Genomic DNA, 70847 nt, shown 5'->3' with positions numbered 1-70847 from the left:
AACTTTTCAACACCAGTGTCTAGCATAGCTAAAGTTCAAGCACAAATTAAATTAATACAGTATCCACACAAAGAATATTTGCCATTCAAAAGTGACCACGCAACTTGTTAGTTCATACCAGTTGACTGGATATCTTAATGTTTTATAACTTTTTATCTCAGTACTAAAGCTATTTTATGTTTATGCTATGACTGGAATGAACTGTAAGGTCTCAGATGCCATGGGGGTACAAGCAGCGTTAACAATGAGTACATACCCATCAAAACTTTCATGAATAAACTAAGAAAATTGGGTAGAACAAGCAGTTGTGTTTAGTTTTAATAGAAAAAAAGTCAGTGCAGATGATGGATTTAAAAGTGCTTTCAGTATGATATTTCCAGCAGAATAACTGCAACTCATCCACCAAAACGTCCTATAAACTTTAATGAGTGTTTCAGGCTGGGGTCAATAGGCTGATATGAGATTTTGTTAGCACAGTGTGCAACTAAGCCAGCTTTGCAGCACTTTTCACTTAATAAGAGTCATTCATAGTCCATAAATCTTGAAGTGTTTTACAAATGAAAGCAATTATCCCTGTCCTTATTTTCCCTATGCAAAAACAGAACCATAAAGCTGCAGTGAACCTATTTCCTCAAGGTCACACAGCACAGTAGTTGAAAAGAAAACAGCAACAGCAATCCTGGTGTCCTTTGTACCCAGCTATCAAGGATCTCTTTTGCCCAATAACTCCACTTTTGCACAAGAAATTATTTTAAATGGTGTCTTGAGTTCTGAAGGCAAAACTTGATGGTTAATAAATCACAGAGATCAGAGTATGAAAATACTTGTAAGACCAGATCCTTCCTCCTGCAAGTGCATGATGCTAGAGGTCAAGGGAGACAGCTGGTGAAATTAAAAATATCAGTGTTTGAGTAATGCTGTAAAACCAAGGAGTAAAGAAATGTTATGCTTAGTCGAGAGATTAATGGCTCATGACTTGCCATGAAAATTATTTTCTGAAAGGTACTGGAACTGCCTGATTAAAAGAGCAATCCTAGCGCCCACGTCAGCCAGCACTTGCACAGACATCGAAGGAGAGGCTCCTTACAAGCCCATGAGGGATGCAGCACAGCTCGTGGCCCCTGGTCTAGCATTTGAGCTCCTGCAGCCCTGGGTCAGGCAACTCTGAGCTACAGCAGCACCCAGAACCATGGCATGAAAGCATGGAAACAGTTTTCTCCAGCAGAGGAAATCTCTCTCAGATGAAACTTGGGCTTTCTGAGCCTCCAGAACTTCTGTTAATAGTAAAAGACAAAGAAGTGTGCAAGAAGAGCACGATGGTGAAAGAGAAAGAGGGAAATAATTTGTAAAATGCCCAAAGCGTAGCTCCTATTGCGGAACACTGAGCTTCATTCTTCTCAGTCCCCTCTTCAACACTGACATTCAGTGTCTGAATGTACTACTCTTGGCCAAGGGGAGTGCATGTTCATGAGATGACATGGCGAGAAAACAGACAAACATGAAATGCCTGTTTCATCTTTCCCTTCCCTTTATTACAGAATGAGATCTGAAGAGAAGGCCCTTACTTCTTCTGTGCCAACACATCTATTTGAGGGTGCACCACAAAAGACTGATGTGGATTGGACTATCGTAGGGTTAAACTGCCTTTAAAAATCTATTTAGGGGGAAGAAGGGGAACAGAGGGGGAGGGGAGGAGGGGGAAGAATATATGAAGGTGAGACACCAGCCCTGTCCATCTTCAGCAGGATGATAGTGACAAACCATACTTCAAAAAGAAGCAATTAAGTGGGAGCCAGTCTCACTGCAAGCATGTTGAGACGTCATGGCCTGAAGGTCTGGGCCTCAGACAACAGGGAATTCACCAAAGGATTTGGGGTTCATTTTCTTGAGGCAAATTACTGTGAAGAATCAAGACTAAATTTGACTAAAAAACCAGTTTTGTCGATGCACTGTCATTTGCTGAATTGATTGAGAATCAGCACCAAACTCAGGCCTTTGGCCATAGCTCACAACCTCACTTTTTCATTTAGGCATTTTTTGCTAATGGGAACCTTCAGGTTTTTTTGGTTGTTTTTTTTCCCTCTTTTCCCTTTTATTTGAATAATGTCTCTGAAAAACCATTTGCCTTCACAAGGCGGTTGGTTAGTTTACACTGGAGGCAGCTGCTCTGTGGGCTCGAGCCAACCCTGTCTTTAGATTCATTGCAATCTGGCCAGATTGTCACATATATTTTTAGTTTATGATGATCCTCTAATACAATTCCAGCTTCCACACAGAGTCCTTCCAACAGTCTAGCTCAGGTTAATGAACTTCAGGCCAACTAACTTGCCATTAATCTTCAGGAAATATCCTTCCTCTCTGTAACATAAGCAATGTCAATCAGTGTCCTGTGCTGAAAAGACCCACAGTCACACTGATCAGAAGCAAACAGTCCCATGAGCAGAAATAAAACATGAATCCTAAAAGCAAATTCTACTACCCCGTTCCTTCCTCCCCTCAAAAGTAAGAAGAATTTGGTCAGAGAAGGAAAAATTACTGGTTTGTTCAGTTCTTTGATACTTGAGCTAAGGACCAACACCTTCTAAAACTTCCTCACCATGAACAGATCCAAAATAAATGAGGAAAAAGAGTCTGAAAAGAAAAATGCCGAGGCTAAAGCTGCTTCCCCACCTTGGCTTCAGCTAGGAAATAGCACTGCACTGTGTTAATTATCACCTGCAAGATCGACCAGGGAAGGAAGCCATGCACACACCTCGCTGAAACGGGGGCATTTCCAGCGGAATAAAGGAGCTTTTATTTGCCCCATGTAGGGGCGGGAGGCACAAGGCTGAGAGGGGCTGAGCAGCCTGGCTCCATCCTGCTTGGACCTCCCAGCGGGGCCCAAAAATTGGGACCGGGCTGTGGGTAGCGCTGCCAGAAGACAGAAAGTGGAGCTGCAGGTGGGTTGCCATCCTGACAGAGAGAGGGGCCAGACCTGACTGGCACATGTGCCATGGCACGTCCCGAAACGAGGTGTCACCTCCCCGCAATTGGTCACATCTAGTGGAGCCTATAAAACAGATTGCTCCGAAGCTACTGTCTGAAACAAGAAAACCTGGGGCCAATTTACTAAACATAATTTATTCCAGGCCCTTTGTGGCAATAAACAGAGCTCTTCAGCCTTCTCAAACACACAGACAGTAAGGAGCTCTGTGCTTATGGGAGCTTTTTCAGATCGTTCAGCCCAAACCTATCTAAATGCAAAATCTTGCATTCACAAATACTGTGTAGTTTCCGACTTCTCCTGGCGTCAAGACGTCCAGAGCTGAAACGACTGTGACCCATCTGCAAACACACACTTTTTAAACTGTATTCAGGAAACTCTCGGTTAATTCTGTGAAAAAAGCCTTTATGGAATTGGCGGATAATTTAAAACCTGTTTCCAGCACTATTTTTCCAAGGTAATTTTAAAATTCAGAATTTTATTTTCCAATAAAGAGTTGTGGCTCAGTTTTAGTGAATCTAATAGCAATGCTGCAAATTGTGACAACTGAAAATCTAGAGCTACAAGCTCTAGATAAAATCTAGTCACTCCAAGCTTATAAATCTAGCCACTATAGCTTATAAAATCTAGTCACTATAAGCTTATAAGTTAATTATAAACCTAATAAGTAAGTTGCCTAAGACACGTAGCTTCAATGCGTAATTTTCTATCACTGATGCAAGAGTTTTTCTTTCTTCTCCTCATCTATCCTTGTTTGACATCTTGTGGTTTTATTTTATTTTGGTCAATGGAGTCAGAAGAGAGCAAAAAATGTCCCTTCCAGACATCAGCAAAATAGCATGAGTGGCCTTTCAGACAAATATATTGCTTTAAAAGATTTAAAACTAACCAGCTACAATATAAACAAAAATTACCCCACCTACGATTCATATTTATTGAAAGGTACATTATCCCTTTATCATCTCTTTATTAAGAGATCAATATCTTTTTATTTAGATAGAATATTTTCTACTATTACAAGTAGAAAATCTATATGCACACAAATTTAAAGCACGTTATTTTAACTACAAGTATACAGATATGTGTGTCCAATGCATTATGCAGATATCTCACCTTGAAATTATCATACAAATTCCAAAAGAAAAATTACTGTGGTTGTCTACTGTGTGGTTCAAAACTGTACTATAATCATGAACTGGATATTGAATTGCCTTTGTTAGTAAGAGGGAAAACTGCAAGCATACATGGCTTAGATTAGTAACTTAGAAAGTCAAATAGACTAAAAATAAAATTACACCTTCAGACTTACTTAACAATCTTAACTTAGTTCTGCAATAACAAAGATGACATTGATCCAGAGCATAATGAAACTATGTTCTTGCAGCCCTTAGATAGATGGTCTCTTTATTATTTGGCAGAAGATGCTTTTCTCTTCATTGTGGAATCTCAGTTAAAGCTAACTCCATCCAAGAACTGGTAAGCAGTATTATTCATCACTATTCTCCTACTTATTAAGTAGGTTTTGTGCTGTTTATAGTCCAGAAAATGTTCCCTTTCAGGATTCAGAAAAATACTGCTTTTTACACAAACCCCAGATCAGCATTACCTCACTTCCTAACACCAGGAGAAATTGATGAATAAAAATACAACGGTACAATCAAAAAGCATTATGTGAGCCTGCAGTGATTTTTTTTTCATTTTATGTTGCATAAATCACTGGGTTTAGTCTACCTGGTTTAGATGAGGCTTTGCCATGCAGCAGTCTTCGCTATTGTTAAATACCCAAACAATTAGCAGAGACTCCTAAGAAGCATAACCCAGCTTACACTGAGTTTTGCAAAACTATAAAGGCTTTAACTTTTACTGAGCTCCTCACAGGATTTACACACCATCCATTCAACACCAAAAACTTGGCAAGAAAAATCACCGCTGTGATTCCCACTTGAGAAAAACCAAATCGAGCAAAGAAAAATGAAGGGTCTGAGAGACAATGAGGACACAACTGAGGGAAACAGAGTCAGCAAAAAAATCTTCTTGCAGAGAACCATCTGATAATAAATAAAGCTCTCCAATAGAGAGAGAAAATACATTTGAGGATTACACTGGATTTTTGTTGAGATGAACTCAAGCTCAAGTAAAAAATGGTGACTAAGGAAGTGAAATGAGAGAAGAAGGAGGAAGGAACTCCCTTACTTTGTTCACTTTTTCATACTTTTCAGCATCTTTCTGAAGGGAATCTGCTGGTGGAAGCATTTCTAACAGGCATGTAGTCTGTTTGGAGATAAACACTGGTTGAAATGGTAGAAACCTTACAGAATGGTCTGTGTCACATTGCTCTGAAGAGCTCATCTGACCATGAAATTTACAGTTGGGCAGCTAAAATTATACACATAGGAAACGAGCACTACATCCTCAAAAGATATCAGGATCTTTTTCAGGTCAATGTCAGTGAGGTCAGGATTGCACTCAAAAATTTCACACAGACACAGAAGTAATCTTTTCAGAAAGTGACAGATAGACAGCCATGCACACAGACATGTTATGTATCATTACAAATGGTGATTCTGAGAAATTTTATCTGTGGCATTCTATATTTTGGACATGTAACACAAAAATCCAAGACTGATGATAAAGCAAATGCTATTCTCTAACCCTAATTATTTGTATATTGTGTCTCCTCAAAAAAAAAAAAAAAAAAAAAAAAAAAAAAAAAAAAAAAAAAACAAACAAAAAAAAAAACAAACCCAAAAAAACAACCCAAAAAAAACCACCCAAAAAACCCCCCAAAAAACAACCAGACTCACTGCTTTCTACATTCTATAGGCTGTTTCTCAAACACAGTATCTATTGTTCAAGAAAAAGGATAGGATGGAAAGCAATTTGTCATCTGAAAATTGTATTTCCAAGAGGAGGTAGGGACATAAATAAAATGTCCCACCAGTCAGATGTGAAGCTGGGATCTTTGCACAGAAATATCAACATGCCTTTCACTCTACAGTTAGATGCATATGTATCTCTTATGGATTCTTTTTCCTCATTTCCTCTTGTTTCCTTTGGGGAAGGAACTATGACTTCAGGTATTACGTCCATCATAACAGCTTTCTATAGGCTCTTTATTTAGAAAGACATGAGAATGCCCTACAAGTCTGATCATTAAAAAAAAAAAAAAAAAAAACAACAAACCACCAAAAAAACCCCAAACAACAAAACCCAAACACAAGCCAAAGAAGAAGGCAGTGTAAGGCACGATTTAGCAACACATAAGAATCAAAAGGAGCCCTAAGCCAAACCTGTGTTACATTATTTTAAGTACAGCATGTTTCCCCAGCAGACCAAAAAAAAACCACTAACGCTATGAAAAGTGATTCTAAGATGAGTTTTGTAATTCTGGTATCCAAGAAAAGAAAAAAGCAGTAGCATGAAAATTCCTAGAGACATTAATGAAAATGTAGACTAGATGGAAAACCACGTACTGTGACGTCTGAAGGGTTTCAAAGAGAGACAGAGAATTTTCCTCTGAAATGTCTGTCACCACCTGCAGCACTTGGGGTGGTTTGGCTCAGCTCTGAGTGAAGGAGACAACACTTGCAGGAAGCTCTGCCTGTGGAACAGCCTTGGCCTGCTCTTGAGAAAATACTGGAAAGCCAGAAAAATGTCACAATGGCCATCAGAGAAAACAAATGCTCATTTTGGGGAGATCTGCCTGAGCATTTAAACTCTAGCAGATGGCATTTCTCCTGCTGCAGCCTGAATTACCCTCAGGCAGCACTGTCAAGCCACCTAAACCACTGACCCTGCAACCACCATTCTTCTGCTGGAAGAAACATAAACCTACCTTGGCCAACACAAAGGAAGGATTACAGTCTCATTTTCGCCTCCAGGAGTTCTTGCCAGTGTTTTGCTATGGAAAAACCGTTCTCTGCTATTTCCTTTCATAGGAGACCTTCCAAAATATGCAGGAGTGAAGCATCGGTCCTCTAGCAGGGACCAGAAGTCTGAACTGGCTGATATTTTTGGGCATTACCAGTAACTAGTGGCAATGGGGTATTCTACAGATTAGTTACTTGAACTTGCCCTATCATGACTTTTGTACATTTGTGAAAAACCCAGCTTGAAGGGACAGTAGTGCAGCACTCTGGTGAAATCTGTGATATATCAAATCCAGACTTACAGCTCTGCAGGACACAGCAGGAAGGTGGATAGCAGTGCATACTCTGAAAGGGAACAGCCTGTGAGTTTCTGCATGGATACATCTACAGATGCAAGTAGATGGGGCTCTCCTGTCCTTGATCCAAGCAATCCAGACCTCAGCCAGATCCTAGTGCTGTATGGCTCCATTAATTGCAAACTACACAGCAATAGATTACACATTTCAGCCATACACACATCTGAGGCACCACCAGACAGCCAACTCTGTGTGCAGGCACAACCTGCAGATCATGCACACAGTCACAACTCAGCAGACTCTACTAAATCAAAAACTCAACCAAAACAACCCTAAAACACACCCTCCCCAAAGCAGAAAGAAATAAAGGAACAAAGATTTACATTTACATAAATATTTAAAAGGTAAATTTCATTTCGCAGCTAATGCTTTATTGTACTAAAATTTGTAGCTATATTATCTCATGTAAGCATTAATGTATTGCCCAACAGTTTGTAATTTTGTGTAAATGCTTGCAGGCACTCACAGCTGTATCTAAAGTCTGTGAGTCTCTCCGATAAAAACAGAATGTTACAAATGTTAAGTAGAGGCAACTGCATGTTGTAGTTGGCATCTTAATATAATAAAATTTTTTTTTTTATTTTTTCTATTTTACAAATCCTGAAAGCATGTTTCCTTAACTGCCAGTACTATTTAGTTTATTGTCAGCTGTGTAGAAGTCAAATCATAACTTTCAAAATAATTCAGGCTAATGCAGTTTAGTAATGGTTAAAAAAATGTGTACTTCATATGGCAGCTGGGCTTTGATCAAGTCTGTTTGCTGTATATCCAATGGCATATTTTACTAAAATTCCTTTCATCAACGTATGGCCTCATTATTTGTTGCACTGTCAGTGAACTCTGTGCAGCACAGTCTGCAGGATTCCATATATAAACTACACTATAGGGAAAGACATGCCAGAAGGATTTTAATTTCCACTTTCAACAAATTGATTTAAAAATTCATTACTATACTATTGAAGTCTACTGGAGAAGGTTTTTTTTTAATGCATTGTCCACCTAATTTTGGATCAACATTTTGTGCAGCTAAAATGTAAAGTGATACACATATGAACGTGTACACTGCACAGCAGTGATCATCTGTTGGCCCAATAACCCAGTTATTTTATTGTTAGACTGAACACATTTGCTTTCTTCCTGGTTTTTTTTAAACACTTGATTTCATTTAAATTTGGAGTATATGTGACAGAGAATCAGCAGAGCCTCTATAAAAAATCCCACTTGTGAGCTTACACAAGTCATTGACTCAATGGGGACCTGCTCCTCTTGATGGGTTTCCCTCAGGTACTCATCATCACAGCATCTGAGCACTTTAAAAGCTTTAATGTCTCCATTCTCTACCCTCTATCCTTTTTAGAGGTAGCTGGATTTCTTTTAATGCTGCCATCGGAGATGACATCCCTTGGATAACATCACACTAGCCGTCAGGACCAGTACCCACATCCCCCTAGTCACACAGCCAACCTTCTCCACAGGGACAACAGACTTGGAACTCCTGCAGGGAGATCCATGACTCACATGCCACTTTTTACAGTGTTTTATTTGTGATTTAAGTGCTTGTGCAAACTGCAGAAAATTACAATCACAGTTTCATTTTCTATAAAGAACTTCACAGAGCTGTGTAAGGAAAAACACACTGCCAGTATGGGTTCAGACAGCAGGTCATCAAAGCTTTAACAGTCCTGTGTCCTCTGATCATCAATTTTACCATTTTCAAGGGTTACAACATGCTGCTATCTATTCGGAGCTTCAAAAACCTTTCTGTTTGTGACACAGCAGGAATCACTTTATATTTGGTGCAATAGTTGTTTTGCTATTTTTAAGCTGCTTTATGAGGGGTGCTATCATGACAGTTCCTGGAATCTGAAACAGCCATACTGAAAAAGAAACCAAGAATTCATGCATCACCTCCTCCATTCAACACAGAAATACTTCCACTTTAGTTTAAAATCACAATAACTTTCCTGTGTCTTGTGAGGACACAGTGTGCAAGGATGAATCAGTATTTCACTGAAAAAAAAGGAAAAATTTAGATGGTTAACCAGTTAGTTTCCATAACCATAAGACCAATATTAAAAAGGCAGGATGTAAAACACTTCTCATTTCCTTTTCCCCTAAGTCATTTGTCCCCTAAGATGATGAGGCAATCTCAATCTTGAGGGACTTCTGAGGTTTCATTCCTCAAGGAATGAAAGGATTGTCAATACTGGAACAGGAGCTCAGAGAAATTGTGGATTCTCCATCTTTGCAGACATTTGAAGCTTGACTGGACATAGCTCTAAGCAATCTAATCCAAAGCTGAAGTTATCCATCCTTTGAAATACAAATAAAATCATATGACTTCCTCATGTCTCCTTCAATCCTAATTTTTCTGCTATTTCCTTTAGCAGTTAATGGACAAATTAATAACTGAACTGAATCACACACTGAAGGTCTTGCTCAACATCCAACACCCTTCCACTTAAACTTGGATGTCTGACAGCCATCAAATGACTTTTTCTACTCTCTAGTGACCTTCTCTTCCCAAGGACTCTTCTGATAAGGGCAATGTCTACCTGAGCTGCTTACGAATTAACTACTTCACTATTAAAATCTGACTGAAAACAGGATCGCTTTTCTTTTATAACACTGTCCAAAAGCTGAAGCAATTCAAGAACTGATCCATAGGCAGATAATCAACCCCTGTACCAAGAATAGCAATGTGTGCATAGGACAAGTGGAGTACACACAGCATAGGTACAGGCACTGCATTAGCTGTATCACTTAATTCAGTATCTCACTGCTTCCACGTACAGTTCACCCACATGGTCCTGGTTTGCCCATCCCGTGAAAACTAAGCCCACAGCTGAGTGTCAAAGTTATTAACATGGTATGTGAAATAAGGCTTTTGCCTGCACGGAGACAAGAGGGGGATTTATTCCAAGATTTCCCCACTGGAGTCTGAAGAAGCTGGGTGAAAAATGCCACTGGATGAATTATTGACACCCAAACCACGCCAATGACTTCTGCTCGCCCAGCACACAAGACCATCTGTGTGTTCCCTCCTGACCTCTCTTTTCTATCCAGATCAGCAGCTCTTTCCTGCCAGTCTATTATGTCCCAGTGACACCAAGAAGTGGAAGCCATTGTAGTTACCACATTAAATATTTCGCAACATTGCAGGGAAAAAAAAACTACTAGAAAGGAATTGGGCTCCATGCTGGCTTAGCTAGAAAAAGAAATGTGGTGGAGAAAATTAAGCTGTGTTTCTATAGCCACAGCTGAGCAGGTGGCAAAGACCCATCACTGGTGCTTGTTCCATAGAGGATTCCACTCCCTGGTAAAAGAGCTACTCCTCAAAGAAACCAGGGCTTGAAGATATCCAGGACTCTGCCTGTCAGATGAGCCTTGTGTAAGTTTATGAAGTCTTGGGGTCACTATGATTAACTACCTTCCTTAAGCTGTTCCCCACCAGGCTTTAGTGCTTTTAAACCACTGACCCCTTGAATTAAAGAGGGAGATTTCTCTTTTCACAGTTGTGACTCAACACAGGAAGGAATTCAGAGACATCTGAAAACAAAGCCAGGCAGAATTAAAAACAAAATCCTTTAATGACAGATTTAGCAAGTGATGGGCACAGCTGGAGCTTACAAATACAACTAAGCAAATGAGCATGCATTATACAACAACCTTACATAGACAGATCCTGTGAAGGGCAATTTCCTCACAAGGAATTGCAAAAACCTAACTGCTATGAATAAATCATCAGAAAAACTAGATATTGGCTGTTCAAAAGGAATCTGAGTCTTCGGATCCTTTACCAAACTAAATGGTAACCACCCCTAAAATGAGATATGTGACAACCAATTAAGAAACTAAAGCCTTCATTTTTAGTTATTGTCTATTTAAATCACAATACAAAATCAAAATTCCTGTGCCTAGAGAAGAATAAAACACTATTAAGGTAGTTTTCAAAACTTATATAATACCTTTCATACATTCAACTTAAAATATAACAGTAACTAGTACATACATCATTGAGTCATTGTAAAGAAAATGTGTGCCTACTATTTCTGCTGGGGAAACTGATGCTAAATGTACTCACTAGATATTCTAGGAGGAATTGAAGTGAAAAAAAGAAGTGGAATTAGATAGTAACAGCTAATTATCAGTGTCACTATCTTAAACATGACATGCTTCTTTCTACCCAGTCAAATGGGCTACATGACACAGCAGACTACTTTTAAGAAGCAAGCACAAGTTTGCCGATGAACTTTATAAAGTGCAACAAATATCTTGAAGATAATCAAGCATGAGGAGTTGACCACCTCCACACAGTACTGCAAAGCAAAACAACAATGACTACTGAAAATTCTATTTCCCTTATCTGCCTAGCTGGGGTATGTGACTTGCATTAATGGCACGGGGAATAATGTACTTGCACTCAGACCCTGGACTGACTGATGTCAAATGAAGTTCAACCATTCATATTAATGGGGATCAGCATTTGTCCGAGGGAATGGAAGCCTCTCGGACCTCAGGGTCATGAATTGACAAGCTATCGAACATTTTCTCTGTAGTGCTGACCATCCTCCATCCCCACTGAGCTCAGCTGTCTGGACTCTTAGTCCCGCTTCAGCTGCTTTGTGCTCCTCCTGAGGCACAGAAAGAGCTCATTACAGATTCTTTCTGTGTAATGTGCAATGAGGGCTGAGGTCTCACAACTCCCTTTCTAGGAAATGCAGAATAGTCACATTTCTCCGGACCCCAAGAAAAACAGAGACATACATGCAAACTGTGAGGTTTGTTATTCTGGAGATCTGTAATTGAATAAGCCAGATGGTGACAGAAGTGCCATTAATGCCAAAAAATAAAAACAAAACAAAACAAAAAAAAAAAAACAAAACCAAACCCAAACCACTGAAAATATATCCTCAAAAGAACAAAGATGACTAATAACTTGTACCAAGAAAATGACTGTTGAATTGCTATTGTCTCACACCACTAATACACTGGCAGGATGCAAAAAGCAGTTTTTCTTACAGATAGATTTTCTGGAAAAATACCTTCTCGCAGAACTTATTCTTGAATGGTTTCAGGATATCTATAAACTCATGGGTTGTAGTCAATCTAATGATCAGCAAGCAGTAACTTCAGACAGCTGATAAAAGTCTGTAGCTGATATTACCCATTAAAACATTAAAACATGCAAAAGAAACCACTGCAGCAGAGTTTTGGCCTTCTTAATATCAAGTAGATCAATTCTGGGAGTAAGGACAGTTATAATTTTCACCATCATCATTAATCCTAATAAAATTAAGAAGGGCAATAGTAACAATGATAACCGTAACTTTTTTCCTAAACTTTTTTGGCAACAAAAAGTCTGCCAGATGCAAATTTAAATTTTATGGATGATAAGAAAGTCAGCTGTTTCTAGTGACTTTTACAAGTTATAACCCAGCTCTGGTAGTCAGGACATGCAGAGTGAGTGAATTCAAAAAGCCCACTCAAGCCCTGGCATCTCTGTTTCTTTAGAGGCACCTCAACCACACTCTTGTTTTTCAGAGGAGTTTATGCAGGCATTAAAAACCATAAAGCAATAAAAAGAAAATAATTCAGCATGCAAGGCCAACCCCAATGAAGGATGAGACAAATGAAAAAAACAAGATTAAAGTAAGTGCATAAAAAATTTCAGTATCATGAGTCACTAAACTGACCCATGAACTATAACTTGACCATGTCTCCTTTAATTGTTCCACATAAGGATCTGCTTTCTGAAAAAGAAGAATATCTTTAGCAGACATAGTGCTACAGCCGTTTTTTCCTTTATCAATAGTATATGTGTACTGTAGTGCAAGTTACGGAACTTAAGTTCTACCACAGAAAGAAGCATGTAGGATGTAGGAGACAGACAGCTAGACCAGAAAAGGCCTTCTATATGTACCTGGTGAACTACCAGTAGAAGTCACCACAAAACAATGACGATCTATTCCTGACGGTAATATAAGGTGAAATATAAAAGCTAAAAAGGCAAGACTGCAAACTTAGGCAGTCGGTAACTGAGAAAGTATTCACATTTGATATTCTTTCAGCATTAAAGTGGTCTCTCATTTTTCTTTCCTTAGCAATATGGATTACAAAACATATTACTAATTTTCTACATTTAAGCAGTTCTGGGTTTTCTCCACCTTCAACATTAATTTCCTGTTCCAGAAAAATCCTCTCACACAACAACTTGTTACTTAAATAAGAATATAAAAATGTTTGTAATGGCAAAACTGAAGGCTCATCCAGTCTAGTAGTCTCTTTTCAACAGCAAGAAGAATAAATATAGAACATTTATATACGATATTTCCCTACCCTTAGTGCCCCCCCTCCTCTCCATCTATTTTCAGCTCAGGAGATTTCCTGAGCCTATTGTGGCCTGTCTATTTTGCAACCCCCAAGTAGATATCACTTTCAAGTACTTGTCCAGCATCCCTCTGAGCCCTTGTAAAATTCTTGCATCTGCAACACCATCTGGCAAACAAGTTTATATGTCTGCTACCCAGTGTGTGAAGAACCACTTCCAATACCAATAGTGCAATGTGATAATGTATTAATTTCCCCTCATACACCACCACCTTCATAACATTAGCCAGAAAGTAGCTCCCATTGGGCAATAAAAAAAGGAAAATTCGGATTTAGTTTGATGCTCATCCAACTGTTTCAACATTAGCTGCATGACACATGCTACCTCATTATTTATTTTGTATAATTGTCTCACAGAGTGAGTGGGAAATTAAGTGAAAATTGGTCAAGAGAAAGTTAAGAAGGTGATAGTAGTCATCAGTTCTAATGAGTGTTTGCTGCCAAAGAGAAATATCTTGCTATGGCCACTGCACAAGATGAGATATTTCACAACTAAATCTTTGGTGAGAATCCAGGATCAGCTTTGAACAAACTAAGTTCAATTCAACAGAGTAAGCATTTGCCAAGGCTGGCAAACATGAGGCAAAATCAGAGCTGAGATCAGTGAAAGACAAACCCTTCAGTTTCACAGCCATCAGTGGCTCAGGATTGGTAGCAGAAGGGTTCCCACACATGAACTGGTGAGTACCTGCAGGCAGGTAGGATGGAAAAGGCATCCCAGCACCCAGCAGCTGGGGAGATCTGTCACATCTCTCCTTGACAAGGCCCTTTGCCTCTCTCACGCTGCAGTAAAATTCACTTTTAGTTTACTGAAATGACCAGGATTTCTCATATTCACAACTTTTACTCTAATAAAGGCAGCATGGAGGTGAAGCGTTTTACTTTTGCACCAGTTGATAATGTATCTTTAAAATCTGCTTTCAAAATTACTGAATAATTTAAGAAATGTGCTTTAAGATTTATGTTATAAACTGACTATGAGGAAGTAAGAGTTATAAGCTCTATTAATCTTCAGGTTTCAAGGTGTGACTGATGTAAGAAACATCATCCTGCAATACAGAACATTAAAATTGTGAAGATTTATGCCTTCCGTTGAAACATCTGGTCTTACCCACCCTTGGTGCCAGAATGGCAGACTGGATGAGCTGCTTGTTTATTCCAGCCAGGCATTTCCCTGACTCCTGGACTTTATGTTAAGACATGATGAACATCTTACTCCCACTGGAGAATTTTTACTCTCATGAAGTCAATAGGTCAGAATTTTTGAAATTTACAGCTCGTGAAAGGGATTCCTCCTTTGAGTTTGTTAGATTCTAGTGCATCAGTAGACAAATATAAATACTTAAAACAATTGTACTTTATGTACTCCATACTTGTGCTTCATACAGGCATAGGCATTAATTTAAAGGCCTGTCAGAATACAGCTTCATTAGCAACAGAGTGAATCATGAGGGGTAGGAAATATCCAAAAGGATTACATCTCACAGAACTACAACAGTAAGCCCTATCAAAAAGTTCCTTTTGTTTTACAACCACAATAAACTTTTCAATTCAGTATTATAAACTGTAATTGTTCTGGAGGATCAAATTAGTTGTATTTACTTACTTAGAATTCAGAATAATTTCATTCTTTTTACTACATCTATCAAAAGTCAAATTTTGAGTTAGCAGTGGATCACGATAATGTAAAGGCATTTCTGTTACTGCCTAATGAGTTTCAGAATTGTTTCAAAAAATACACACATTCAAAAGTTCCATGACTTCATCAAAAACTCACATTGAAGCAATGATGAAAAGCATTGGATTTTCCGAAAAAAAGTCTCCACTAGGTTTTAAAACAGAAAAGTTATACTGCCTTTTTCAATTACAGCTACTTTTAAGATTTTCCAGAGGTAGCTACAGTTTGGCTTTGACCCTACTATTGCAAAGTGCCAGAAATACCAAATTATAGCAGGGAAAATGTTGTGTCTGCACACATGTATGTGTTTGTCTACAGTCTGCATGAGCAACTGAAAAACATCCAACATACACACACAGCAAATCGCGTAATTAAAACTTACTGTTATGCAGAAGAAAATAATCATTTAAGTAGAAAATAATGGAAGGACAGCAGAGATTTCTCAGTACTAAACCATAATGCTTCATTTAATGAGTAATCCCTGGAGCATATGGATGTTTACCTCGCTCTGGGCAAGCTCAAGTGCACAGACAGACAATTACAATGCTTCAGCTGATGTATGATACCCTGTTAGGCTGCTGTAATGCAGTGACATTCTTTCATGGCCTTACAGAGTGCATTTCTGTATTTGCTTCCATGCCAATACAACCTTTGTCTTTGCAAGATTAAATGGCTGCATGTTCAAAGTTAGAATGCCTGAATCTGAATACACAAAGCCCTGGAAACTTAAAAACTGGAAACTCTGTCTGCAATCTCTCTGACTTTGGCAGGTACATTGTCTGCATCCACTCTGCCTTCAGAAAAATAAAATATTAGTAAATTTTTTAAAAAGGACAAGATTTTGCAATAGGAAAATCACAATACAATTTGGTTGCATTGCATCTTACATGAATAATTGCTGGACAGCAGACTTATTTACATGATCCATTGAATACAATTTTTAAAAAATTAATATGTAGATACAGGCTGGAGATTAAGAGTAAATGCTGGCCAATGGCTTCAGAAAGACTCCAGGTTTTGCCTTGGGAGAATGGCAAAAGGAGAAAATATATTGCTAAAGCCTCTCTTCCCACCTCTTTTATACTGCTGCCTCTTGTCAGAATGTAGGGTGCAAAGTTCTGAGACTGGTATTTGGCAAAAGCACAGCTTAAATTATTAAAAAAAAAAAAAAAAAAAAAAAGAGGGAAAAGAAAATCTAATGAAACTGCTTTGGTCAATCACACACAGCTATTGAACACCTCCTTAATGTTGTTAGTCTTCACTTCTTCATGAATTTTGTGAAAGCTGAAGGCAGTACTTCAAACTATTAATCTTCTATGCTTTTAGACTCTATATACAAATCTTATTTTTCTAGTCCATATTACCGGACAAGGAAAGTTAAAATACAGAGATTATAAACTCTACTGCTTGGTCATATGGGGAACTCTAGAACCTCAGAAATGCCCACACTTCTGTATTTCTTTCTATGTTTTTGATCCAAAATTCTGGCTATCAATGTGAAAGGAATTTTAAAGTTCTTCTATTAATAACAATCTAAAGATAGAAAAGATTCACGATTCACAAAAAAGTAACCCATGCACACTCAGATACACACACAGTATAGATGGCTGTGCTTTGTTCCACAAGAAACTCTTGTGATTCACAGCACCTGAGTATGAGTTTCCAGGTTTCCATGAACTTACTTCTTAAATATTAAAAACATAACGCATTTAAGAAGATTTCTTCCTTTTTTTTTATTTTTTTTTTTTAATGAAGCCAAATGTAGCAATCAATGGTCATCTATGTTCTGGTTGGTATATTTCACACAAGAGACCCTTGATAATAAACCATGGCTGAAATATCAAAATTCCTTCAAATACTTACCTCTGTTAATGGTAACTACAGCTGCACTCAAAATCTGCTGCCCTTGATATCACTTACATTCCCACAGGAATATAAATCTCCATGTTTCAAAAAAGGTATTCATCTCAGGGCTCTGGAGAAACACACAGCTTGTTTGTTTGATGCTGCCTGATAGTATTATTGGGTTAACATGATGAAATAGACTCTTTTTTTTCCATGAAGCTTATCTAGTCTCACATTATTAATCTGAAAACAGGCCAAAAGAAAAAACAGGAAGAGAGATACAACAAATTCAGAGCTCAAATATGGTCATTTGGGCCACTGCAGATCTTCAATAGAAGCAATTTAGTCCAAGACATGGGAATACAGAAAAAGAAACACTATGAAGAGAGACTACTGAAGGCTGTTTCCTATCTGTTAGAAATCAAAGAGGATCAGAGCAAAAATGAAATTGTCTTGTAGCTGAGGTAATAATGTACCTAATGATCTTGAAATGAAATGTTTAAAAAGCTGCATTTCTACCTTTCATTTTAAAAGATGTGCATTTTAATCCCATGAGTAATCCAACAATGATAATTGCAAAACTGTAACATATAATTAAATTCAAACCCAAGATCTATTCCACCCTTGAATCGAAATTATTCCTTTCATCATAGTAAAGGCCTCTTGTTTTTAAAACCTAGTGTCTATATTTATTTCATTTAATTCATAAGCCCCTAGTTATTACTGTAATTTTACTCATACGCCGGTTATCTAATGTGTAATGCTATAGCTGTTTGAAGTGTATTTTCCAAAACCAGAACAGAACTAAGACCCAGAGACACATCACTACCTCTTGCAGAAATGTCACTCATGCTATGAATAAAGCATAAGCTGAGAAAAACATCATTACCCACCAAACAAATAGCATTTACTCAACCAAACCCATGTGTCTGGAGCTGCGCTCCCGAGCTAATTGGAGGCAGATTCTTGTGCCATGCCACAGGACGCAACAGCTGAGAAATCTCTCGAGCTGGTCATGGAGAGCTCAGCACGCTGTGCAAGGGGAATTGCCAAACTCTGGGACAGGAGGCAGGGCCAGAAATCCCAGAAAGCAGGGTGTGGATATTCTCAGTTCAGTCAGAGAGAAAAAGAGAAGGTTTTCTAACCAGGCGAGAGCCTGGGAGACAGTTGGGAAAGAATGTAAATAATTCTCTAATCTATCTTGTTGTTCACATTGTTTATAGATAGGTTCTGCCACCGTGCGTCATTCACTGCACACCAGTGGTGTGAGATGTTTTTACTCTAAGACCAATGAAATCAGTCCACACGATGTTCTCTATAAATGGAGCGGTGCATTTGAAATAGATCGGAGTTCATTCTCTTTGCCTTTGATTTGGAGTCATTTTCGTTCCCGTCCTGCTCTACAGTGACAAGTGAGCAGATGCAAAGATAACCTTTGGTTGGAAGGTTCATCCAGAGGCCACCTTTGGCTCAGGGCCTCACACAGGGCTGTTGTCCAGGCCTTGGCACTTCAGGGACGTGGTTTAGTGCTGGGCTCGACACTGCTGGGTGACCGGCTGGACTGGATGAGCTCAGAGGTCTTTTCCAACAGAAAGGATTCTGTGATTCCATGATTCCATCTGCTGCATTCAGCCAGGTCCATGTTAGCAGCATTCATTTGCTCACAAAGTCTCCTCAGGCCCAGCTCTTGAGGCCTGAGGCTTCAGCTCCTTCAGCTCCTGGCGCTCAGCTGCTCGTGCTGAACGAGACACTCGGAGAGAAGAGCACAGTCCATCCAATTCGTTCTGGGACACGGAGAGGGGAGGCTGTGCAAACAGGAGCAGTGTTTGGTGTGGCCTCCTCTCTGCCCTACACGCCTTTCAGCGCTTTGAAGCAGCCAAGAGCTTTCTCCAAGAGTGCAATGGAGCAGCTGTTCCTGCTGCCGGGTCTGGCTCTCTCCAGTCTCTGACCTTGCCTGCTTTTGTCCCTCTTGCTGTGCCCTCTGCTCCCCCAGGGCTCGGTGGCTGCTGCCCAGGACTGTGGGACTGGCACAGATCCCGTGGTGGAGACCCTCCTTTCTGTGCCCTTGGAGCTGCCTGGGCACAGCAGCCTTTTCCATCTGGAAGCTCCCCATGGACAGGGAGTCCCCAGCCCCGCTCCTTGCACAAGCTCCAGGAGCCCAGGGCTGCCATCTCAAGTCCCTGCTGGCCCTGGGGGCTCCCAGGTGGGCACAAGTGGGGCAGCACAGCCAGCAGGGAGCCTGTGAGTCTCTTCCAGCCCTGTCTGCTCATAGTTTGGGCCTTGGAGCCTCAGGTGGCCAAAGGCAGCTGCTGCTGGTCCCTGTGTGTGCCCGTGTTCAGCGGTGCTGCTCCATCAGTCTGTGCCCAGCCACGGGGAAAAGCCTCAGCCCTGCAGGGCCAGGAGCTGCCGGGCTCTGCCTGAGCAGCTCAGCCAGAGGGAAGGGAGCTGCTCCCCACGGGAACCAGGAGCAAAGGGCTGGAGCACCTCGCTCTGGGGCAGAGCCCAACTTCTGTGAGGGAGTAACAGAGTTATTCACGTGCACTGGTGTGTCAGCACTGCAGGTGCTGTGCCTGCAAACACATTCGGGATGTGCAAAAGAATTCTGCAACTCTTGGCTGGATCAGGATGTCAGCAGTGCTGAACTCCAGCTTAGTCCAAAGCAAACACTTGACACCTCTTCTCATATCTGCTAGATTTTTTACCGCAGGGTATCCAGAGAAAATTAAACAGAGGAGTAAATATTTTCATTGTTTATCAGAAATGTATCTTATTTTGCTGTAAATCTTATTTTTGCTGAAAAATCTGATTTTTGCTGAAAAATCTTACCTATTTTACATGATGTGTTATCTACTTAAAAAGAAATAGAAAAAAAATTTAAAAATGAGAAAAATATGAAAGAGAAAACAAAAAGAAACAAATGTGTAATGAAATCTTCTGTAACTTTGGATTTAAGAGGTAACTGATCTTTTTAAAAGGAGAACTCATTTACTTTGTGCCTGTTCTGATGGCCTGGATCCATCTTACTGACTGACCCCAGCATTCTTTTTTTAAAGACATTGGGTTTTGTTTCCAATATTAAGATTTATTTTTTTTAATTGGTGTTGAAGCAATAGGAGGATGAGAGATGGATTGTGCACAACTGTGTCTTGAGAACAAAAACATTGCAGTTTGAAACTTGGACCTAAAGTAATTAAAATGAAACTTACAAATCCCAGTGCATTGTGTGACAGCAGCTTTTCCTATAGGATGTGCAGCATCACAAAGACTTCATCAGTGGGGTTGGGAGTGCTTGGAGCTTTGTCCTGTGCCACTCTGGGATGCCATGAACCAGGACTTCACCTGCCACCAGCCCAGGTCACCCTCTGCCACCGCAGCTCCTTGGACCTTGTGTCCCCAAAGCAGACACAAAGTGTTTCTGCTGCTCCCCCTTTGCACAAACCCACAGAGAGCTGGGATTTTTCCAAGTCTCGTCTCTCCATTGGGCCATATTCCCAAAGAACCAGCAGCACATCCTGATGAATACGGCAAGTTACGTGGATGGTTGTCAGCTCCACTTCCTGCCTAGAAATCCTGAAACTGCTTCTAAATGCTGCTCCTTCAGCTCCTGGACACCTTCTCACACAGAGCTGGGAAAAAAAATCCCCTGGCCACCAGATAAAAGGTGAGTTATGCCAAAGTTAGAGTACTGTGGGAAATCTCTGTCCCTCCCTGTCCTTTTAATGTATCTGTACATGGGGGTGTGCCTGGATGTCTTGTCTTGTGCACAAAGGAAGGAGCGTGCAAGCAACGGGACTGACACTTTCAGTGTCCATGCTATTCCATACCCATGGGTACAGAGACATTATGGAAACCCTGGCACAGACAGGGCCTTCTGTCCATGGGTAGAGACATCCTAGAGCCCCTGGCACACACAGAGCCTTCTGTCCATGGATACAGAGACATCCAAGAGCCCCTGGCACACACAGAGCCTTCTGTCCATGGATACAGAGACATCCAAGAGCCCCTGGCACACACAGGCCTGGCAGCACAGGCTGCTTTCCCCACAGGCTGCAGGAGATGAGAACACAACATTTGCCAACACTGACTGAAAGCCACAGCTCCGGGTGCTCCCCGTGAACCCCAGCTCTGGGACCACTGTCTGCCCCAAGCTTCAGGGGCTGCAGTGGGAGCCCGGCTGGGCTCTGCCCTGGGGCCATCCTGCAGGGACAGCTGCAAACAGGGAGCATTCCCTTGCCACAAAGAGCCAAGCCATGGCTGCAGGGCAGCTGCTCCAGCCCGGAGTGCACTGCTGAGTGCTGTGCTCTGGGGCTGGGGCTCCCCGCACAGGGGACTGGACTGGTGTGCCACAGGCGACAGAGAAGCTGCAGCTTCAGCATAACTGAGGTGGGTGCGTGGGCTGGGAAGAGTGGGGAGGCTCAAGGGGATTCACAGAGCTCATCCTGCTGCAAGGACGAGGAAAAGGGAGTGGGAACTCAGCAGTGAGGACAGCTGAGGGCTGGAAAGCAGCTCTGAATGACACTAAAATCCCACTGGACCTCTGAGACATTGCTGCTCCTCAGCCAGTGACAGGATGAGTCCCTAAGCCTGGGGCTCGGCCTTCCTCGTGGTGAGGGGCACCAAGGAAGGCAACAGTGTGATGGAGACTGCCATGGGCTGGGAACTCACTGGGGGACAAGAGGGAGCAGTTGGGAAGTAAAAGGCAGGTGGGGGAGAGAACAGTTCAGAGAAGGGCTGAGCTACAGCTTGAGCAAGCTGCAAAATGTCATTTGGGGTCATCCCAGATTGATTTCATTTCAGAAGCTATTGAACAAGTTTAATTTTTGGGTGGTGGCATGTTTGCCCTTGGAGGTGTACACTCTGCAAACATGAGCTGTGTTGCTGAAATGCTCAAGCAGGTCTGTGCTGCAGGTCACCCCATTTCTTCTTTGGCTGATTGCGGCCCGGTGCTGAGCTCCAGCAGAGCCCTGGCAGAGCCCAGAGCAGCCTCAGCACCCGCAGAGCCCGGCTGCAATGAGAGAAACCAGAAAGTGCCCGTCAGCTGAAGGCTCCTGGCCCCTTGTCCCAGCCGCCCGCAGTGCCCAGGCCATGCTGGCCGTGCCCAGAGCTGTGCCCAGAGCTGCCCATCCCTGCTGCCTGTGGAAGCAGAGCAGGAGGGCAGGACATGTGCCCAGCCTGCAGCCGGCCACGGCACATCCAGCCCTCAGCAGCTGCCCAGAGCAGGATGCTCCTGTGCTCGCTGCCATCTCCCCAAAGCTCTGATCCCACCATGCCAAGCAGACAGGACCCACCTCACGCCATCCCCCGCTGGAAGAAAAGCTGGTCCCAAACGATGTCCTCATCCTTCTCCCAGGGCACGGCCAATCCACGCCACAGCTGCTCCCAAGCATTTCCCCATCCAGACTGGACCCCACCTGGAACGCTTCCTCTAGAAAAACACACAACAAATTATTGAAAATAGCTTACAGACAAAAAGGGGAACAAGAAAAAAGGTCAAAAATCTTATCTCTGTCAGGGGTTAAGGAAGGCCCAACCCCTGCATGCCCGGGAAAAACCCACCCACAGGTGAGGGAAGCCCAGGCTGTCTCCCTTCCCCCTGCACTGCCCTCCAAAAAAACGGTGATCCCAAAGCAAACAGGGGCAGTGGAGCAGCCCAAGCCCTTCCTTGCCTGAAAAGCAAAGCAGCCCCTGCACAGGTTCTGGAGTCCCACCTCTGCTCCCACCATGGGGGTGTCTTTGTGTCGGGCTGGCTGCCCCAGCCCCAGCCCGGGGCACGGTGGGTGCTGGGGCTGTTGGCAGGGCCAGGAGCCCACTCCCATTTCATCAGCACCCCAGCCCATCCCCCTAGCCCTGCCAAAAGCAGCCTGGCAGCCGACTGAAGGATCAGCTGCATCCTCCCCAGCAAAGGGGGAAGCTTTGGTTCCCGGCCAGGCTGTGCAATGCCCAAATCTGGGAGCATCCCCCTGTGTTTGGACTCACCTGCAAATTCCCTGTGGAGCCTGGCTTTGGAGAAGGCGCCAGAATCAAAGTCCATCATCTTCAGCTGCCGGTGACCAGGTGGAGGAAGAGGTTGTCATTTTTGATGTCGTCCTCACTGTCCCCAGCAGCAGCAGCCCCACCTGGTACAGCTTCTCCAGGGCCGCCTCCTCCTTCCCTGAGGTGAGCCCAGGCTGTCAAGGTTCTGCCCAGGGCCCCAGCTGTCAGGGAACCAGGACAAGCAAAACCAGCTCAGATGGTGGCCACCAGTGCTGGGCAGAGCAGCTCAGCTCCAGCACAAGGGCTGCGTGTTCCCATCTGATGACCCCTGGGCAGTGACACAGGCAGGACAAAACCAGTCTGGTTGGCTTTGCCACTGATTGCCAGGACAAGTGTGGAGCTGTTACCTGCCAGGCCCCTGGATCCAACTGTGCACGTTGATCTCTCCCATCTTCTAGGGCAGAAGACCACCCTGCACCCATGGATCACGGAAAAGCTCTTCTAAGGATGGCCTGTCCAAGGGCTGCATGGACAAACACCTCTTAATGAGATCCTGGCACTCTGGGGAAACAAACCAGAAATCACCAGTCAGTTGGAGAAGTTGCCCCCCTGTTCCCATGCCCAGGCCATGCTGGGTGTGCCCAGAGCTGGGCCTAAACTTCCCCATGGATTCTGTGTTTGGAGGAGAGCAGGAGAGCAGGACATGTGCCACCTCCTCAGCAGCTGCCAGAGCAGGATGCTCATGAGCTGCTGCTGTCTCCCAGCACTGGTATTGCCCCCATGGCCAGAGATGAGGACCCACCTTGAGAGAGCCGTCGTGGGAACAAGATCCGCCCCCAGATGATCTCCTGGCCCCTCCTGAACGGGTGCTTCCCCATGACCAGGTGGTACAGCAGGAGGCCCAGGGACCAGATCGTCGCTGCCTCGCCGTGGTAGCGTTGGTGCTGGATCCACTCTGGTGGGCTGTAGGACAGGGTTCCTGTGGAACACAGACAGAGTTCATCAGGGGGACGCTGCTGCTCCCAGAGCCTGGCCTCAGCACCCCATGGCATGTGGGGGCTGCCCCAGTGGCACACAGGGTGACTGCTGCCCTCTCACCAGCACCTGGGACTTGTGTACAGACTTGGGGCTGGAAAAGAAGCCACTGGTGTTGGAAGAGGGCAGCAGAAATCCTGGGAAGGCCCAACCATGACACACAAAAGCAAAACTCATCCAGTGGTGGAGAAAGCCCGCTCTACTCCCCGCCTGCACGGCCCCCCAAAAATGTTAACCAGTCAATGCAAACAATGGGAGCAGAGCAGTCCAAGCCCTTCTCGCCTGCACACCAAACCATCCAGGGCACAGGGTCAGACCCCCCTCTCTGCTACCCCCACTGGGGTTTTTGTCAGGCTGGCTGCCCCAGCTCCAGCCTTAGCCCAGGCCACAGTGGGTGCTGAAGGCTGTCGGCAGGGCTGGAGCTGGCCCCCCTCACACCCCCACCCAAATCAGCTTGGCTCCAGCATTAATCCCATCCTGGCTGCAATAGGGGGAGCCCTGGGGCTGCACCCCGGCTGGGCCATGAGATGCCCAGGAGCATCCCCCGGCAGAGCTCACCTGCAAACTGGGTGTAGGCTGTGTCTTGGAGGAAGGCGCCACAGCCAAAGTCAATCAGTTTCAGCTGCCCGGTGGCCAGGTCGAGCAGGATGTTCTCAGGCTTGATGTCCCTGTGCAGGACCCCGCAGCTGGTGCAGTGCCGCACAGCCTCCAGCACCTGGCGGAACAGCCCCCGCGCCTCCTCCTCTGGCAGGAACCTCCGCTCCGCCAGGAAACCCGACAGCTCCTGGCACCGCTCCGGACGCTCCAGCACCAGCACGACGCTGTCAGGGAGCTCAAGCCACTCCAGGAGCTGAATGACACCAGTGCAGCCAGAGGACACCTTGTCCAGCAGCACGACCTCCAGGGGTGCGCTGGTGCCGTCGGGCTGCGGGAGGAACGCGATGCCGTCAGTGGGGCTGAGGCCGTGCCAGGGCTGGGGAACCCCTCAGCCAGCCCGGGATGCTCTGCATGCCCCGCTCAGCCCATGCCCGCTCTCCCTGCAGGGCTCCCGGCGGCTCCCACCCTGCCGGGCCCCGGCTCCTCGCCACCCGGCACGGCCCGGCTTCGGCCGCTGGCCCCGCTCACTCACCAGCTCGCCCCAGTGCCGGACGCGGTTCCGTGGCACCCTTTTGATGGCCACCTGCAAGCAAGGGAGAGCAGTGGGTTGAGCGCACCACCCGCCCCGCCGAGCCCCATCCTCCTCCTCCTCCGCCCCCTCCACCTCCTCCTCCGCCCCCTTCTCCTGCGCCCACCGCCGGCCCCGCCGCTCACCGGGGCGCCGTCCGAGAGCCGCGTGGCCGCAAAGACGCTGCCGAAGCCGCCGCTGCCCAGCAGCGAACCCAGCCGGTACCGCTCCTGCAGGGCCTCCTCCTGCGCCTTCCCTGCGGGCGGGACGGGGCTGTCAGCGCTCGGCCCGGGGCCAGGAGCGGCCCCCGAGCGCCCCCCGAGCGCCCCGGGCCGGCCCTCCCCAGGCGTTCTGTCCCTGGAACGGGAGAGCGGCGGAGCTCGGGCCGGGGAAGCCGCAGCGGGGGCGGCGGGAGCGGCCGCGCCGCGTGTGTCCTCCGCGGGGCCCGGGAGGAGCCGGGGCCGGGGCCGGGACTGGAGCCCACGTCGGGGCCGGGGCCGGGCTCGGGCCAGGCGGAGCCAGAGGGCGGCGGTGCCGCCCGAGCTCCTGGCACTGATGCCTGCCCAGCAGCGCCATCGCCAGCACGACCAGAGCCGGGCGGAGGCGAGACCCCGGCGGGACGGCCGGGGACGGGGACGGGGACGGGGCCGGGGACGGGAACCGGGGCGGGGACGGGGCCGCCCCGCCCGGGGCTGGGGGCGGGCTGGGGACATGGCCCGGCAAGGGGAGAGGGGGACTGGGAGAGGAGGGGACACCGGGAAAGGGAGAGCGGGAGAGGGTGCGGGACAGCGGGCGAGGGAGTCCTCAAAGTGACTGGTTTTGCTGCTTTCGCTGCTGCTTTTGCTGCTGCTGCTGCTGCTGCGACTGCCGCCGCCGCTGCTGCCGCTGCAACTGAAGCTCCGGGGCCGTTTGTCCCCGTGTCCGTTTTTCCGTTGCCTGCTCGCCCCCGCGCCCAGCCCCCCGCTCCCCGGGGGCAGCCCCTGAGCCTGTCCAAACACGGGAACTTTGCCCTGGTCAGCCCAGACCCAGAGTCTGGACTCCTACACAGGGGAACAGGAATCCCCTCGGTCGCTGCCATGCATTGTCCCCGCTGAGGATCAAACCCTATCGGGGCACATTCCCTGAATGCAGAATTTGTACCGGACCCAGGCACTGCATTTACATCTCCAGCAATGGTTAAAAAAAAAAAAAAAAACCCACAAAAAAACCCAAAAAAACAAACGGGGAAGGCAAACTGTGTGTAGCTCATGGTATTTTAGAGTGTCTAAAATTCGCCAAGTCATGGATCTTAGAGATGAGATCTATTTGGATTAAGGGGATGGAGCAGTAGTGCAAGATGGAAAAGAGGAACATAAAAATAAACAGAGAAAAACATCTTCAGTTGTTTCTTTCCATTTTCATTTCATTTCTTAAAAGCTGTTTCAGTTTTCCCAGAATCTTCTCCACACTCCTGTTTGCTCTTTCCAGGAACCTTTCCTGGAGAACGAGGTGCAGCTTCTGTCACAAGATGTGGCACCAACTGCAGCTTCTCTAGGCTTTCCACACCTTGTGTGCAGCTCAACTCTTGCAGCACAGCAGGACAAATGTTTGAAGAACTTGACAGCTTGTTTTTTCTTTTCCTTGTGGGCTGGGCAGTTGTGCCATTGGTAAGGTTTTCATTGTTACTGTTCTGCCCTAAGAAACCATGACGGGCTACCAGGAATTGTCAGGGAATGCAAGCCTGACTGAATGCAGAGAAAGAATCTGCAGAGCCTGCATCCAGAAATGGAGAGCTGTGTGATAATCATTGCAACATCGCCATGGGCATCTTGAAAGTGATCTAGAAGATGAAAATGCTCTGACAGAGGGCGTTTGTTTCTGAGTTCAGTGTGGAGGATTCCACATCTAGTGCATTGGTTCATAAATCAAGAGTTCAATCAGTTCATGGAAAGCACCAGAACAAAGTGGACCTCTCAGCCTTAAACACTTCAGTTGTTCAGGGACCCAAAAATGTTCCATAGAAAGAGCATTAGAAGGAGAGGAAAGAGACAGAGAGACAGAGAGACAGAAGCTCCACAGAAAGATACACATGTGGCTCCCAGCTCCTGGGGTTCCAGTGTGGGTGAGACACAAGCCCCAGGAGAAGGCAGAGTCCATAGCAGGGGCTGACCTTGTGCTCCTTGGTTTTAAGCCCCTGGGCCTTCGTGGGCCTCCCCCCAGCTGGGACTTGTGATTGCTCGGGCGTTCAGAGACGGGTTAGCGCTGTCCCAGCTGTGGGATGGATTGACAGCTCAACCCAAGGTGTCTCGGGACACTGATCTCATCCAGCCTCTGACAGTGACCATGGTGACACTGGGGAACCTCATGGAACCGTGGGTCAGTGTGACAATGCAGGTCCAAGGACACCATGGTGATATCCAGGTTTGCTCAGCACCAGAGACACCTTTGCCTTGTTTGTCCCCAGCTGTCATCACTGCCTCCAGTGTTCTGCTCTAACTGGAACCCGGGGACACTTTCACATGAGTTGTGTCCCTCAGTGGGACCCCTTAAAAGTTAAAGAAAGTCTGGACTTTGAATCTGACTTTGAGTTCTTGAGAAGTTTTTTGAGCACACTCTGAGGTCTGGGTCTGATGCAAAGAGCACCAAAGCCCCAGAGGGTCATTAACGTCCTGGTGCTGTGTCTGTGCTGCTGAGCTGGGCCAGGCTCCTGGCCCAGAGGCAGCTCCTGGCAAGGGCAGCGCTGCAGAGAGACAGCTGTGGCCAGGAGCAGCTCCTGTGCACAGCCCAGCAGGGCTGGGGCACTGCCAGGGCATCGCAGGGACACGAGCAGGGCGCAGACAGAGCTCACAGGGGCTCAGCACTGGCAGGGGCTGTGGGGTGTCCCAGAGGGGGCTGTGTCACAGCAGCACCTCTATGGCTGTGTCACGGAGGCACAGAGCAGCTGTGATGTCAGAGAGGGGATGTGTGACAGCACAGCGTGGGTTGTGTGAGGTCACAGATTGGGCTATGACATCACAGAGCGTGTTGTGTGAGGTCATCAAGCAGCTATGGCATGATAGAGGGGACAGTGTGACATCAGAGAGCAGGCTGTGACATCATGGCATGGCTGTATGACATCAAAGAGCGGGCAGTGAGGTCAAAGTGTGTGCTGTGACATTACAGAGTGGCAGTATGACATCACAGGGAGGGTTTTGTGACATCACTGAGGGGCTTGTGACATCACACAGCAGGGTGCGACATCATAGTGTGAGGCCATAGGGCAGACTCTGCCGTCATGTAGAGAGTGGCTCTGTGACATCAGAGTGTGGGTTGTGACATCACCGAGTTGGCTGTGTGACATCATAGAGCAGGCTATGACATCATGGAACAGACTGTGATGTCACAGGATGACTTTGTGATGTCATAGTACAGGGTGAATTTCTGACATCACAGAATCTTCTGTAACAGCACAGCTTTGTGACATCACAGAGTGACATTGCAGAGTTGGACCTATGACATCACAAGGGAGCTATGTGGCATCCAAGGGTGGGTTGTGACACCCCAGGGGCTGTGTGACATCACAGGGGCCGTGTGAGGTCACTGGGGAGGTGACTCTGCCCCAGCCCCCCCTCCCAGTTCCCCCAGAGAAGTCCAACGCTGCTCGTGCACAGCGGGGTCCCCTGTCCCCCCGGGTCCCCCCGCCCCCGGTGCCGCAGCCTCCCCCAGACGATGTTCCACGAGATCGAGCCCAGAGCCTGACACAGGGCCATGGGGGGTGGGACAGGGGACAGGGACCCCCCGGCAGCGTCCCCGTGTCCCCCAGGGCCAGAGCCTGGCCCAGGGCTCCTTCACCCTGTTGCCAACGAGGGCTTGAGAGCGCTGAAAAAATCCCCAGCAAGGGAGCAGCAAAAACCAGATTTAATATTGAGCAACAGCACCACAAAGTTCCTTGGCAAGAGTCACTCTGCTCCTGACTGGACACTTCAGGCACAAAAAAAGGAAACAAAGCAACAACAAAACCAAATAAATTCCAGGCAATTAAATCAGAAATAAACCAAGAAGTGGGGCTTTCATTCCTATGGAAAAGAACTGTCCTTCTTCCTGCAGGTGCCCATGGCCACAGCTGGGATTTCACCTCCAACACTGCCTGTTGTGACAGACTGGAGGAGATTGTGGGCTGGAAACTTTTTGTGTGTGGGGGAGGAAGGGGCAGGTCCAGCCTTGCCCTGCCCTGGAACCCCATGCCACACAGCCCCTGTGATGTCATACAACCGCCTGTGATGTCACACAGCCCCTCTGATGTCACGCAGCCCCTGAGATGTCACACAGCTGCCCTGTAATGTCACACAGCCCCTCGGAGATGTAACAGGCCACCTGTGATTTCATACAGGTGCCCTGTGATGTCACAGCCTGCTCTTTGAGGTCCCAGTGTGCTCTGTGATGTCACAACATCTGCCCTGTGATGTCACAGCCCAGGCTGTGATGTCACAGACACCCTGTGATGTCACAGCCAGCTCTATGATGGCACAGCTACCTTTGTGATGTTATGCAGCCTCGCTCTGATGTCACAGCCTGCTCTGTGATTTCACAGTCAGCTCTGTGATGTCACAACCCACTCTCTATTGTCTCAGCCTTCTCTGTGGCATCACACCGCTGCTCTGTGATGTCACAGAGCCCTTTTCTATGATGGCAGAGTCTTCTCGGTGGCCTCACAGCCCATTCTGTGATGTCACACAGCCAGCCTGTAATGTCACAGCCAACTTTGTGACATCACAACCTCCTCTGTGATGTCACAGCCTGCTCTGTGATGTCACAGCCTGCTCTGTGATGGCAGAACTCACTTAACATGCCACACAGCACCTCTGTGGTCACACAGACCCACTGTGTGATGTCACAACACCTTCAGTGATGGAACACAGCCACCCTATAATGTCACAGCACACTCTTTGTCCTCACAGCTTGCTCTGCTCTGTGATGTCATACAGGCATGCTCTGATGTCACAGCCTGCTCTGTGATGTCGCATAATAAACCAGAGATGTCACAGCCAACTATATGATGCCACAACCTGGTCTGTGATGTCACACAATGACAGAGTCACAGAATTGCTGGGTTGGAAGAGACCTTTAAGGTCATCAAGTCCAACCCATGCCCTAACACCACCTCAGCTAAACCATGGCACCGAGTGCCACATCCAGTCTTTTTTTAAACACATCCCATGATGGTGACTCCACCACCTCCCTGGACAGACAAGTCCAGTAATTTATCACCCTTTCCATAAAAAAACTTTTTTCCTAATCTCTGACCTAAATTTCCCTTGGTGCAGCTTAAGACTGTGTCCTCTTGTTCAGTCAGTTGCTGTGAGGAGAAAGAGACCGCCCCCCACCCGACTGCAACCACCTTTCAGAGAGTGTAGAGAGTGATAAGGTCACCTCTGAGTCTTCTCCAAGCTAAACAACCCCAGCTCCCTCAGTCATTCCTCACAGGACTTGTGTTCCAGACCCCTCACCAGCCTTGTTGTCCTTCTTTGGACACGCTCCAGCCCCTCCATGTCCTTCCCAAACTGGGGAGCCCAGAACTGGACACGGCACTCGAGGTAGGGTGCCAGTACAGGGGAGGAATGCCAAGCACACCAGTGCCAAGTACAGGGGAAGAATGACCTCTCTGCTCCTGCTGGCCACACCATTCCTGATCCAGGCCAGGAGCCATTGGCCTTCTTGGCCACCAGGGCACACTGCTGGCTCATGTTCAGCCTGCTGTCGACCAGTGGCCCCAGGTCCCTTTCTGGCTGGGCACTGTCCAGCCACGCCGACCCCAGCCTAGAGCAGTGCAGGGGGTTATTGTGGCCAAAATGCAGGACTGGGCACTTGGATTTATTAAACTTCATCCTATTGGATTCTACCCATCCATCCAACTGTTCCAGGTGTCCCTGCAGAGCCCTCCTGCCTTCCAACAGATGGACACGTGCTCCCAGCTTAGTGTCATCTGCAGATTTACCAATGAAAGCCTCAATGCCCTCATCCATGTGGTCAATAAAAATATTGAACAGAGCTGGCCCAGCACAGAGCCCTGAGGGACAGCACTGGTGACTGTCCCCAGCTGGATGCAGCACCGCTCACCACCACTCTCTGGGCCGGCCATCCAGCCAGTTCTGAACCCAGCACAGAGTGCTCCTGTCCCAGCCGTGGGCTGCAGCTTTTCCAGGAGTGTGCTGTGGGAGACAGTGCCAAAGGCCTTGCTGGAGTCCAAATAGACACATCCACAGCCTGTCCTGCATCCACCAGGAGGGTCACCTGGTCATGAAAGGAGACCAGGTTGGTCAAACACGACCTAGCCCTCCTAAACTCCTGCTGGCTGGGTCTGACACCCTGGCCATCTGTCACGATCTGCTTGTGCGGGGTGTCGTGATGGTTCTTTTCACCAATCCCAAAAGTGCAAAACGGCAAACAGCAAGAGACTATCAGTTAATCACAACAAATGCACCTTTATTAAGGGCCAAAACAGTAAATGCAATAGTGGGGATCAGAAAGGAGATAAAAGGATAGAGAGAGAGAGAGAGAAAAGAGGGGGATGGGAATAGCTACCAACACAGGCGAGATCCTCACAGTTATAGTCCACAGAGGAAAGAGGGGGGAACATGCAGGACAATGAGAGTCTATTGTGATTGCTGTGGGGGAACAGGTGAGTCCACTGAAACCACCAAGGCAGGATGAACACAATGAAGAATAAGTCCGTTGGAATTACTGAAGAAGAACAGGTCGTGTCATTAGTGGTTTCCCCTCTCCCTGTGGGAGGGGTCTCAGTCTCAGTCCTTGGGAGGAGGGTTTTCCATCTCCGTCCGTCTGTCACAGTGGTAACGGGGCAGATGAGAGGTCTTCAGTGAGAGATCATTAGGGTCACCCTAAAAGTTCATTCAGATTCAGAAGGAGAGTGGGCAAATATGCAGTAGGCCGTTCCTTGGTGGGTTCATGCCAAGTCCTTGCCAATTCCTTGCCAACTCCTTGCCAGGCCTTGGTCGGAACAGCTAATGTAACGGTACAGCAACTGCACCTGCACTGCCGCTCTCTCCAAGCCGGTACTGTAATGGGGGAAGGGGTTTCTGCTTGTGGCAATCGGTAGGCAAATGTGGGGGCTTCAGAGGGCCTCTTACACCTTCCCCGAGCTGTCTGCAGAGCAATCCACATCAGCCCAGGCTGGGCTGGTCAGTGGCCGGTCAGTTCCATTGACTGGACGCGGCTCTGGACGCTTCCCTTGGAGCGACTCCCGGGAGGGAACGCTGGGGCTGTCACCACTGGGGTGTCACAGACAGGGGAACGCTGGGGCTGTCACCACTGGAGTGCCACAGACAGGGGAACACTGGGGCTGTCACCCCTGGGGTGTCACAGGCAGGGGAACGCTGGGGCTGTCACCGCTGGGGTGTCACAGGGGAGCGCTGGGGCTGTCACTTCTGGGTGTCACAGACAGGGGAACATTGGGGCTGCCCCACTCCTGCACTGTCCCCAGCCGCTCTGCCAGCGCCTCGAGGGGACACAAAGGCTGATCCAAAGGGTGAGAATTGCAGAAGGGGCTGAGCTTGGAGGGACCCATTGGGATCATCAAGTCCAGCCCCCAGCCCTGCACAGACACCCCAACAATCGCAGCCCGTGAAGCCCCGGGAGCGGGGTCCAACGGCTCCTGGAACTCCAACAGCCTCTGGGCTATGCCCATTCCTTGTGGAGCCTGGGCAGTGCCTGAGCCCCCTCTGGGGGAAGAAGCTTTTGCTGATCTCCAGCCCAGCCCTGCCCTGGCCCAGCTCCAGCTGTTCCCTTGGGTCTTGTCCCTGCTCACCTGGGCAGAGATCAGAGCTTGCCCACAGAAGCTGTGGCTGCCCCTGGATCCCTGGCAGTGTCCAAGGCCAGGTTGGGCAGGGCTTGGAGCAGCCTGGGATAGTGGAAGGGGGCATGGAACGAGATGAACTTGAAGGTCTTTTCCAAGCCAAGCCCTTCTGTGATTCTGTGATTTTGGGGGAGATGCTGAAGCTCTGTCTCGGCTTTATCTCACCCAGAGTCTGGACCCAGCAGCAGCCATGGGTGGGATCATCTCCTCCTCCCTCTCCCTGTGGCTGGAACTCACCCAATGGCAGCAACTGAATAATGTCCCTCACGGGGCAGTGAGTGCCAGAAAGGAGCGTTGCTCCTCGGGGAAACACAATGTCCTTGGACTTCAGCAGAGCGTTGAAATGGGCCCCCTCGAGCACCTCAGCCCCACTGAAATCTCCTCTTAGTGGACTCAGCCCCAGAGATCTCCCAGTGCAGCTGCAGAGGAGTCGCTGTCAGGAGGAGGGACAATTATCAAAAGCTGATGTAGATCAAAACAAGCTCTGGCACCATTCCACATTTTTGTTTGCCACTGGGAAATAAATACAGATGTCCCCATGCCACAGTCTCAGTCCCCCCAGGGTTCCTGTGTTTGGTTTTATCCCCTGGTATGGAGACACAGGAGCTCTCCCAGCTGGACAGGGTGTCAGGAATCCCTTCCTGAGCTTGACACCCTTGGAGAGGGTGGACAAGGAGGTTCCTTGCTGAGGGAGACTGTGCGGGTTTTGGAAACAGGCCAGACCTAGAGAAGGCTCCTTCTACAGCTCCTCAGCACCTGGTAATCCCATGTCTTTATTTGTGTGACTGTCTTGTCAGGGCAGGGAGAGGAAGAGAGGAGCCTCCTTGGGCCAGGGAGAGGAGGCAGAGACACCAAAAGCAGGAGTCCCAAAGGGATCTGGGCAGCTCATGATCCAATGGCTGCAGTAGGTGTGCCATTCCTAAATCCAGTTTGGGAGAGTCACGGCCGTGTTACTGTGTAAGCTCTGAGGTATCTGCTGGTGGGAGATGCTCAGGTTCATCCTGTTTGCATCCCCAGTTCCTGCTGAGCCGGTTTTAAACAGCGCCAGGGGATGCTCCTGGCACTGACCCTGGCATGGCTCAGGGTGCACCCAGGTGCCTCAGGCTGCTGTGACACCGCTGCACACGGGAGGCAAGAGTGGCAGGGGCTGTGCTGAAAGTCAGCTCCATGTGCTGCTGCTGCTGCTGGGTGTCATTTGTCCAGCCCTGCCCCAGAGTCAGGGATCAGATCCAGGCCCTGCTGCTGCTCCCTCGGGATCAGCCCCACTTTGGGTGCTGCTGTCAGGACCAGCAGAAGCGGTGGCTGGAGCAGCGGGTGCTGACGGTGCCCCAAGCCCCGGGGCCGGAGGAGTCCCTGGGCTGGGGCTGGGAAGGAGCTGCTCCAGCCCGGAGTGCACAGCTGAGTGCTGTGCTCTGGGGCTGGGGCTCCCCGCACAGGGGACTGGACTGGTGTGCCACAGGAGACAGAGAAGCTGCAGCTTCAGCCTTACTGAGGTGGGTGCGTGGGCTGGGAAGAGTGGAGAGGCTCAAGGGGATTCACAGAGCTCATCCTGCTGCAAGGACAAGGAAAAGGGAGTGGGAACTCAGCAGTGAGGACAGCTGAGGGCTGGAAAGCAGCTCTGAATGACACTAAAATCCCACTGGACCTCTGAGACATTGCTGCTCCTCAGCCAGTGACAGGATGAGTCCCCAAGCCTGGGGCTCGGCCTTCCTCATGGTGAGGGGCACCAAGGAAGGCGACAGTGTGATGGAGACTGCCATGGGCTGGGAACTCACTGGGGGACAAGAGGGAGCAGTTGGGAAGTAAAAGGCAGGTGGGGGAGAGAACAGTTCAGAGAAGGGCTGAGCTACAGCTTGAGCAAGCTGCAAAATGTCATTTGGGGTCATCCCAGATTGATTTCATTTCAGAAGCTATTGAACAAGTTTAATTTTTGGGTGGTGTCATGTTTGCCCTTGGAGGTGTACACTCTGCAAACTTGAGCTGTGATGCTGAAATGCTCAAGCAGGTCTGTGCTGCAGGTCACCCCATTTCTTCTTTGGCTGATTGCAGCCCGGTGCTGAGCTCCAGCAGAGCCCTGGCAGAGCCCAGAGCAGCCTCAGCACCCGCAGAGCCTGGCTGCAAGGAGAGAAACCAGAAAGCGCCCGTCAGCTGAAGGCTCCTGTCCCCTTGTCCCAGCCGCCCGCAGTGCCCAGGCCATGCTGGCCGTGCCCAGAGCTGTGCCCAGAGCTGCCCATCCCTGCTGCCTGTGGAAGCAGAGCAGGAGGGCAGGACATGTGCCCAGCCTGCAGCCGGTCACGGCACATCCAGCCCTCAGCAGCTGCCCAGAGCAGGATGCTCCTGTGCTCGCTGCCATCTCCCCAAAGCTCTGATCCCACCATGCCAAGCAGACAGGACCCACCTCACACCATCCCTCGCTGGAAGAAAAGCTGGTCCCAAACGATGTCCTCATCCTTCTCCCAGGGCACGGCCCATCCACGCCACAGCTGCTCCCAAGCACTTCCCCATCCAGACTGGACCCCACCTGGAACGCTTCCTCTAGAAAAACACACAACAAATTATTGAAAATAGATTACAGACAAAAAGGGGAACAAGAAAAAAGGTCAAAAATCTTATCTCTGTCAGGGGCTAAGGAAGGCCCAACCCCTGCAGGCCAGGGAAAAACCCACCCACAGGTGAGGGAAGCCCAGGCCTGCTCCCTTCCCCCCTGCACTGCCCTCCAAAATAATGGTGATCCCAAAGCAAAGAGGGGCAGTGGAGCAGCCCAAGCCCTTCCTTGCCTGCAAAGTAAAGCAGCCCCTGCACAGGTTCTGGAGTCCCACCTCTGCTCCCACCATGGGGGTTTCTTTGTGTCGGGCTGGCTGCCCCAGCCCCAGCCCCAGCCCGGGGCACGGTGGGTGCTGGGGCTGTTGGCAGGGCCAGGAGCCCACTCCCATTTCATCAGCACCCCAGCCCATCCCCCCAGCCCTGCCAAAAGCAGCCTGGCAGCCGACTGAAGGATCAGCTGCATCTGCCCCAGCAATGGGGGAACCTTTGGTTCCCGGCCAGGCTGTGCAATGCCCAAATCTGGGAGCATCCCCCTGCGTGTGGACTCACCTTCAAATTCCCTGTGGAGCCTGGCTTTGGAGAAGGTGTCAGAATCAAAGTCCATCATCCTCAGCTGCCGGTGGCCAGGTGGAGGAAGAGGTTGTCATTTTTGATGTCGTCCTCACTGTCCCCAGCAGCAGCAGCCCCACCTGGTACAGCTTCTCCAGGGGCTTCTTCTCCTTCCCTGGGGTGAGCCCAGGCTGTCTGGGTTCTGCCCAGGGCCCCAGCTGTCAGGGAACCAGGACAAGCAAAACCAGCTCAGATGGTGGCCAGCAGTGCTGGGCAGAGCAGCTCAGCTCCAGCACAAGGGCTGCGTGTTCCCATCTGATGACCCCTGGGCAGTGACACAGGCAGGACAAAACCAGTCTGGTTGGCTTTGCCACTGATTGCCAGGACATGTGTGGAGCTGTTACCTGCCAGGCCCCTGCATCCAACTGTGCACGTGGATCTCTCCCATCTTCTAGGGCAGAAGACCACCCTGCACCCATGGATCACGGAAAAGCTCTTCTAAGGATGGCCTGTCCGAGGGCTGCATGGACAAACACCTCTTAATGAGATCCTGGCACTCTGGGGAAACAAACCAGAAATCACCAGTCAGTTGGAGAAGTTGCCCCCCTGTTCCCATGCCCAGGCCGTGCTGGGTGTGCCCAGAGCTGGGCCTAAACTTCCCCATGGATTCTGTGTTTGGAGGAGAGCAGGAGAGCAGGACATGTGCCACCTCCTCAGCAGCTGCCAGAGCAGGATGCTCATGAGCTGCTACTGTCTCCCAGCACTGGTATTGCCCCCGTGGCCAGAGATGAGGACCCACCTTGAGAGAGCCGTCGTGGGAACAAGATCCGCCCCCAGATGATCTCCTGGCCCCTCCTGAACGGGTGCTTCCCCATGACCAGGTGGTACAGCAGGAGGCCCAGGGACCAGATCGTCGCTGCCTCGCCGTGGTAGCATTGGTGGTGGATCCACTCTGGTGGGCTGTAGGACAGGGTTCCTGTGGAACACAGACAGAGTTCATCAGGGGGACGCTGCTGCTCCCAGAGCCTGGCCCCAGCACCCCATGGCATGTGGGGGCTGCCCCAGTGGCACACAGGGTGACTGCTGCCCTCTCACCAGCACCTGGGACTTGTGTACAGACTTGGGGCTGGAAAAGAAGCCACTGGTGTTGGAAGAGGGCAGCAGAAATCCTGGGAAGGCCAACCATGACACACAAAAGCAAAACTCATCCAGTGGTGGAGAAAGCCCGCTCTACTCCCCGCCTGCACGGCCCCCCAAAAATGTTAACCAGTCAAGGCAAACAATGGAAGCAGAGCAGTCCAAGCCCTTCTCGCCTGCACACCAAACCATCCAGGGCACAGGGTCAGACGCCCCTCTCTGCTACCCCCACTGGGGTTTTTGTCAGGCTGGCTGCCTCAGCTCCAGCCTTAGCCCAGGCCACAGTGGGTGCTGAAGGCTGTCGGCAGGGCTGGAGCTGGTCCCCCTCCCACCCCCACCCAAATCAGCTTGGCTCCAGCATTAATCCCATCCTGGCTGCAATAGGGGGAGCCCTGGGGCTGCACCCCGGCTGGGCCATGAGATGCCCAGGAGCATCCCCAGGCAGAGCTCACCTGCAAACTGGGTGTAGGCTGTGTCTTGGAGGAAGGCGCCACAGCCAAAGTCAATCAGTTTCAGCTGCCCGGTGGCCAGGTCGAGCAGGATGTTCTCAGGCTTGATGTCCCTGTGCAGGACCCCGCAGCTGGTGCAGTGCCGCACGGCCTCCAGCACCTGGCGGAACAGCCCCCGCGCCTCCTCCTCCGGCAGGAACCTCCGCTCCGCCAGGAAACCCGACAGCTCCTGGCACCGCTCCGGACGCTCCAGCACCAGCACGACGCTGTCAGGGAGCTCAAGCCACTCCAGGAGCTGAATGACACCAGTGCAGCCAGAGGACACCTTGTCCAGCAGCACGACCTCCAGGGGTGCGCTGGTGCCGTCGGGCTGCGGGAGGAGCGCGATGCCGTCAGTGGGGCTGATGCCGTGCCAGGGCTGGGGAACCCCTCAGCCAGCCCGGGATGCTCTGCATGCCCCGCTCAGCCCATGCCCGCTCTCCCTGCAGGGCTCCCGGCGGCTCCCACCCTGCCGGGCCCCGGCTCCTCGCCACCCGGCACGGCCCGGCTTCTGCTGCTGGCCCCGCTCACTCACCAGCTCGCCCCAGTGCCGGACGCGGTTCCGTGGCACCCTTTTGATGGCCACCTGCGAGCAAGGGAGAGCAGTGGGTTGAGCGCACCACCCGCCCCGCCGGGCCCCATCCTCCTCCTCCTCCGCCCCCTCCACCTCCTCCTCCTCCTCCTGCTAATCCTCCTCCTCCTGCTAATCCTCCTCCTCCTCCGCCCCCTTCTCCTGCGCCCGCCGTCGGCCCCGCCGCTCACCGGGGCGCCGTCCGAGAGCCGCGTGGCCGCGAAGACGCTGCCGAAGCCGCCGCTGCCCAGCAGCGAACCCAGCCGGTACCGCTCCTGCAGGGCCTCCTCCTGCGCCTTCCCTGCGGGCGGGACGGGGCTGTCAGCGCTCGGCCCGGGGCCAGGAGCGGCCCCCGAGCGCCCCCCGAGCGCCCCGGGCCGGCCCTCCCCAGGCGTTCTGTCCCTGGAACGGGAGAGCGGCGGCTCGGGGCCGACGGCCGCGCTGCCGAGCGGCGGAGCTCGGGCCGGGGAAGCCGCAGCGGGGGCGGCGGGAGCGGCCGCGCCGCGTGTGTCCTCCGCGGGGCCCGGGAGGAGCCGGGGCCGGGGCCGGGACTGGAGCCCACGTCGAGGCCGGGGCCGGGCTCGGGCCAGGCGGAGCCAGAGGGCGGCGGTGCCGCCCGAGCTCCAGGCACTGATGCCCGCCCAGCAGCGCCACCGCCAGCACGACCAGAGCCGGGCGGAGACGAGACCCCGGCGGGACGGCCGGGGACGGGGACGGGGCCGGGGCAGACCTGCCCGGGGCTGGGGGCGGGCTGGGGACATGGCCCGGCCGGGAATGGGGAGAGAGAGATTGGGAGAGGAGGGGACAGCGGGAAAGGGAGAGGAGAATCAAGAGGAATGCGACAAAATCACTGCTTTGTCTGCTTTCGCTGCTGCAGCCGCTGCCGCTGCTGCTGCTGCTGCTGCTGCCGCTGCAACTGAAGCTCCGGGGCCGTTTGTCCCCGTGTCCGTTTTTCCGTTGCCCGCTCGCCCCCGCGCCCAGCCCCCCGCTCCCCAGGGGCAGCCCCTGAGCCTGTCCAAACACGGGAACTTTGCCCTGTTCAGCCCAGACTCAGAGTCTGGACTCCTGCACAGGGGAACAGGAATCCCCTTGAGCGCTGCTGTGCATTGTCCCTGCTGAGGATCAAACCCTATGGGAGCACATTCCCTGAATGCTGAATTTGTACCTGACCCAAGGGCTGCACTTAGTCTCCATCACTGCTTTCCAAGTAAATCAGGGGAAGGCAAAAACTGTGTGTAGCTCATGGTATTTTACAGTGTCTAAAACTTGCCATGTCATGGATCTTAGAGCTGAGATCTATTTGGATTAAGGGGATGGAGAAGCAGTGCAACATGGAAAAGGGGAGCATAAAAATAAACAGAGAAAAACATCTTGGATTGTTTCTTTCCATTTTCATTTCATTTCATTTCCTAAAAGCTGTTTCAGTTTTCCCAGAATCTTCTCCACACTCCTGTTTGCTCTTTCCAGGAACCTTTCCTGGAGAACGAGGTGCAGCTTCTGTCACAAGATGTGCCACCAGCTGCAGCTTCTCTAGGCTTTCCACACCTTGTGTGCAGCTCAACTCTTGCAGCACAGCAGGACAAATGTTTGAAGAGCTTGACAGCTTGTTCTTTCTTTTCCTTGTGGGCTGGGCAGTTGTGCCATTGGTAAGGTTTCCATTGTTACTGTTCTGCCCTAAGAAACCATGACGGGCTACCAGGAATTGTCAGGGAATGCAAGCCTGACTGAATGCAGAGAAAGAATCTGCAGAGCCTGCAGCCAGAAATGGAGAGCTGTGTGGTAATCATTGCAACATCGCCATGGGCATCTTGAAAGTGATCTAGAAGATGAAAATGCTCTGACAGAGGGAGTTTGTTTCTGAGTTCAGTGTAGAGGATTCCACATCTAGTGCATTGGTTCATAAATCAAGAGTTCAATCAGTTCATGGAAAGCACCAGAACAAGCTGGACCTCTCAGCCTTAAACACTTCAGTTGTTCAGGGACCCAAAAATGTTCCATAGAAAGAGCATTAGAAGGAGAGGAAAGAGACAGAGAGACAGAAAGACAGAAGCTCCACAGAAAGACACACATGTGGCTCCCAGCTCCTGGGGTTCCAGTGTGGGTGAGACACAAACCCTAGGAGAAGGCAGAGTCCATAGCAGGGGCTGACCTTGTGCTCCTTGGTTTTAAGCCCCTGGGCCTTCGTGGGCCTCCCCCCAGCTGGGACTTGTGATAGCTCGGGCATTCAGAGCCGAGTTAGCGCTGTCCCAGCTGTGGGACTGATTGACAGCTCAACCCAAGGTGTCTCGGGACACTGATCTCATCCAGCCTCTGACAGTGACCATGGTGACACTGGGGAACCTCATGGAACCGTGGGTCAGTGTGACAATGCAGGTCCAAGGACACCATGGTGATATCCAGGTTTGCTCAGCACCAGAGACACCTTTGCCTTGTTTGTCCCCAGCTGTCATCACTGCCTCCAGTGTTCTGCTCTAACTGGAACCCGGGGACACTTTCACATGAGTTGTGTCCCTCAGTGGGACCCCTTAAAAGTTAAAGAAAGTCTGGACTTTGAATCTGACTTTGAGTTCTTGAGAAGTTCTTTGAGCACACTCTGAGGTCTGGGTCCGATGCAAAGAGCACCAAAGCCCCAGAGGGTCATTAACGTCCTGGTGCTGTGTCTGTGCTGCTGAGCTGGGCCGGGCTCCTGGCCCAGAGGCAGCTCCTGGCAAGGGCAGCGCTGCAGAGAGACAGCTGTGGCCAGGAGCAGCTCCTGTGCACAGCCCAGCAGGGCTGGGGCACTGCCAGGGCATCGCAGGGACACGAGCAGGGCGCAGACAGAGCTCACAGGGGCTCAGCACTGGCAGGGGCTGTGGGGTGTCCCAGAGGGGGCTGTGTCACAGCAGCGCCTCTGTGGCTGTGTCACGGAGGCACAGAGCAGCTGTGATGTCAGAGGGGGGCTGTGTGACAGCACAGCGTGGGTTGTGTGAGGTCACAGACTGGGCTATGACATCACAGAGCGTGTTGTGTGAGGTCATCAAGCAGCTATGGCATGATAGAGGGGACAGTGTGACATCAGAGAGCAGGCTGTGACATCATGGCATGGCTGTATGACATCATAGAGCGGGCAGTGAGGTCAAAGTGTGTGCTGTGACATCACTGAGTGGCAGTATGACATCACAGGGAGGGTTTTGTGACATCACTGAGGGGCTTGTGACATAGCACAGCAGGGTGTGACATCATAGTGTGAGGCCATAGGGCAGACTCTGCCATCATGTAGAGTGGCTCTGTGACATCAGAGTGTGGGTTGTGACATCACCGAGTTGGCTGTGTGACATCATAGAGCAGGCTATGACATCATGGAACAGACTGTGATGTCACAGGATGACTTTGTGACGTCATAGTACAGGGTGAATTTCTGACATCACAGAATCTTCTGTAACAGCACAGCTTTGTGACATCACAGAGTGACATCGCAGAGTTGGGCCTATGACATCACAAGGGAGCTATGTGGCATCCAAGAGTGGGTTGTGACACCCCAGGGGCTGTGTGACATCACAGGGGCTGTGTGAGGTCACTGGGGAGGTGACTCTGCCCCAGCCCCCCCTCCCAGTTCCCCCAGAGAAGTCCAACGCTGCTCGTGCACAGCGGGGTCCCCTGTCCCCCTGGGTCCCCCCGCCCCCGGTGCCGCAGCCTCCCCCAGAGGATGTTCCACGAGATCAAGCCCAGAGCCTGACACAGGGCCATGGGGGGCGGGACAGGGGACAGGGACCCCCCGGCAGCGTCCCCGTTTCCCCCAGGGCCAGAGCCTGGCCCAGGGCTCCTTCACCCTGTTGCCAACGAGGGCTTGAGAGCGCTGAAAAAATCCCCAGCAAGGGAGCAGCAAAAACCAGATTTAATATTGAGCAACAGCACCACAAATTTCCTTGGCAAGAGTCACTCTGCTCCTGACTGGACACTTCAGGCACAAAAAAGGAAACAAAGCAACAACAAAACCAAATAAATTCCAGGCAATTAAATCAGAAATAAACCGAGAACTGGGGCTTTCATTCCTATGGAAAAGAACTGTCCTTCTTCCTGCAGGTGCCCATGGCCACAGCTGGGATTTCACCTCCCACACTGCCTGTTGTGACAGACTGGAGGAGATTGTGGGCTGGAAACTTTTTGTGTGTGGGGAAGGAAGGGGCAGGTCCAGCCTTGCCCTGCCCTGGAACCCCATGTCACACAGCCCCTGTGATGTCATACAACCGCCTGTGATGTCACACAGCCCCTCTGATGTCACAAAGCCCCTGTGATGTCACACAGCTGCCCTGTAATGTCACACAGCCCCTCGGAGATTTAACAGGCCACCTGTGATTTCATACAGGTGCCCTGTGATGTCACAGCCTGCTCTTTGAGGTCCCAGTGTGCCCTGTGATGTCACAACATCTGCCCTGTGATGTCACAGCCCAGGCTGTGATGTCACAGCCACCCTGTGAAGTCACAGCCAGCTCTATGATGGCACAGCTACCTTTGTGATGTTATGCAGCCTTGCTGTGATGTCACAGCCTGCTCTGTGATTTCACAGTCAGCTCTGTGATGGCACAACCCACTCTCTATTGTCTAAGCCTTCTCTGTGGCATCACACCGCTGCTCTGTGATGTCACAGAGCCCTTTTCTATGATGGCAGAGTCTTCTCGGTGGCCTCACAGCCCATTCTGTGATGTCACACAGCCAGCCTGTAATGTCACAGCCAACTTTGTGACATCACAACCTCCTCTGTGATGTCACAGCCTGCTCTGTGATGTCACAGCCTGCTCTCTGATGGCAGAACTCACTTAACATGTCACACAGCACCTCTGTGGTCACACAGACCCACTGTGTGATGTCACAACACCTTCAGTGATGGAACACAGCCACCCTATAATGTCACAGCACACTCTTTGTCCTCACAGCTTGCTCTGCTCTGTGATGTCATACAGGCATGCTCTGATGTCACAGCCTGCTCTGTGATGTCGCATAATAAACCAGAGATGTCACAGCCAACTATAGGATGCCACAACCTGGTCTGTGATGTCACACAATGACAGAATCACAGAATTGCTGGGTTGGAAGAGACCTTTAAGGTCATCAAGTCCAACCCATGCCCTAACACCACCTCAGCTAAACCATGGCACCGAGTGCCACATCCAGTCTTTTTTTAAACACATCCCATGATGGTGACTCCACCACCTCCCTGGACAGACAAGTCCAGTAATTTATCACCCTTTCCATAAAAAAACTTTTTTCCTAATATCTGACCTAAATTTCCCTTGGTGCAGCTTAAGACTGTGTCCTCTTGTTCAGTCAGTTGCTGTGAGGAGAAAGAGACCGACCCCCACCTGACTGCAACCACCTTTCAGAGAGTGTAGAGAGTGATAAGGTCACCTCTGAGTCTTCTCCAAGCTAAACAACCCCAGCTCCCTCAGTCATTCCTCACAGGACTTGTGTTCCAGACCCCTCACCAGCCTTGTTGTCCTTCTTTGGACACGCTCCAGCCCCTCCATGTCCTTCCCAAATTGGGGAGCCCAGAACTGGACACGGCACTCGAGGTAGGGTGCCAGTACAGGGGAGGAATGCCAAGCACAGCAGTGCCAAGTACAGGGGAAGAATGACCTCTCTGCTCCTGCTGGCCACACCATTCCTGATCCAGGCCAGGAGCCATTGGCCTTCTTGGCCACCAGGGCACACTGCTGGCTCATGTTCAGCCTGCTGTCGACCAGTGGCCCCAGGTCCCTTTCTGCCTGGGCACTGTCCAGCCACGCCGACCCCAGCCTAGAGCAGTGCAGGGGGTTATTGTGGCCAAAATGCAGGACTGGGCACTTGGACTGGTTAAACTTCATCCTATTGGATTCTACCCATCCATCCAACTGTTCCAGGTGTCCCTGCAGAGCCCTCCTGCCTTCCAACAGATGGACACGTGCTCCCAGCTTAGTGTCATCTGCAGATTTACCAATGAAAGCCTCAATGCCCTCATCCATGTGGTCAATAAAAATATTGAACAGAGCTGGCCCAGCACAGAGCCCTGAGGGACAGCACTGGTGACTGTCCCCAGCTGGATGCAGCACCGCTCACCACCACTCTCTGGGCCGGCCATCCAGCCAGTTCTGAACCCAGCACAGAGTGCTCCTGGCCCAGCCGTGGGCTGCAGCTTTTCCAGGAGTGTGCTGTGGGAGACAGTGCCAAAGGCCTTGCTGGAGTCCAAATAGACACATCCACAGCCTGTCCTGCATCCACCAGGAGGGTCACCTGGTCATGAAAGGAGACCAGGTTGGTCAAACACGTCCTAGCCCTCCTAAACCCCTGCTGGCTGGGTCTGACACTCGGGCCATCTGTCACGATCTGCTTGTGCGGGGTGTCGTGATGGTTCTTTTCACCAATCCCAAAAGTGCAAAATGGCAAACAGCAAGAGACTATCAGTTAATCACAACACATGCACCTTTATTAAGGGCCAAAACAGTAAATGCAATAGTGGGGATCAGAAAGGAGATAAAAGGATAGAGAGAGAGAGAGAGAAAAGAGGGGGATGGGAATAGCTACCAACACAGGCGAGATCCTCACAGTTATAGTCCACAGAGGAAAGAGGGGGGAACATGCAGGACAATGAGAGTCTATTGTGATTGCTGTGGGGGAACAGGTGAGTCCACTGAAACCACCAAGGCAGGACGGACACAATGAAGAATAAGTCTGTTGGAATTACTGAAGAAGAACAGGTCGTGTCATTAGTGGTTTCCCCTCTCCCTGTGGGAGGGGTCTCAGTCTCAGTCCTTGGGAGGAGGGTTTTCCATCTCCGTCCGTCTGTCACAGTGGTCACGGGGCAGATGAGAGGTCTTCAGTGAGAGATGATTAGGGTCACCCTAAAAGTTCATTCAGATTCAGGAGGAGAGTGGGCAAATATGCAGTAGGCCGTTCCTTGGTGGGTTCATGCCAAGTCCTTTCCAATTCCTTGCCAACTCCTTGCCAGGCCTTGTTCGGAACAGCTAACGTAACGGTACAGCAACTGCACCTGCACTGCCGCTCTCTCCAAGCCGGTACTGTAATGGGGGAAGGGGTTTCTGCTTGTGGCAATCGGTAGGCAAATGTGGGGGCTTCAGACGGCCTCTTACACCTTCCCCGAGCTGTCTGCAGAGCAATCCACATCAGCCCAGGCCGGGCTGGTCAGTGGCCGGTCAGTTCCATTGACTGGACGCGGCTCTGGACGCTTCCCTTGGAGCGACTCCAGGGAGGGAACGCTGGGGCTGTCACCACTGGGGTGCCACAGACAGGGGAACGCTGGGGCTGTCACCGCTGGGGTGTCACAGACAGGGGAAAGCTGGGGCTGTCACCGCTGGGGTGTCACAGACAGGGGAACGCTGGGGCTGTCACTTCTGGGTGTCACAGACAGGGGAACTCTGGGGCTGCCCCGCTCCTGCCCTGTCCCCAGCAGCTCTGCCAGCGCCTCGAGGGGACACAAAGGCTGATCCAAAGGGTGAGAATTGCAGAAGGGGCTGAGCTGGGAGGGACCCATTGGGATCATCAAGTCCAGCCCCCAGCCCTGCACAGACACCCCAACAATCGCAGCCCGTGCAGCCCCGGGAGCGGGGTCCAAAGGCTCCTGGAGCTCCAACAGCCTCTGGGCTATGCCCATTCCTTGGGGAGCCTGGGCAGTGCCTGAGCCCCCTCTGGGGGAAGAAGCTTTTGCTGATCTCCAGCCCAGCCCTGCCCTGGCCCAGCTCCAGCCGTTCCCTTGGGTCCTGTCCCTGCTCACCTGGGCAGAGATCAGAGCTTGCCCACAGAAGCTGTGGCTGCCCCTGGATCCCTGGCAGTGTCCAAGGCCAGGTTGGACAGGGCTTGGAGCAGCCTGGGATAGTGGAAGGGGGCATGGAAGGAGATGAACTTGAAGGTCTTTTCCAAGCCAAGCCCTTCTGTGATTCTGTGATTTTGGGGGAGATGCTGAAGCTCTGTCTCGGCTTTATCTCACCCAGAGTCTGGACCCAGCAGCAGCCATGGGTGGGATCATCTCCTCCTCCCTCTCCCTGTGGCTGGAACTCACCCAATGGCAGCAACTGAATAATGTCCCTCACGGGGCAGTGAGTGCCAGAAAGGAGCGTTGCTCCTCGGGGAAACACAATGTCCTTGGACTTCAGCAGAGCGTTGAAATGGGCCCCCTCGAGCACCTCAGCCCCACTGAAATCTCCTCTTAGTGGACTCAGCCCCAGAGATCTCCCAGTGCAGCTGCAGAGGAGTCGCTGTCAGGAGGAGGGACAATTATCAAAAGCTGATGTAGATCAAAACAAGCTCTGGCACCATTCCACATTTCTGTTTGCCACTGGGAAATAAATACAGATGTCCCCATGCCACAATCTCAGTCCCCCCAGGGTTCCTGGGTTTGGTTTTATCCCCTTGTATGGAGACATGGGAGCTCTCCCAGCTGGACAGGGTGTCAGGAATCCCTTCCTGAGCTTGACACCCTTGGAGAGGGTGGACAAGGAGGTTCCTTGCTGAGGGAGACTGTGCGGGTTTTGGAAACAGGCCAGACCTAGAGAAGGCTCCTTCTACAGCTCCTCAGCACCTGGTAATCCCATGTCTTTATTTGTGTGGCTGTCTTGTCAGGGCAGGGAGAGGAAGAGAGGAGCCTCCTTGGGCCAGGGAGAGGAGGCAGAGACACCAAAAGCAGGAGTCCCAAAGGGATCTGGGCAGCTCATGATCCAATGGCTGCAGTAGGTGTGCCATTCCTAAATCCAGTTTGGGAGAGTCACGGCCGTGTTACTGTGTAAGCTCTGAGGTATCTGCTGGTGGGAGATGCTCAGGTTCATCCTGTTTGCATCCCCAGTTCCTGCTGAGCTGGTTTTAAACAGCGCCAAGGGATGCTCCTGGCACTGACCCTGGCATGGCTCAGGGTGCTCCCAGGTGCCTCAGGCTGCTGTGACACCGCTGCACAAGGGAGGCAAGAGTGGCAGGGGCTGTGCTGAAAGTCAGCTCCATGTGCTGCTGCTGCTGGGTGTCATTTGTCCAGCCCTTCCCCAGAGTCAGGTATCACATCCAGGCCCTGCTGCTGCTCCCTCGGGATCAGCCCCACTTTGGGTGCTGCTGTCAGGACCAGCAGAAGCGGTGGCTGGAGCAGCGGGTGCTGACAGTGCCCCAAGCCCCGGGGCCGGAGGAGTCCCTGGGCTGGGGCTGGGAGGGAGTTGCTCCAGCCCGGAGTGCACAGCTGAGTGCTGTGCTCTGGGGCTGGGGCTCCCCGCACAGGGGACTGGACTGGTGTGCCACAGGAGACAGAGAAGCTGCAGCTTCAGCCTAACTGAGGTGGTTACGTGGGCTGGGAAGAGTGGAGAGGCTCAGGGGGATTCACAGAGCTCATCCTGGTGCAAGGACGAGGAAAAGGGAGTGGGAACTCAGCAGTGAGGAGAGCTGAGGGCTGGAAAGCAGCTCTGAATGACACTAAAATCCCACTGGACCTCTGAGACATTGCTGCTCCTCAGCCAGTGACAGGATGAGTCCCCATGCCTGGGGCTCGGCCTTCCTCATGGTGAGGGGCACCAAGGAAGGCAACAGTGTGATGGAGACTGCCATGGGCTGGGAACTCACTGGGGGACAAGAGGGAGCAGTTGGGAAGTAAAAGGCAGGTGGGGGAGAAAACAGTTCAGAGAAGGGCTGAGCTACAGCTTGAGCAAGCTGCAAAATGTCATTTGGGGTCATCCCAGATTGATTTCATTTCAGAAGCTATTGAACAAGTTTAATTTTTGGGTGGTGTCATGTTTGCCCTTGGAGGTGTACACTCTGCAAACTTGAGCTGTGATGCTGAAATGCTCAAGCAGGTCTGTGCTGCAGGTCACCCCATTTCTTCTTTGGCTGATTGCAGCCCGGTGCTGAGCTCCAGCAGAGCCCTGGCAGAGCCCAGAGCAGCCTCAGCACCTGCAGAGCCCGGCTGCAAGGAGAGAAACCAGAAAGCGCCCGTCAGCTGAAGGCTCCTGGCCCCTTGTCCCAGCCGCCCGCAGTGCCCAGGCCATGCTGGCCGTGCCCAGAGCTGTGCCCAGAGCTGCCCATCCCTGCTGCCTGTGGAAGCAGAGCAGGAGGGCAGGACATGTGCCCAGCCTGCAGCCGGCCACGGCACATCCAGCCCTCAGCAGCTGCCCAGAGCAGGATGCTCCTGTGCTCGCTGCCATCTCCCCAAAGCTCTGATCCCACCATGCCAAGCAGACCGGACCCACCTCACGCCATCCCCCGCTGGAAGAAAAGCTGGTCCCAAACGATGTCCTCATCCTTCTCCCAGGGCACGGCCCATCCACGCAACAGCTGCTCCCAAGCACTTCCCCATCCAGACTGGACCCCACCTGGAATGCTTCCTCTAGAAAAACACACAACAAATTATTGAAAATAGATTACAGACAAAAAGGGGAACAAGAAAAAAGGTCAAAAATCTTATCTCTGTCAGGGGCTTAAGGAAGGCCCAACCCCTGCATGCTAGGGAAAAAACCCACCCACAGGTGAGGGAAGCCCAGGTTTTCTCCCTTCCCCCCTGCACTGCCCCCCAAAATAACGGTGATCCCAAAGCAAAGAGGGGCAGTGGAGCAGCCCAAGCCCTTCCTTGCCTGCAAAGCAAAGCAGCCCCTGCACAGGTTCTGGAGTCCCACCTCTGCTCCCACCATGGGGGTTTCTTTGTGTCGGGCTGGCTGCCCCAGCCCCAGCCCCAGCCCGGGGCACGGTGGGTGCTGGGGCTGTTGGCAGGGCCAGGAGCCCACTCCCATTTCATCAGCACCCCAGCCCATCCCCCCGGCCCTGCCAAAAGCAGCCTGGCAGCCGACTGAAGGATCAGCTGCATCCGCCCCAGCAAAGGGGGAACCTTTGGTTCCAGGCCAGGCTGTGCAATGCCCAAATCTGGGAGCATCCCCCTGTGTGTGGACTCACCTGCAAATTCCCTGTGGAGCCTGGCTTTGGAGAAGGTGCCAGAATCAAAGTCCATCATCCTCAGCTGGCGATGACCAGGTGGAGGAAGAGGTTGTCATCCTTGATGTCGTCCTCACTGTCCCCAGCAGCAACAGCCCCACCTGGTACAGCTTCTCCAGGGGCTTCTTCTCCTTCCCTGGGGTGAGCCCAGGCTGTCTGGGTTCTGCCCAGGGCCCCAGCTGTCAGGGAACCAGGACAAGCAAAACCAGCTCGGATGGTGGCCACCAGTGCTGGGCAGAGCAGCTCAGCTCCAGCACAAGGGCTGCGTGTTCCCATCTGATGACCCCTGGGCAGTGACACAGGCAGGACAAAATGTCTGCATTCCTTTGCTTCTGATTGCCAAGGCATGTGTGGAGCTGTAACTTACCAGGGCCTTACATCAAAGTGTGCCTGTGGCTCTCTCCCTTCTTCTAGGGCAGATCAATATCCTGCAGCCAGGGATCACGGAACAGCTCTTCTAATGAGGGCCTGTCCGAGTGCAGCATGGATAAACACCACCTGATCAGATCTTGGCACTCTGGACAGAGAAACCAGAAACCGCTGGTCAGTTGGAGAAGGCTCCTGTTGGCTTTGCCCCACTATTCCCGTGCCCAGGCCATGCTGGATGTGCTCAGAGCTGGGCCTAAACTTCCCCATCAATTCCCTGTTTTGGAGGAGAGCAGGAGAGCAGGACATGTGCCACCTCCTCAGCAGCTGCCAGAGAGGGATGCTCACGAGCTGCTGCTGTCTCCCAGCACTGGTATTGCCCCCGTGGCCAGAGATGAGGATCCACCTTGAGAGAGCCGTCCTGGCAGCGAGAGCTCATGGTCACAGCTGATGTTCCAGCCCCTCCTGAAAGGGTGCTCCCCGCAGACCATCTGGTGCAGCAGGATGCCCAGGGACCAGATGGTAGCTGGCTTGCCGTAGTACCAGCCAAACTGGGTCCATTCCGGGGGGCTGTATGACCGTGTTCCTATGGAATACAGATGGGGTTCATCAGGGGGACGCTGCTGCTCCCTGAGCCTGGCTCCAGCATCCCCGGGTGTGTGGGGGCCGCCCCAGTGGCACACGGGGTGACCGCTGCCCTCTCGCCAGCACCTGGGACTTGTGTACAGACTCGGGGATGGAAAAGAAGCCACTGGGGTTGGAAGAGAGCAGTGGAAGCCCTGGCAAGGCCCGACCATGAGGAGGAAAATCCCACTCAGTGCTTGGGAAAACCATGCCCTCATCCTCCCTGCCTGCACTGCCCCAAAAACCATTATGAAGCCAAAAGAAACCAGGTGAGTGGAGCAGTCCAAGCCCTTTCTCACCTGCACCCCAAACCGGCTGGGACACAGGTTCTGGCCACCCCTCTCTGCTACCCCACCCATGGGTGTTTTTGTTGGGCTGGCTGCCCAGCCCTAGCCTCAGTCCTGCCCAGAGTGGTGGGCAAAGGCTGCCAGCAGGGCTGGAAGCTGGCTCCCCACCCAGCCCTGCTCAAAAGCAGCTCAGCTGAAATCTCAGTGCCATGAAGGGCAGCAAAAGGGAGAATCCCCGCTGCCACACCCAGCTTGGGCTGTGTGGTGTTGGGCCATGAGATGCCGGGACTGAGAGCACACCCCTGAGTGGGCTCACCTGCAAAGCGAGTGTAGGCTGTGTCCTGCAGGTAGGTGCCACAGCCAAAGTCAATCAATTTGGCCTGCCCGGTGGCCAGGTCAACCAGGATGTTCTTGGGCTTGATGTCCCTGTGCAGGACCCCGCAGCTGGTGCAGTGCCGCACGGCCTCCAGCACCTGGCGGAACAGATCCCGCGCCAACTCCTCGGACAGGACCACCCGTTCCCGAATGAAATGGTGCAGGTCCTGAGAGTGCTCTGGGCGTTCCAGCACCATCACGATGTCGTTGGGGAGCTCAAGCCATTCCAGCAGCTGGACGACACCGGGAAAGCCAGTGGAGACCTTGTCCAGCAGCACGACCTCCAGGGGTGCGCTGGTGCCGTCGGGCTGCGGGAGGAGCGCGATGCCATCAGTGGGGCTGATGCCGTGCCAGGGGTCGGGAACCCCTCACCCAGCCCGGGATGCTCTGCGCCCTGCGCTGGCCCTACGCCCGCTCTCCCTCGAGGTGTCCTGGTGGCTTCCACCCTGCCGGGCCTCGGCTCATCCCTGCCCAGCTTCTGCCGCTGGCCCCGCTCACTCACCAGCTCGCCCCAGTGCCGGACGCGGTTCCGTGGCACCCTTTTGATGGCCACCTGCGAGCAAGGGAGAGCAGCGAGTTGAGCTCGCCCGCCTGCCCTGCGCAGCCCCATCCCCCTCCTCCTCCTCCACCTCCTCCTCCTCCTCCTCCACCTCCGCCCCCTCCTCCTGCGCCCGCCGCCGGCCCCGCCGCTCACCGGGGCGCCATCCGAGAGCCGCGTGGCTGCGAAGACGCTGCCGAAGCCGCCGCTGCCCAGCAGCGAACCCAGCCGGTACCGCTCCTGCAGGGCCTCCTCCTGCGCCTTCCCTGCGGGCGGGACGGGGCTGTCAGCGCTCGGCCCGGGGCCAGGAGCGGCCCCCGAGCGCTCCCCGAGCGCCCCGGGCCGGCCCTCCCCAGGCGTTCTGTCCCTGGAACGGGACAGCGGCGGCTCGGGGCCGACGGCCGCGCTGCCGAGCGGCGGAGCTCGGGCCGGGGAAGCCGCAGCGGGGGCGGCGGGAGCGGCCGCGCCGCGTGTGTCCTCCGCGGGGCCCGGGAGGAGCCGGGGCCGGGGCCGGGACTGGAGCCCACGTCGGGGCCGGGGCCGGGCTCGGGCCAGGCGGAGCCAGAGGGCGGCGGTGCCGCCCGAGCTCCAGGCACTGATGCCCGCCCAGCAGCGCCACCGCCAGCACGACCAGAGCCGGGCGGAGGCGAGACCCCGGCGGGACGGCCGGGGACGGGGCCGGGGCCGGGAACCGGGACGGGGACAGGGCCGGGGCCGGGGACGGGGACGGGACCCAGAACCGGGGCGGGGACGGGGACGGGGCCGGGGCCGGGAACCGGGACGGGGACGTGGACGGGGCCGGGGCCGGGAACCGGGGCGGGGACGGGGCCGCCCCGCCCGGGGCCGGGGGCGGGCTGGGGACATGGCCCGGCAAGGGGAGAGGGGGACTGGGAGAGGAGGGGACACCGGGAAAGGGAGAGCGGGAGAGGGTGCGGGACAGCGGGCGAGGGAGTCCTCAAAGTGACTGGTTTTGCTGCTTTCGCTGCTGCTTTCGCTGCTGCTGCTGCTGCTGCGACTGCCGCCGCCGCTGCTGCCGCTGCAACTGAAGCTCCGGGGCCGTTTGTCCCCGTGTCCGTTTTTCCGTTGCCTGCTCGCCCCTGCGCCCAGCCCCCCGCTCCCCGGGGGCAGCCCCTGAGCCTGTCCAAACACGGGAACTTTGCCCTGGTCAGCCCAGACCCAGAGTCTGGACTCCTACACAGGGGAACAGGAATCCCCTCGGTCGCTGCCATGCATTGTCCCCGCTGAGGATCAAACCCTATCGGGGCACATTCCCTGAATGCAGAATTTGTATCTGACCCAGGCACTGCATTTACATCTCCAGCAGTGATTAAAAAAAAATAAAAAACAACACAAAAAAAAACCCAAAAAAACAAACGGGGAAGGCAAACTGTGTGTAGCTCATGGTATTTTAGAGTGTCTAAAATTCGCCAAGTCATGGATCTTAGAGATGAGATCTATTTGGATTAAGGGGATGGAGCAGTAGTGCAAGATGGAAAAGAGGAGCATAAAAATAAACAGAGAAAAACATCTTCAGTTGTTTCTTTCCATTTTCATTTCATTTCTTAAAAGCTGTTTCAGTTTTCCCAGAATCTTCTCCACACTCCTGTTTGCTCTTTCCAGGAACCTTTCCTGGAGAACGAGGTGCAGCTTCTGTCACAAGATGTGGCACCAACTGCAGCTTCTCTAGGCTTTCCACACCTTGTGTGCAGCTCAACTCTTGCAGCACAGCAGGAGAAATGTTTGAAGAACTTGACAGCTTGTTCTTTCTTTTCCTTGTGGGCTGGGCAGTTGTGCCATTGGTAAGGTTTTCATTGTTACTGTTCTGCCCTAAGAAACCATGACGGGCTACCAGGAATTGTCAGGGAATGCAAGCCTGACTGAATGCAGAGAAAGAATCTGCAGAGCCTGCATCCAGAAATGGAGAGCTGTGTGATAATCATTGCAACATCCCCATGGGCATCTTGAAAGTGATCTAGAAGATGAAAATGCTCTGACAGAGGGCGTTTGTTTCTGAGTTCAGTGTGGAGGATTCCACATCTAGTGCATTGGTTCATAAATCAAGAGTTCAATCAGTTCATGGAAAGCACCAGAACAAGCTGGACCTCTCAGCCTTAAACACTTCAGTTGTTCAGGGACCCAAAAATGTTCCATAGAAAGAGCATTAGAAGGAGAGGAAAGAGACAGAGAGACAGAGAGACAGAAGCTCCACAGAAAGATACACATGTGGCTCCCAGCTCCTGGGGTTCCAGTGTGGGTGAGACACAAGCCCCAGGAGAAGGCAGAGTCCATAGCAGGGGCTGACCTTGTGCTCCTTGGTTTTAAGCCCCTGGGCCTTCGTGGGCCTCCCCCCAGCTGGGACTTGTGATAGCTCGGGCGTTCAGAGCCGGGTTAGCGCTGTCCCAGCTGTGGGACTGATTGACAGCTCAACCCAAGGTGTCTCGGGACACTGATCTCATCCAGCCTCTGACAGTGACCATGGTGACACTGGGGAACCTCATGGAACCGTGGGTCAGTGTGACAATGCAGGTCCAAGGACACCATGGTGATATCCAGGTTTGCTCAGCACCAGAGACACCTTTGCCTTGTTTGTCCCCAGCTGTCATCACTGCCTCCAGTGTTCTGCTCTAACTGGAACCCGGGGACACTTTCACATGAGTTGTGTCCCTCAGTGGGACCCATTAAAAGTTAAAGAAAGTCTGGACTTTGAATCTGACTTTGAGTTCTTGAGAAGTTCTTTGAGCACACTCTGAGGTCTGGGTCTGATGCAAAGAGCACCAAAGCCCCAGAGGGTCATTAACGTCCTGGTGCTGTGTCTGTGCTGCTGAGCTGGGCCAGGCTCCTGGCCCAGAGGCAGCTCCTGGCAAGGGCAGCGCTGCAGAGAGACAGCTGTGGCCAGGAGCAGCTCCTGTGCACAGCCCAGCAAGGCTGGGGCACTGCCAGGGAATCGCAGGGACACGAGCAGGGCGCAGACAGAGCTCACAGGGGCTCAGCACTGGCAGGGGCTGTGGGGTGTCCCAGAGGGGGCTGTGTCACAGCAGCACCTCTGTGGCTGTGTCACGGAGGCACAGAGCAGCTGTGATGTCAGAGGGGGGCTGTGTGACAGCACAGCGTGGGTTGTGTGAGGTCACAGACTGGGCTATGACATCACAGAGCGTGTTGTGTGAGGTCATCAAGCAGCTATGGCATGATAGAGGGGACAGTGTGACATCAGAGAGCAGGCTGTGACATCATGGCATGGCTGTATGACATCATAGAGCGGGCAGTGAGGTCAAAGTGTGTGCTGTGACATTACAGAGTGGCAGTATGACATCACAGGGAGGGTTTTGTGACATCACTGAGGGGCTTGTGACATCACACAGCAGGGTGTGACATCATAGTGTGAGGCCATAGGGCAGACTCTGCCGTCATGTAGAGAGTGGCTCTGTGACATCAGAGTGTGGGTTGTGACATCACCGAGTTGGCTGTGTGACATCATAGAGCAGGCTATGACATCATGGAACAGACTGTGATGTCACAGGATGACTTTGTGACGTCATAGTACAGGGTGAATTTCTGACATCACAGAATCTTCTGTAACAGCACAGCTTTGTGACATCACAGGGTGACATCGCAGAGTTGGGCCTATGACATCACAAGGGAGCTATGTGGCATCCAAGAGTGGGTTGTGACATACCAGGGGCTGTGTGACATCACAGGGGCTGTGTGAGGTCAGTGGGGAGGTGACTCTGCCCCAGCCCCCCCTCCCATTTCCCCCAGAGAAGTCCAACGCTGCTCGTGCACAGCGGGGTCCCCTGTCCCCCCGGGTCCCCCCGCCCCCGGCGCCGCAGCCTCCCCCAGAGGATGTTCCACGAGATCGAGCCCAGAGCCTGACACAGGGCCATGGGGGGTGGGACAGGGGACAGGGACCCCCCGGCAGCGTCCCCATGTCCCCCAGGGCCAGAGCCTGGCCCAGGGCTCCTTCACCCTGTTGCCAACGAGGGCTTGAGAGCGCTGAAAAATCCCCAGCAAGGGAGCAGCAAAAACCAGATTTAATATTGAGCAACAGCACCACAAAGTTCCTTGGCAAGAGTCACTCTGCTCTTGACTGGACACTTCAGGCACAAAAAAGGAAACAAAGCAACAACAAAACCAAACAGAATCCAGGCAATTAAATCAGAAATAAACCGAGAACTGGGGCTTTCATTCCTATGGAAAAGAACTGTCCTTCTTCCTGCAGATGCCCGTGGCCACAACTGGGATTTCACCTCCAACACTGCCAGTTGTGACAGACTGGAGGAGATTGTGGGCTGGAGACATTTTGTGTGTGGGGGAGGAAGGGGCAGGTCCAGCCTTGCCCTGCCCTGGAACCCCAGCCCTGCCCTGCCCTGGAACCCCAATCCCCCCAGGGCCTCTATCCCAGCCCAGCAGTGTCTGCCAGTCCCTGGCACAGCACAGGCAATGCTCCACAGCCACCTCTGGAGCCCCCAGCCCAGCTCCTGAGTGACCAAATGACCCCAAGTCCCACCTGGGGGAAGGGCCCAGGAAGAACAAGGGATATTTAAGGCTGAGCACAAGGCGAGCACACATCTTGACCCTACCTCCTCTTGGAATTCCGATCTGAACAGTGCTGGAATCCAGGAGTTGGTAGCTCTGTGTGTGCTTCTCCAAATCTTTTTCATCATTCTCTATTTCTGTCTCTCGTTCTTTTATTTCTGACTTCTTGAAAATGTTGAGCAACTTAAAACTCAGATGGCTTAGAGTTTGTGAAGTTGAATGGACCAATATACAGCTTTGAGAAGTGTTTTGTGTTCATTGAATGTCTTATTAAACCTTTTGCCAAAGTTTCAGCTCCTTGGCTCCAACTCCCACCTGCTTTCCTTGGAGAAGGAGCTGCCCCAGACCCAGAGGGATGTTCATTTCTTGTCAGTCAGCAAAGCCAAGGGAAGGCACAGCTCCATCAAATGCAAAACTCATTCCTCTGCTGGATATTAAATCCACTTTGCACAGCAGACAGTCTCAGAGCAATGGAAAACACCTTCTGTGCCCAGCACAGTTCCCAAGGTCCCCCCAAACCCTCCCTGCCCCAATTCTGCCCAGATTTGCTCTTTGCACACACGAGTCACACACTGAAGGCACGAGCTCCTTCCATGCCCAGAGGGAGGAAAAGCGGGAAAGTGGATGAAGAGCTCTCCTGGGCAGAGCCAAGGTCCAAGGGCCCCTGCAGGGAACCACAACTCATCAGGTTTGTGTCCTTTGGGCTCAGGGACTGGTGACACTCAGAAGCACAGAAAGGTTTCTTGCCAACAAACACAAGTTGAACATTTGAACAGTTTAATAACCATCACAGCTCTTCCCTCAGCTCTCTGTGATGTCCCAGCAGCATCTGACATGTCCCCCATCCCCAAGGGATTTCCATACAGGAACAGTTTTAGACAGAGACATAAGAAAAGGCAATACTGTGACAGATATTAATATAAGTAAGGTGTTGATTAATGTGATATTTATTTTTGAATTTCTTAAAGACTGGGCAACTCCCTGAAGCTCAAAGCATGTAACCAGTCAGTTGAGAGGCCCTTGTGTGACCAGAGAGCATCTGGAGGAGGAAATCTGGGAGTAACAGGAAGGACATAGATCCAGCTGGTCTAGTGAAGAGATGTCCTTAGACATGGCCATTTCAACAGAAGAGGTGGAAATACCTGAAGGAAGAGAGAGATGATGTAATAAACAATATTGGTGACTCAAGTAAAGGGGAAGATCAGTATTTCTTCTCCTTCTCCCATCAATACACTTCCAGGAAATTCCTGTTCCTGGAGGGAAGACTTTGGTATTTCTTAAAAGTACTCAAGTGACCCAGATAATAAAAATGTCCTTGTATATTATGAAATGTACAAGAATTTAAACCTGTGCCCCTTTCCAGGCAGATATCAGCTGTGTGCCCATGGACAGGCAGTGCCACTTGTGCCCTGAGGTGCCAAACTGGGATTGGATCTCTCAGAGTGGAGCTGAGGGAGAGCAGAGCACCTTGCAAGCTGCAGGTCCCTGCCAGCCCCGCAGGGCTCCTGTGCCATCAACATCTGCTCTGCTCCAGTCTGAAACAGGGCCCAGCATGGTGCCGGGATCATCAGAGAGCTGAGGTGTGTGCTGGAATTCAATGCCCTCCCCATGGCGCAGCAGCCCTGCATTTCCCTGCTCCGGCCTTGGTCTCCAGCACAGCCATGGAGGCTCTTTGGGCTCCTGAGTGTTCCTGCAGCCACCAAGGGCAGCTGAGCTCTGCCTTTGGCACAGTCAGCCCTGGCCAGCGCAGGCCATGCTCAGCAATTCCTTGTCTGTGCCCGGCCTTGCTGCCAGCCTCGGCAGCGGCTGCGTGGCCCCTTTGTGACCCTGTGCTGGCCCGGCCATGGTGCCACAGCCCCTGTGCAGGCCCAGCCCAGGACAGGAGCATTGCGGCTGGGAACGGCCCCTGTGCCGTGGTGCCCACAGCAGCCTTGGGGCTCTGTGCCCCATGGCCTCCCTGCTGGGCAGCCTCTGCCAGCTCCTGCAGAGCCCGTGGCACCTGTGGGGCTGCACAGACAGCCCTGCCCCGGGCTCTGCCGGCCTCTGGGCCAGCAGAGAGGCCGGCCAGGGCTGGCCATGGCCGGGAACAGGCCCTGAGCCCCGCAGGAGGATGGAGCTGGGCCACAGCCAAACTCAGCCCAGGGCAAAGCTGGGCTCAGCAGCCAGGGCTGCCAAGGGCTGGGGACAGAGGCGGGCGGAGACAAATGTCCTGGGCCCCCTCCCTGCTGTGTCCATGCCCCCAAGGGCACAGAGCAGCCTCCTCTCTCAGACACTTGCCTGTTTTCCATGCCTTGCACAGGCGCTGGCCCTGCCCCACAAGGCCTGGGCTGAGTCCTGCCCTGCACGCTCAGCCAGGCTGGGATGGACACTGATGGTTCCTGTGCCAGGCTCTCTGAGCCCAGCCCAGCTCCCTGCAAGCTCTGCCAGCTGCCCTGAGCTCTGTGCAGCACCAAGGGCCTCTCCCCAGCACAGCCCAGCCGGCTCTGGCCCCACAGCTCTGCTCAGCCCAGGCTGCTCTGGCCACTGGCCCCACGGCCTCAGCCCCTGGCCAGGGCACAGCAGCAGCTGCAGCTCACCCAGGACTCAGCCCCAGCCATGGGGGAAGGGGCTTGGCCAAGGCCAAAGGAGGCTCCCTGGGTGCCCTGCTCCCCTCGGGCTGAGGTGCTGAGAGCTCTGCAGCCCCTGCTGCCATCCCATCTGCCCAGGCCAGCACAAGAGCCCCGGCCTTGGGGCCCTCCAGAGCTGCTCCTGCTCCAGGCCCAGGGCCCATCCCAAAGCCGGGGCAGCCACAAAGCTGTCTTAGGGTGAAGAGCCTGGCTCTGTGTTCTCCATCCCCTCCTTGCTGGCGCTGCCAGGCTGGGATGAGGAGCCCCTCAGCCTTCCCTGCTCTGGGCTGGACAAGCCCAGCTCCCTCAGCCTCTGCTCAAAGCCCAAGGGCTCCAGCCCTACCTTGGAGGCCCTTCCCTAACCCTGCTCCAGCTGCCAGACATCTTTCCTGCCCTGGGGAACCCAACCCAGGCCACAGGGACCTGGATAATCCACGTCCTTGATGTCCTGGTCACACAGCCCTGGCCCCTTTTCCCCATGTCAGGCTCTGGGGGGGATCCTGTGGAATGTCCTTTGGTGGGGGCTGTGGCTCCAGGTGGACCGGGGGGATACCAGGGGATAAGGGACCCCGCTGGGCATGAACAGCATTGGACTTGTTGGGAGAAACTGTGAGGGGGAGCTGGGGCGGAGTGACCACCCCAGTGACGTCACAGAGCCCTCCTGGGATGTCACACAGCCCCTCTGTGATGTCACAGCCTGCTCTGGGATATCAGACCTCTGCCCTATGATGTCACAGCAGGCTCTGGGATGTCACAGAGGCAGTCTATGATGCTGTAGCTGCTCGATGACCTCACATAACTCTGTGACCTCATGTTACCAGATGATAAATTATCTACACCAGGTGAGTTAACACCGGAGCTTGTTCTCCAAAACCCCAGGCCTATGGAAACCACACAATGCCCATTGTGTCAGAAGGGGAACTGGAAGTTCACCAGCCTCAGTGTCCTGCCAGCTCAGCCAGGCCCACTGGAACACTGGGGTCCACGACCACCAGGGACCACCAGAGAGACCCCCAGAACAGAAGAGAGCATGCAAAAGGGGAGGGGAAATACGTTAATGATTCTGGGGGAATGATTATCAGATGTGTGTTTAGTCCAGGACAATCAATGAATATGTGTGCAAAATACAGAATATGAACAGAAACTTTCCTGTACTCAGCACGCTCGGCTTTGGGAGGAGCTATCCCCCGTGCATCCAGCTGAATAAAGAATGCTACTTCTTAATGCTGCATTGGGGTTAAGGAGTTTTCTGTTTTACTGAATTTTTGGAAACACTCCACTCCCAAGGAAAGCTCTGTCTCCTGCTGCTCACAAACAGAGAAGCGCTGGTGGCAGATGTGGGGGTCGGAGGCTGCCTGGGGCACAGTGACCATGAAATAATCAAGATTTCAATGTTTTGTGAAAGAAGGAGGGGTAGCAACAAAACTTCCACATTGAAATTAGGAAGGGCAGACTTTGGCCTATTTAGGATGCAGATTTGGGGAGTACCGAATAAGGTACTGATTTTTTTAAGGGAAACAGCCCTTTAAAACAAAGGCGTCCTGGGAGGATGGACACATTTCAAGGAAGTAATCTTACAGGGGAAGGAGCAGCCTGTGCCAGTGTAGCAAAAGATGAGCTGGTGAGGAAAATGACTGCCCTGACTGCCCATGGAGCTTCTGTGGGAACTCAAAGGAAAAATAGAGGGTGCATTAACTTTGGACAGAATGTCAGGCAACTTTGGAAGTGTTAAAGGATGTTATTAGGTCATGGAGAAAGAAAAGTTGAGAGGTGAAACTCAACTACTGCTTAAGTTGGCCACTTCTGTGAAAAAAAATTGAAAAGGTTTCTGTAAATAAATTAATAGCAAAATATGGGATAAGGAGAACATCTTTATTGGATGCAGTGGAGAATATAGTAAGTAAAGACAAAGAAAAGACTGAGTAACTTAACACCTTGTTTGTATCAATTTTCAATATTAGGATAGGTTGTCCTCAGGACAAGAAATCTCCTGAGCTGGTAGATAGGCACAGGGAGCAGAACAGCCCCCTGTAGTCCAGGAGGGAGCAGTTGGGGACCTGCTGAGACACTCAGATGCTCACAGGTGTATGGGATCAGATGGGATCCATCCTAGGGGGATGAGGGAGCTGGTGGATGAACTCGCCAAGCTGTTCTCCATCATTTACCATCAGTCCTGGCTCAGCAGGGAGGTCCCAGAGTACTGGAGGAGCCAGTGTGAGCCCATCCCCAAGAAAAACTGGAAGGAGGATCTGGGGAACTCCAGGCCTGTCAGCCTGACCTTGGTGCCTGGCAAGGTTATGGAACAGATCACCCTGAGTGCCATCACAGGGCACCCACAGGATGGCCGAGGGGTCAGAGCCAGCCAGCTTGGATTTAAATGTCTGCATTCATGATCTGGATGAGGGGACTGAGTCCACCATCAGGAAATTTGCAGATGACAAGCTGCCTGTGAGTGTTGATCTGCTGGAGGGGAGGAGGGCTCTGCACAGGGACCTGGACAGGCTGGATCCAGGGCCCAAATCCAGCAAGGTGAGGTTTAACAAGTCCAAGTGCCAGGACACGGCACTCGAGATGCTGCCCAACGAGTGCCGAGCACAGGGGAAGAATCACTGCCCTGGTCCTGCTGGCCACACCGTTCCTGATCCAGGCCAGGAGCCAATGGCCTTCTTGGCCACCTGGGCACACTGCTGGCTCATGTCCAGCCTGCTGTTCATCAGTCCCTGCAGGTCCCTTTCTGCCTGGCTGCTGTCCAGCCACTCTGTCCCCCGCTCTGCACACAGACATTGCTGCTGCAGCTCCAGAGAAGGCAACAAAAGGGCATCTCTGCTGAAAATTCTGCTGGCAGACCCTTTAGTTCCTTTAAATCCACCAAGAGCACAGCCCCTCATTGACACAGTCTGTGGCCACAGGGAAGGTGGAGAGAAACAAAATGAGAAATGGCACAAACAAGGACATTTCTTTGTGGACAACATTAAAATGTAAAACAAAGAAAAAGAACCTCCAAAATGAAACCAACAAGAAGCATCAAAGATAACTTTTATTACAAGTGATTTGCAGAAATTGGCCAGCAGTTTAATGTTCCTGAAAGCATCCAGTCATCAGTCTCCTCACTGCAAACTTGAGCTCCTGGTTCCTCAGGCTGTAGATGAGGGGGTTCAGGGCTGGAGGCACCACCGAGTACAGAACTGACAAGGCCAGATCTAGGGATGGTGAGGAGATGGAGGGGGGCTTCAGGTGAGCAAATGTGGCAGTCGTGAGGAACAGGGAGACCACAGCCAGGTGAGGGAGGCAGGTGGAAAAAGCTTTGTGCCGTCCCTGCTCAGAGGGGATCCTCAGCACGGCCCTGAAGATCTGCACATAGGAGAAAACAATGAACACAAAACAGCCAAAAGCTAAACAGCCACTAACCACAATGAGCCAAAGTTCCCTGAAGTAGGATTTGGAGCAGGAGAGCTTGAGGATCTGGGGGATTTCACAGAAGACCTGGGCAGTGCCATGGCACAGGGGCAGGGAAAATGTATTGGCCGTGTGCAGCAGCGAATTGAGAAAGGCACTGGCCCAGGCAGCTGCTGCCATGTGGGCACAAGCTCTGCTGCCCAGGAGGGTCCCGTAGTGCAGGAGTTTGCAGATGGACACATAGTGGTCATAGCACATGATGGTCAGGAGGGAAAACTCTGTCCCAAGGAAGAAGATAATCAGAAAAAGCTGTGCAGCACATGCCATGTAGGAGATGGTGCTGGTGTCCCAGAGGGAATTGTGCATGGCTTTGGGGACAGTGGTGCAGATGGAGCCCAGGTCGCTGAGGGCCAGGTTGAGCAGGAAGAAGAACATGGGCGAGTGCAGGTGGTGGCCGCAGGCTACGGCGCTGATGATGAGGCCGTTGCCCAGGAGGGCAGCCAGGGAGAGGCCCAGGAAGAGGCAGAAATGCAGGAGCTGCAGCTGCCGCGCGTCTGCCTGTGCCAGCAGGAGGAAGTGGCTGTTGGAGCTGCTGTTGGACATTGGCTGTGGCTGCACATGGGGTTCTGTAATAAAAGTAATCATGGAATAGTTGGGTTTGGAGAGGACTTTAAATATCCCAGCACAGCTTGGGGGCACTTCCCCCCCCTGCCTGCCCAGGGCTCTGCTGCCTGGAGCTGGCCCTGCCAGCAGCTGCTCCCCTGTGCCCAGGGCTGGGCCCTGCCAGTGCTGCCAGAGCCCAGCCCAGCCCTGGGGGCTCAGCTCTGCCCTGCAGACCCCTCCCAGCTCAGGCACTGCCCAGGGGCAGCTCTGGCTCTGCAGGCTCTGATGGCAATGTTAGAGCAACCCTGAGGAGGCTGGAAAAGCAACACTGATGCTGCCTCTAAGGGGCCCTGTGCTCATTTCTGTCACTGCCTGGTTTATTCAGATCTGAGACAATTTTTTTATATTTCTCATCGTGAACTGAGAGATGAATATCTATGTGCAATTTCCCATACAGGCAACACAGATCAGTACACTAAAAATGCAGGATTTTCCCATTTTGTAGCCCATGACTGGCTGTGCTCCCTGTTTAATATGCTTGGAAATGTTCTGGAGGTAAATGTCATGCTGGGAGCAATCCTGAGCAATACAGAATCCTCACCACACAAGAAGAACACTTTCCAGCCTTTCCAGCTGTCTCCTTCCACCCACATTTTGTCCCCCAGCGCTGGGAGCAGCTCCCCGGGGCCAGCTGAGAGCTGTCCCTGGCAGGCAGCAGAGTCCCTGGCCCAGCACAGCGCCCTGAGCTGCAGGACCCTGCTCTGCAGGACAGCCCTGGGCACCCCTGGCTGCTCTGCATAAGAGATGATCAGAGAATGTACTCACAGGGTCTGTGGGCATTGGGATGTTCCAGCTGTAGGAGATCACTCCAGGAGCTGCAGCTGCATTGTCCTGCAGCCAGAGGTTCCTGTGCCAAGGGCTGGCACTGATTCTGCCCCAGGCACTTCTCAGCACCTTCCCAGCCCTGACTGATGGAAGCTCTCTGTGCCTCTGTGCTGTGCCCGGGCTGGCTGCAGGCAGTGCCCCAGCCCTGCTGGGCTGGGAGCAGAGCTGCTCATCCAGAGAAATATGCTTTTGAAGCTCTCCTTGGTTACCAGGATCACCCTCTGTGCCAGGAGCCCGGCCCAGCTCAGCAGCACAGACACAGCACAAGGACTTTAATGACCCTCTGGGGCTTTGTGCTCAGGCCCTGAACATCAGGCCCTGAGAGGGAGCTGCAGAAACCTCTCCAGAACTCCAAGACAGAATCCAACTCCAAAGTTTCTTTGACTTTTAATGGGTTCCACTGAGGGACACGACTGAGAAAGTGTCCCCAGGCCCCAGGCAGAGCAGAGAACTGGAGGCACTGATGACAGGTGGGGACAAAGAGAAGCCAAGTGTTGGTGCCCTGGGGCACAGCAGCATCTGTGCCACCAAGGGCCATGCCACCAAGGGCCGTGAGGAGACACCTTGTCCTGAGGCTGGGGCCTCCTGGCACAGCCCCAGCCAGGCTGGGCACTGTCACCCCCTTTTCCTGCCCTCAGCATCCCCCCCTAGCCCACATCCCAGTGGCCTCAAGGATCTGCTGGAAGGAGTCCCTGGGGAGCCTTGCTCAGGAATGGCCCTGGGGGCTCCTTCATGCTCCCAGGGACTGCAGGTTTTTCAAAGCACTTTGGCTTTGGCTTTTGCCTTGGAGTCTCTGAGAGCTTTGTGCAATCATGGCCTCCAATTATCTGCTGTAATTAGTCCCTGGAGAGGCTTTGTCAGGAACAACACTCAGTGGAGCTCATTAATGCTTCAAGGTACTTCAGTTCTTTTAAGGTACTTGGTGTTTCCCTTTTGATCCAGACTCTGTGAGAGGTTTGTGCAATCATGGCCCCAATTATCTGCTTTAACGTGTCCCTTGAGAGCTTTGTACTGACACTCAGTGGGGCTCATTGATGTTTTGAGATACTCAAGGAGTTTAAGGTACTTTGGATTTTCCTTTCCACACTGAGTTTCTGAGATTTTTTTTTTTACCATCCTGGCCTCCAGTTCTCTCCTCCAAGGAGTCCATGAGGAGCCTGTGTTTGGGATGGACCTCAGTGGCACCCATTAATGCTTTGAGACATTTTGGGTTTTTCCTCTGACTTTGACTCCTGGAAAGGTTTGTGCAATCTCCTCTCAGGCCTTGAGGTTCCAGGGCTCAGCTCCAAATGCACCACAGGGCTCATTAGGATCAAGCAACTTCTGACAAACCATGGCTCTGCCTTGATTCCCCTCTGCTCTAATGTAGTTCATTAAGAAGGTTTCCTTTTACAGTTATGGAGAAATATTTCAAAGAGCTTCTAAGAAATATGTATTCCATTTTTAAAGAGTGTCTTTTATTACTGTTCTCATTAGAGAAGAGGTGATTGCAGCATTCTGTGATTGATATTGATGTAGGGCCGCTCCTAAAGAGGTCTGGCCAGGTCAGAGAAGTTTAACTTGAGGTCTGACCCAGTGTGGACACCTTGCCCCACATTCCCTAACCCCATGTGAGAAACTATTTTCACTTTCACAAATGTAAATGGTTTATTACGACCTTATCAAAATACAACAGAAGAGTGAATAAAGAATAAATACAGTGCCAGAAGCAAAGCATTCAGTCACCCTGTGCTCATCTACAAAATGGATGCTCTATCTTTTATACCTCTAGCCTCTCCCAAAGTCTTGTCAATCCACTTCTTCTTCACTGTCCAGTGGTGGAGATCACTTTCTTACAGCTTGATTGGAGGTCAGGCGCTGCCATAGCAACAAGCCGACCCTCCCAAATGCCTTGACTACTGAGGGCATCCCGTGATAACAATGCAAGAGGGAGGGGAAAGATAACTATACACCTACACAACTTCTCTTAACATATACTTAATATTCACCCCTTAATTGTGAGAGTCAACAATAGGATTACCCATCTATAACAAACGCCCTTTTCTTTTTCTATAAGTCATTTTGCTTGAACAATTACATTAAAAAAATTCTCTCTCTCTTGAATGAGTCATACTAGCAGCTGTTGATGTGGGCAAGGACAGTGGGAACAGGAGAAAAATCTCAGGTTTTCCTTAGACACACTTATTTGGAATGGACAAAAGGGCCTTACAGAGGTCCAGTATGGCTCTGACTCCCATCTACCGTGCCTATGTGGTTGCGATCCATAGTCATTGTATCTTAGGGGTCCAGAGGCCAGCTCGGTCTCGCCCTCCAGTCCCTTTTGTATTCAAAGACAGTTGGGGAATTACAGATGTCCAGTATGGCCTTTTGTCCCTACCTTACCATGCCTACGGGGTTGCTACCCACAGCAGGGCTATGGGGTCTTCTTGGTAGTGAACAAAGGGGTCTTGCCCTGCTTCCTTTGTCTTATTTTCTTAAAGAAGCTGTCCCATCACCTTTTACGGACCCTTGTGTACTTCCCATCAACAGATGCTGATAATTCTCACCCATTAACACAGGAAGACAGTCCTCAAACTGGTTGGTGGAAGCTTGACTTTGGGCATCTTGGTGTCTTTCTGGTTGTCTTTCAGTCTCTGCTTAAGAGTCAATCTCGTTTCACCCAGTCTGGATGTTGTAGTTCACTCTTTGGGTTCTTCTACCGGGCCTTTAACTGTTGGCATGAGTCCATCTGTTGGCATGAGTCCATCCCCACTCTGCAGTTCACACGGCTGATTCTGTGATGAACAGTGCCTGAAAGGGACCTTCCCACTGAGGAGTTAGAGGTTGATCTCTCCATGACTTGATCATTACTTGATCCAATCCCCAGAATTAGCATTATGGATTCTGAAATCCAGGGTGTTAGTTTGAGGAATTGCCTCTTTATGTCTTAGCCCTTGTAAGGTTTCTCCTATAGACATAACATATTTCTTGGCATTGGCTTCCCCTTCCTCATAGATGGCAATGCTCTGGGGTGAGGTCAAAAAGGGTAACCAAATGTCATTTCATAGGGTGACACCCCCAGATCTGACCGGGGTTGGTTTCTAATTTTTAATAAGGACAAAGGGAGACATTTTATCTATGACGTGGGTTTCAGTCATCAGCTCAACTAGAGCTCTTTTAAGAGTTTGATTCATCCTCTCAGTGTGACCAGAACTCTGTGGATGCCATGGAGTATGTAATTCCCATTTACTCCCAGGGTTTGAACAACTTTTTGCAATATTTTAGAGGTGAAATGAGTTCCTTGGTCTGAATCAATCCTGTTCACCATCCCATATTGGGGAATGATTGATTCTAGAAGTGTTTTACTCACAACATTGGCATTGGCTTTAACCGTGGGTACCGCCTCTACCCAGTGAGTCAAGTTGCCTACTATCACTAGTAAAAACTTCCACCGTTGTACATGGGGAAGCTCGGTAAAGTCTACTTGGATGTTTTGACAGGGTCTTAAGGCTAGTTCTTGCCCTCCTCTGGGTGTTTTCCTCATGATTTTCTGACTCACTTGTTGGCATATCACACACCTTTCAGTTACTTGCTTAGCTATCCCAAAAAAATTCCAATGCAGCCCCAGTCCCTTAGAAATTGATCACTTAGCGCTTGTGTACCCCAATGTGTTGTTCCATGTATGCCTTCTAACATTTTCCTGGCAAGGAGTTTATTCAACATTTGTCTCCCATCTGCTAATCTCCACTTCCCTTTGTTATCATTCTTAGCTCCTATTCTAAGGAATTCTTTCTCTTCTGTCTCACTGAATACGGGAACTTCTTCTATTTCTCCCATAGGGGTTAATGCTATCATTAGTTTTTCTGACCCTGATTTGGCTGAATTCTTAGCGTCTAAATCTGCTAAATGGTTCCACTGTTCTTCTTGAGTCACCCCTTTTTTATGTCCTTTAACATATACTACTGCCACTTCTTCTGGTATTTGTAAGGTTTCTATCACTTCTAAAATAAGTTTTTAGTTCCTTTCCCCATTGAATTTAATAGCCCACACTCTTCCCAGATTTTCCCATAGGTATGCACTACTCCAAAAGCATATTTTGAGTCTGTATATATTGTTCCTCTTTTCTGTGCTAATATTTCCAGAGTTTGCTTTAGGGCATACAACTCACATGCTTGGGCTGACCAGTTGGAAGGTAACTTTCCTTTTTCTAGGGCCACTAACTCTTCATCTACTATAATGTATCCTGATACCCATTGTCCCCGGATTACCTGTGGAAATCCATCAATGTACAATCATTTCTCTCCTTGGAATGGTTGATGTGTTAGGTCCTCTCTTACTTTAGTTTGATAATTTATAACCTCTAGGCAATTATATATTAATTCCTCACCTGGATTTCCATCTAAAAACTGGGCAGGGTTCAGTTGGTTACTCACAATTAACTCTAATTATCCATTGTCTATTAGGATGGCTTCATATTTTAGCACTTGGGAATCAGTGAGCCATTTCTCAGCCTTTTAGCTGAGGATACTCCTTACTGAGTGAGTGGTATATATTTTCAATTTTCCCCCAGAGGTTAATTTTTTGCTTTCTTCTACGAGTAGGGCGCTCGCTGCCACCGCCTGAATGCAGGTTGGCCACCCACAGCTGGCAGGGTCTTGCAGTTTTGATAAACAGGCCACTGGTTTCCTGGATCCTCCCCGGTCCTGGGCTAACACTCCATGTGCTGCCCCTTTTTCTATATCCACAAACAGATAGAAGGGTTTGTCTAAGGCAGGAAGACTCAGTGCTGCTGCACTGACTGATTTTTTCTTTAAAGCTTCAAAATTTGCTTGTCGTCTTCTTCCCACCTTATCTCTTCTTCTATTAACTTTTCAAACAAGAACCTGATGGCCTGCATGTATCCTTCAATCCATAGCCTACACTATCCCAACAGGCCTAAAAGCCCTCTGACTTCTCTCTTAGATTTTGGCCGTGGGAGTGAGGCAATCCCTGCAATTCTCTGAGGGTTCAGCCACTGGCTCCCTTGACAAATCACACGTCCTAGGCATTTTACTTCCCTCTCTACAAATTGGAGTTTCCCTTTTGATACTCAAAGTCCTTGGTTCCCCAGAAAACTTAACAATGCTATGGTGGATTCTCGAACTTTGTTTTCTTCCCGTCCTGAGAGAAGCAAATCGTCTCCATACTTGGATGATCTTTATCTCAGGTTTGATGGAGAATTGTTTGGTTTGGGGATTTGGAAAACCCTTGTGGTAACCTAGTCCACCGAAGCTGTTGCTTTCTCCCTGAATCGGGGTCCTCCCATTCAGAGGCAAACATATCCCTACTTTCTCCTGCCAGTGGACATGCCCAAAAGGCATCTTTTAGGTCTGTCACACTAAACCACTGGTGTGCTGGGGGGATATTACTCAGTAGTGTATAGGGCTTAGGCACTACTGGGTACTGATTCACTGTTCTTTTGTTAACTTCTCTTAAATCTTGGACAAGCTTGTAAGTCCCATCAGACTTCTTTACTGGTAAAACAGGTGTATTATGGGGGACATACATGGTTCTAAGGCACCCTACTCAAGTAGGTCCTGGGTGGCCAGCTGCAGTCCTTGTCTCCCTTCCAGGGAGAGTGGGTATTGTCATACCTGAACTGGATGGTTCTCATCAACTGTTTTTATTACTACAGGTTTCATGTTCAATTTACCTTGATTTTTTGGTTTTGCCCGCACCATCTCATGAATTTTGTCCTCATTCTCTTCTGTTAATTGGAGAAGTTTAACCACCATTTTTCCTTCCTCTGGCAGTACTCCAATGTCTAACTGCACCTGTAAATCCCACCCTAATAGATTTCACCCTGCTTCTGGAACTAATAGAACATCCCCTGTTGAGGATTTTTTGCAGGACAATGGACACATTCAGCAGATGCACAGTCCAGCCTTCTGGTAACAAAGGAACCAGTTCTAGAAACGGGGTCAGTGAATCCTTGACGACAGGAAAAGAAGAAGTCAGAGGAATCCGCAAAGTTGTCAGCAAAATAAAAAAGAGAACTCAGGGTGGGCCAGACAACCAAAGCAAGACGCATGAAGAATCGGGTGATCCAACCAGCATTTAATTTTAGACGCATAAACAGCTAGGATTAACCAATCATGTATTAGATAGAGACTCTTGCACAGCAGAACTGATTCTAAATACAGGCCTCTGTACAATAAAATTGGCTTCACTTGATCATATTGATCATGGCGAGATGTCCCATTTGTGATTCTCCGCACCACAATTCCTATCTCAGACCCCAGGTCTAATGATGCATGGCGATGCATAGAATCCCTTAGACACTCTAGAAACTCAGATGGAGTCTCGGAAGGCCCCTGCTTAATAGAATACAGGACAGACCATTTTTTGGTGTTTGGGATAGCTCTCTCCACTCCCAGTGCTATCCAATCTTGATAATCTGCTAATTTCTGAAACTCTGCCGATATATTTGGATCCCATTTAGGATCCCTTGGAGAGGGAAAAATTCTCTTACATCCAATCACTGGCTTTTACGGTGATCCTCTGCCAAAGCCCCTGCTGTTCTCAGGATCAGCTGCTTTTCTGTTTCAGTGAAAGTATCCAGTAATACCTGGGTGTCTCTCCAATCTGGGTTGTGTTGTTTGATAACATATTGTAAATGCTTCGCAATAAGTGTCAGGTTGCTGTGGTAATTTTTAGCAATCCTTTCCCACGCCTCTAGATCAGGGGTGGAGAATGGTACTTTAACCATCAGTCTCCCTCCTTCTGGTCCCACTGCCTCTCGCAGAGCGGCCTGAAACACTGCTTGTCTCCTGGTTCTGGACAAAACCGGACTGCCAGGAGGGGAGTGGGTTTGAGTAGATGTCCCTTCCAAGCCTGCATCCTCTTTTTTTGGAAAGTCCACCTCATCCTCATCCTCATCCTCATCCTCATCCTCATCCTCATCCTCCCGTCTCCTAGGAGGCACTTTCAGCAAATCTATTGTATCTTGTTCTTGAGCTGCAGCACGGTAGACCTTATCTGATTTGGTACATGGCTGTCCTATGCTGCACGCTGAGCAACATTGCTTAATTTGCCCTCTATTTCCTTTGTTTTCCTTCTCAAGGGCTAACACCAGTGGGTCTGAGGGAGCGCTGAGCCCACAGTGCCTCTCCCATTCCAGATGATTTCGTAAGGCAAGAAACATATCAGCATAAGAGACCTCATCCTACTTCCTTCCTGTCTTAAAAACCGCATTAACTGCAACAAGGTATTACAATCTAAAGTTCCTGCCGGTGGCCACTTGGCTCAATCTTCCAGCCTGTATAATGGCCACCACCGC

At 51.2% G+C, this 70847-nt stretch overlaps 2 protein-coding genes and 1 pseudogene across 2 annotated transcripts; all 3 read right to left on the bottom strand.

Moving 5' to 3' along the window:
* Window positions 1-23527: 23527 nt before the first annotated feature.
* Window positions 23528-25542, bottom strand: LOC137465825 (serine/threonine-protein kinase pim-1-like; annotated as a pseudogene).
* Window positions 25543-36608: 11066 nt separating this feature from the next.
* Window positions 36609-38707, bottom strand: LOC137465826 (serine/threonine-protein kinase pim-1-like; the record flags this gene model as incomplete). Its single annotated transcript, XM_068177851.1, has 5 exons — window positions 36609-36776; window positions 37018-37194; window positions 37808-38174; window positions 38379-38429; window positions 38606-38707. Coding segments are annotated over 5 exons (804 nt in total), but the record flags the coding sequence as incomplete, so codon positions are not given.
* Window positions 38708-49233: 10526 nt separating this feature from the next.
* Window positions 49234-51295, bottom strand: LOC137465823 (serine/threonine-protein kinase pim-1-like). The gene is made up of 2 exons (XM_068177849.1): window positions 50931-51295; window positions 49234-50289 (listed from the first exon to the last, which is right to left on the bottom strand). Exons 1-2 carry the CDS (start codon window positions 51184-51186, stop codon window positions 50048-50050), a joined length of 498 nt encoding a protein of 165 aa, XP_068033950.1. The 5' UTR covers window positions 51187-51295; the 3' UTR covers window positions 49234-50047.
* Between the last annotated feature and the right edge of the window lie 19552 nt (window positions 51296-70847).

This window comes from Anomalospiza imberbis, unplaced genomic scaffold, assembly GCF_031753505.1.
Source record: "Anomalospiza imberbis isolate Cuckoo-Finch-1a 21T00152 unplaced genomic scaffold, ASM3175350v1 scaffold_113, whole genome shotgun sequence".
NCBI lineage: Eukaryota > Metazoa > Chordata > Aves > Passeriformes > Viduidae > Anomalospiza > Anomalospiza imberbis.
This window is presented reverse-complemented; position numbering and strand designations above follow the sequence as displayed.

What these genes read in the sequence shown, in the direction of transcription:
- LOC137465823 (XM_068177849.1), bottom strand. Translation starts at nt 51,186, where the DNA reads ATGGTGCTGGAACGCCCAGAGCACTCTCAGGACCTGCACCATTTCATT. An exon ending in AGCCTACACTCGCTTTGCAG is followed by an intron (nt 50,290 to 50,930) that starts GTGAGCCCACTC and finishes TGTATTCCATAG; the next exon opens with GAACACGGTCATACAGCCCC.